The sequence below is a fragment of the Helianthus annuus genome, chromosome 9, assembly GCF_002127325.2.
Source record: "Helianthus annuus cultivar XRQ/B chromosome 9, HanXRQr2.0-SUNRISE, whole genome shotgun sequence".
NCBI classification, from domain to species: domain Eukaryota; kingdom Viridiplantae; phylum Streptophyta; class Magnoliopsida; order Asterales; family Asteraceae; genus Helianthus; species Helianthus annuus.
This window is the reverse complement of record NC_035441.2, coordinates 182,224,189-182,296,277: the sequence shown is the minus strand read 5'-3', so window position 1 is coordinate 182,296,277 and position 72,089 is coordinate 182,224,189. Positions and strand designations below refer to the sequence as shown.

At 37.9% G+C, this 72,089-nt stretch overlaps 5 protein-coding genes across 6 annotated transcripts in view; 4 read left to right on the top strand and 1 right to left on the bottom strand.

The window, feature by feature from the left end:
- The first annotated feature begins 19,192 nt into the window (after positions 1-19,192).
- Positions 19,193-20,009, top strand: LOC110880028. 2 transcript variants are annotated; one of them, XM_022128578.2, is made up of 2 exons: positions 19,193-19,555; positions 19,685-20,009. In XM_022128578.2, exons 1-2 carry the CDS (start codon positions 19,374-19,376, stop codon positions 19,884-19,886), a joined length of 384 nt encoding a protein of 127 aa, XP_021984270.1. In that variant the 5' UTR covers positions 19,193-19,373; the 3' UTR covers positions 19,887-20,009. The 2 variants fall into 2 exon arrangements, with proteins under 2 accessions (XP_021984270.1, XP_021984271.1); XM_022128579.2 differs by having other exon boundaries at positions 19,195-19,520.
- A 23,765-nt stretch (positions 20,010-43,774) lies between these two features.
- LOC110876926 lies at positions 43,775-45,538 on the top strand. Its single transcript, XM_022125084.1, has one exon. The coding sequence runs from the start codon at positions 43,775-43,777 to the stop codon at positions 45,536-45,538; it is 1,764 nt and encodes a 587-aa protein (XP_021980776.1).
- Positions 45,539-47,611: 2,073 nt separating this feature from the next.
- Positions 47,612-49,712, top strand: LOC110876927. The gene is made up of 3 exons (XM_022125085.1): positions 47,612-48,227; positions 49,104-49,157; positions 49,696-49,712. The coding sequence occupies exons 1-3, from the start codon at positions 47,612-47,614 to the stop codon at positions 49,710-49,712; spliced, it is 687 nt and encodes a 228-aa protein (XP_021980777.1).
- A 4,925-nt stretch (positions 49,713-54,637) lies between these two features.
- LOC110876928 lies at positions 54,638-55,409 on the top strand. Its single transcript, XM_022125086.1, has 2 exons — positions 54,638-55,253; positions 55,402-55,409. The coding sequence occupies exons 1-2, from the start codon at positions 54,638-54,640 to the stop codon at positions 55,407-55,409; spliced, it is 624 nt and encodes a 207-aa protein (XP_021980778.1).
- Positions 55,410-69,152: 13,743 nt separating this feature from the next.
- The window catches only part of LOC118481853, an 18,720-nt gene continuing 15,783 nt past the window's right edge, over positions 69,153-72,089 (bottom strand). Inside the window, exon 12 of the mRNA XM_035977158.1 lies at positions 69,153-69,608. Within this exon, the coding sequence (XP_035833051.1) occupies positions 69,471-69,608 (138 nt within the window). The 3' untranslated portion in view covers positions 69,153-69,470. The remainder of the gene's footprint in view (positions 69,609-72,089) is intronic.

The following is a 72,089-nucleotide window of genomic DNA, read 5'->3' as shown; positions in this document are numbered from 1 at the left end:
TCTACAATCACCCAGATTGTATCATTACCTTTCCTTCTTTTGGGTAATCGCTAACAAAATCCATTGTTATCAATTCCCATTTCCAAATTGGCATTTCTAACTGTTGCAATAAACCTGAAGGTTTCTGATGTTCAGCTTTGACTTGGGAACAGGTTATACATTTGGAAACATAAGCTGTTATATCTTTCTTCATTCCTATCCACCAGAAATTCTTTCTTAAATCCTGTTACATCTTATCACTTCCGGGATGCATCGTATACTTAGACTTATGGGCTTCTTCTAGTATACGGTGACGTAGGTTTCCTAATTTAGGTATCCACATTCTTTTCTTATGGAATCTCCAAATTCCATTTATTCCTTGTTCTAATTCCTTAATCATTCCTTTTAACTTTTCAGTATCATCCTTGATTACTAATTCTTGTGCTTTTCTAATCTGATCATTTAAATCTACTTGCAGATTTAATTTAAGAGAACGTACCCTTTTTGGTTTTTCATGATACTTTCGACTTAAAGTATCAGCCACTACATTTTCCTTTCCTGCATGATACTGGATATTACAATCATAATCACTAAGAATCTCCATCCAGCGTCTTTATCTCATATTCAACTCCTTTTGCCCGAAGACATACCTTAAACTCTTACGACCGGTGAAAATGGTAAACTTATTACCGTAAAGGTAATGTCTCTAAATCTTAAGGGCAAAAATTATAGCTCCTAATTCTAAATCATGGGTTGAATAGTTTTCTTCATGATTCTTAAGTTGTCTAGATGCATAAGCTATAACCTTTTGGCGTTGCATCAACACACATCCATAACCTAATTTAGAAGCATCACAATAGACTACAAATTCTTCAGTTCCTTCTGGTAACGCTAGTATGGGTGCGTTGGTTAATCTTTGCTTAAGAATCTTAAAGGCTTCTTCCTGTTTTGGTCCCCATTTAAACTTAACAGATTTACAGGTTAGCTTAGTTAAGGAAATGGCTATTCTAGAGAAATCTCGAATAAATCTCCTATAATAACCGGCCAATCCTAAGAAACTTCTTACCTCGGTTGGTGACTTAGGGGTTTTCCATTTAGTAATCACCTCGATCTTGGTGGGATCCACATGAATTCCTTCATGATTGACTAAGTGTCCAAGAAATTGTACATGTTCTAACCAAAATTCGCACTTTGAAAACTTAGCATAAAGCTTTTTCTTTCTTAATAAACTTAAAAGTGCGTGCAAATGCTTTGCATGTTCCTCTTTACTCTTAGAGTAAATGAGAATATCATCTATAAAGACAATTATGAATTTATCCAAATATGGCTTACATATTCGGTTCATCATGTCCATAAATGCAGCTGGGGCATTGGTTAAACTAAATGGCATGACAGTAAATTCATAATGACCATACCTTGTTCTAAATGCGGTCTTAGGAATGTCCTCTTCATGTACCTTTAATTGATGATATCCTGACCATAAATCGATTTTAGAGAAAAATCGAGCTCCTTGAAATTGATCGAACAGATCATTGATTCTCGGTAATGGATACCGATTCTTAATCGTGACTTTGTTCAATTCCCGGTAGTCAATGCACATACGCATTGATCCGTCTTTCTTCTTAACAAACAAAATTGGTGCTCCCTACGGTGATGAACTCGGCTGTATGAATCCTTTCTCCAACAATTCGTCTAACTGTTTCTTTAGTTCCTGCATTTCTGCGGGTGCCAGATGGTAAGGTGCTTTGGCAATTGATGTTGTCCCTGGTAGTAGATGAATTCTGAATTCGACTTCCCTGTCCGGCGGTAGTCCTGGTAGTTCTTCTGGGAATACATCTGAAAACTGAGATACTACTGGAATATCTTTTAGTTCGTTTCCTTTAGTGTTAGTGATTATGGAAATCAAATACACTAATGATCCTTTTCTTATATAACTTCCTGTTTTCATCACAGAGATGAATTTCGTGGATCTAGATAGCTTATCTCCTTTAATCGTGATCTTTTCACCCCTTGGTGAATTCACTTGAATTGACTTTTGATCACATAAAATACTGGCTTTATTGGCTATTAACCAATCCATTCCTAATACAACATCAAATCCTGCCAAATTCATTGGGTAAAGGTTTGCAATAAACTTTTGATTTAAAAATTCTATTCTTGCTCCTTGCAATATTTCAGAAATCCTAATGGTTTCTCTGTTTGCTGTCTCTACTAGATATTCTTGTGGGAGTTTAGTTAATGGTTGATTAAGAATTTTGCAAAATGAAGTATTAATAAAACTTTGGTTCGCACCAGAGTCAAATAATACTTTAGCAAAAACATCATTAACTAAAAACGTACCGGCTATCACATCCGGAATCATCTTGGCTTCATCTGCCATCAGAACAAATGCTCTAGTATTTTTAGTGTTCTTGTTGCCCATGGCTGGAACTAGTTTCGGACAGTTTGGCTTGATGTGACCTTTTTCTCCACAGTTGAAGCACATTCCATTTTTTGGTTTTCTCCTGGAATCTTCTTCCTTGTGCCCTGGTATTTTGCAGAAATTGCAGTAAGTGGAGCATTTTCCCGAATGCTTTTTCTTGCAGGCTTTGCAGTAGGGTGCCGAGGTAGAACCTATATTTCTCCCACGGTTGGAATTACTATAGCGAAATTCCTGGGTAAGCCTTTGAGCTAGGTTTCTCCTCTGGTCTTCCTCTCGTGTACGCACTAATTCATCTGTCAAGGTATTTGCTAGTTCTACAGCTTCTTCTATAGTTTGAAGTCTAGCTGCCTTGACTACATGCCTAATTTCACTGATTAATCCTCAGATGTAATGGGAGATTAACACTGGTTCAGGTGATGCAAGGGTTGGCACTATTCTAGCATATTCAAAGAATAATGTAGTGTACCCTTTACTATCCACTCCAGTCATCCTAAGGTTTAAGAACTTATTTGCTATCTGTTCTTTTTCATTGGGAGGGTAGAATTTCCTTTCTACCATATTCTTAAATTCCTCTCATTCCATATTGTAAACCCTGTCACTTCCCCTAGACTGGAGGATAGTGTTCCACCATTTCTAAGGCTGAGTTCTTAAACAGATTAGAAGCAAACATTATCTTATCCTCTTTCGCACATTTGCTTATTTTCAAGACTGCCTCAGTCTTTTCTATCCAGCGTAAGGCTGCAATGGCCCCTTCATTGCCCGAGAATTCTATTGGTTTACAAGACCAGAATTCTTTATAAGAACAACCATAAGGTATGGTTCTTCTTCTTTTGGGAATGGGCGCTTGAAGTAAAGGTCCATTGTTTACGCTGTGTTCAGGTTCAGTTGGTTGTTTACTGCTATGGTTACTTTTATTATCCGCTTCCCTAACTGTTTTGATAATAAATGGCATTGCGTCTATTATCCCTTGTGCCACTATGTGTTGAATGACACTGTTATCCACTTGATTTCCATTGTTATTGTTGTTCGGATTCTCATTATTCGGGTTATCATTATTCGGGTTATTGTCATTCTGGTTTTCCTGGTTCACTTTGTTGTCCATCTGAATTTTAAACATTTACCATACATGAATATCACAAAATAATGTTTAATACAACTAATCACACAACAAGTATGTTGATAAAAAATGTCGAACATTGCGACTTACTCTTTCTTATACATATTATGCGTCTAATACAAACCAGAACTGGAATTTAAAACTACAATACAACTGAAATTAAAATTACACTACTAGTAGGCATCCGTAGCTATATATATTTATTTTTTTTCAAGCATACACATATATTATATATTATTATTATATTGTTATTATTACTACCACCACCATCACGGATATGGGTTCATCCAGAACTCCATATTGCGCTCGTCGTACTTCCAGACGAGTCGCTCTCCGACCTGCCTCATTCTCTCGCTACTTTCTAAAATTTCTTCTCCGACAGTTCGGAACTCTTGCACATTTTCTGCACTCATTGGGGGTGCAGTTGCTGGGACTGAGTTTGGGAACTGGGGCATGGGTTCCTGGTACGGGTAAAGATTCTCTAAAAATTCCCTAATGTATTCATCATTATCATAGTAGGGATCTAGAGGGTCCAAACCTAGGTAGGCTGCTAGATTTGGCATAGGTTCATCTTCTGGTATTGGGTAGCGTTGCTGGTAATCCCTAAGTTCATCAAACCACGGGTCGTAGTCTGGATCTAAGGGATTGGGTGCTGGTATCCTAGGTATCTCTTCTGGATTAAAATCATGCATTTGGACTTGATTTTCTGGGTTGTTTTCTATTTCCATTGGCTAAACGAGGAATAGTGGTAATGGTTGGGGTGCTATCAGTTGTTCCACGTTAGGGTCGGCAGCTGTGGTTGCTAGGATATGGAAGTTTGCTAGGCTCCTATTGAGCATATCATGTGTGTGGGCATCTGTCTCTCTTTTGGCGGCAGCTAACACTCGCTGTTGTTATAACTTTTTCATTCTTTTCCTACGTTCATGTGTTCCCCTACTGAACCATCCTCTCTTTTTAGGAGGGAATGTGTAACACCCTAGTTACTAATTAACAATTTTATATGTAAACACCAACAATTAGATGTGTAGTTAAGCCTACACATACTATAAAAATACGAATTTATTAAAACTTTTACAATTCATAAGTTATTCTACATAACGTGGTTGAATTCGTTGTTTAAAATTTGCAATGTGTCAAAGTGCGGAAGCATGTATCTATATCGTGTTCGGTCCTTCGTTGAGCTTGATCGTCTTCCGGCATCCAAAGTGTACCTACATTTCATAAACACGAAATGCTTTAGTCTTACGGGCTTTAAAACGTGTCCAAACGAGTCCGGGAAACTATTGATTCCAAAAACAAGAATTTGAAAATGACCTCCACCGTAACTTACGGTGGCACCGTAAGTTACGGTGGCCTCTGTAATAAAATTTTCCTACCGTACAACAGTAGGCAACCACCGTAAATAATTCAGCTCCACCGTAACTTACGGTGGCACCGTAAGTTACGGTGGCCCCTGCATTCAGCCTTTCCATTTTGCCGTAATTGACACGAAATCTTTCGTATCTTTAAATTCGCTTGTCCGTTTGACCTACCGTTTCTTCCTACATGTTTGTAATTTGATTCTCCATCATACGGAGTTAAAGTCCGACATCCGGCTTAATAAATTTTGAGACTTTTATGCATTCGGCTTATTACCTTTTTACAAGATTTTGACCCGTTTACGCTTAAATGCATATTTTGACCCGTTAAGGGTATTTAAGCCTTTTAGTCTAGAACTTGTGCCTTTCTTTTGTCGCTACAAAAGTTCCATATCTAATTAATTACAAATATTCCACCACAACTATTTTGTGGCGGATTTATCATAATGAACCCCTTTTTCCCAATTTTACCCATCGGTTGGTCATTTAACGAAAATGACCATTTTTGAGCATTTGACCCGCGAATGTGCATTCCTATGACCTTTGTCCATGTCTAATGATTCCATAACCTTTATGCAAGTTCTTAAACGACCTCTATGAGTTGTTTGCCCAATATACCCTTCAAGGGTGTTTTTGTCAACTTTAGTCCCTCACTTAACGACGAAGGACTTTCACTAAATATTTTGACCAAAATTGTATGTTTAACCAAAAAGCTTAGTTATACGTACCTGGCTCGGGTCAAAGTATTGACCCGTTTACTTAACTTTTGCTTTAAATCTTTATAGTTAAAGCGATGCAAACTTATGTTATTTCCTGTGATTACAAAACTCAACAAGCAATTATCAAATGTTATTGTCAAATGGTGTTACCCACACCAATTGACCTATTTAGTCAAATTGACCATTTGTCTGTATGAGATGGTATTTAAGTACCATATCATCCCCTTTAAACCTATCCCGGTTTTTCCTTGTACTCGTTTTACTTAAAACCGTTTTTATTTGTTCGTCATTACATGACTAATTTACCATTTTACCCCTTTTCCCATAACTCATGATTTCTTAAAAATTTCCCTTGTTCCGACTCTTATTGAATCGTGTCGGAACATTCTATACCAACCATTTAGTAGCATTCATAAACAATCTTTGCAATTATGTAATTTGTACATAATGTAAAGGGGCGTAAGCTTTACTTACCTCGCATCCGAATACGCTTTCTTCTTTCCTTCTTGATTCGTTTGACCCGCTCCCTCCTCCAAGCTTTCACCTAGCTTGTTACGCGTCAAACTATTGTCAAACATTTACAAGGCGGTTAAATTAGTCATTAACAATCGCGACTATTCCACCTCACTTATTTTCTATGCCGAAGCTACTATTCGGCTTCATGATTAGTTAACTTAACTTATCTAAAGTTAACTACTTTCAATCACGTGTTTACTACATTAAGTCTAAATCAACATAGTATTTAGAACTCTTATCACTTCATATCACGCGTAATTGCCATATCATTCAAATACGCGTTTTCACTCTAAATTTCAACACTTTAGTTCTCATTTAGGCGTTTTAGCAAACACCTAATGTGCATAATTTTACATATTTACTAACTAGTTCATAACTAATTATTTTCACCAAGATTTACATTAAAATTAAACCTCTATGTCTAGTGTTCATGAATTACATCAAGAACTTATATCATAGCGACCAATATTCATCATACTAGTTCAACCAACCTAGATTATTACTCACATAGCTCATACAATATGTTGGGGTTTCTCATTCTAGATAGAAACCCACTTCATGATATAGCACATAGCTACATTAACACACAATTTATTAATCTTTTCACATGATTTCAGTTAGGTTTATGATCCTACACTCGAATCACACTTTCTTGAATCATAACATTACTCAATCATTCAAGAATTTCTACTAATTAAACTTTACCCAAAAATCAAACATCACCAAATCTGAAATTGCAACTTACCTAGTGTTAGACAAGTGTAGGTGATCAAGATTTTTGATTCATGCAGTGATTACATGCCCAATTCACCCTTCAATTGATCAGATTAGCTGAAATAAGGGTTTGGGGGTTCTTCCCCTCTCCTGGTCGCTCCCACGCATGCACGCACACACTGATGTGTGTGTGTATGTGTGTTTTATTTATTTATTTTATTTTTATAAAATCAAGTTTGGCCATTTATACAAAATCAGCCCCTTTAGTTTATCTTTTTAGACTAATGCACATCAAACTGACTTATTTCATTTAATTACAACACTTACACTAGGTTATTTATTTCCTAGTTACTTTATCTTGTTCACAACTTCTTTTTGTTTTAAGTCCCGTTAACTCGGGCTCTTATAAACTCAATTCCTTAAAACTTTGATTCGCTCGTATTTAATATTAGGATTTCTTATTTAAATTCCTAATACTTTCCGGGTTATTTTTACTACCAACGGTACTTTACCCGTCTTTTAGTATTAACGGAGCTTGATTACCAATCCCGTTTTCGGGGTGTTACAAGTCTACCCCCCTTAGAGAGGTTTCGTCCTCGAAACCCTTTCTTACATAATTCATTGAGTTTACACTCAATGCATTTGATCCGAGAAATCTTTTAAACATTACTTATTCTTTTATCCAATTGTTAATATTACCAGATAAGTATGGTAACATCTTTTTGGTCACTAATTGTCTACGTATCTCATACGACATAGTGCAACTTGAAATAACGAAATCTCGTTATTTACACTATTTTAGTTAACTTAGCGATATCCATCGCTTTCATATACTATCGAATTCCTTATGAATCCGTTACTTTATCCCGTTTAAAGGTCTTTAGTGAAATCTTTCACTTTTAGCAACAATTTCTTTTGTTTTCAAATTCATTTATTCGGTTCAGTTATACCGAATCCACCGCTTACAAGCAACCAAATTACTTAAATGACCTTAACCGGTCTCACTAACTAGACTTATTAGTCCAGTTACTTTTTACCGCTCGCTTGGTTATAATGTGATTCCACTTCACATTGCATTTATTGACCGTGATCGTGTCACGTCACGTTTAATTTATATCAACCTTTCATTTTCGAAAAGATCATTTTTCGAATATTTCGTCTTGCGCCTATCAGCGTCAGGACTTGAATCTTGCATGCTTACCATTCAATTTCCTATCAGAATTTATATTTGTAAAAATGTTATTTCTTACTAAAACTGAATTTTAGTCTAACGTTTTTCCCTTTAACTATGTCAATTACTCATATCAAGGAAATTGACAACCCCTAATTTATTGTTTTCCTTTCTCGTTTTACGCGAGGAATCGTAACAAGTTCCCTCACCTTACACTATTGACCCGTAGGTTTCTTCACTTAACCTGGTAGGCTATTTCCTTAAGCTTTCGTCTCTTTAAGACGAGGCCCTTATGATCCCTTTGCTTCAGTTCATGACCCGTGGGTCATTTTGGCCCCGTAGACCTTTACGTTAATTAATATCCCGTAGGTAGGTTATGATGATCCCGTAGATCATCTTTTATTCTAGTCTTTATTCCATCGTCTATTTATACATATATAGCTTTAAAGCATCCTTTGTTATGTTTGGAATCATTTAATTTTGCTTTTGAGCTTTAGTTAACCTTGACTGTAGTCTAAGGTTTCATTTGTTTACTTTCAGACTATCCTTTCCGACTTTACGACTTCTAGCGTCATTTACACGTCGGTTTGTCTTACGCTTACCATTACCCGGTTCATACTTATACTCCTTTACAACCCATTACCCGGGTCCTTCTATCTTATTGTCTTTAGCTTTCTGGTTTCACCGGTTTGCGTTTTCCTATTTATTTAAGCGTTATTCCTTAATTGACTCGTTTGACTCATTTTGGGTGAATTTTCATCACTTATGAATGTCAAACTTCATTCTTTATTTGACCCGTCCAACTTTGAAATGGTTGAACGTGATTACCAAAATTTATGTTTGCGAAAATTCTTGTCATCTTTTAGTCATGACTCATATTCCGAGTCTTTTGACTTTCTATTTCGCGTTCCCGTTTCTCAGTCTACGCATGCGTTTAAATCCTTACCCACCAACCGGGTGTTTTACCGAAGTCGTTATTATTGCAACCCTTACGATATGCATTATGACTTCGTTTCGCTTTTATATTCCTACCTTGTTCTCAAACTTGGTGTTTTACAAAATCGGTCCGTTAAGATTCATATTTGCATTCTTCGGGTTCGAGTGTAAGCACACCCCTCCTGATTGCATACCTTAATCGTTTTACATTAATCTTTGTCCCTTCACTCGGGCTCATCATCCTAATGTAATACACTTCCGTCACCCGGCTGTGCGTTTACATTATTATCAATTATTTTTGCTCATTTGATTCATTTGGGTACTTTTTAAGTTAGTCCCATTCACCCCACCCTTACTACATCGAGCATAAATGTGTCCATCATAAGAAGTTCATGGTACCACGTGTTCACTACTTACTTGGCCAGAGTAAGCGATCAACACCTGGTATACATGACCTTTTATAATTTTCACATTACACCCCATGTAAGTAATGCTTCTATTTGTTTTTCTTGGAAACAATATCCCGGATAGGTTTTCTATTCAGGTTTTTTCCAAGTTTTCAATCTACATATGCAACTTTCAATCTCTACGTATTTGTTGCATATTACTATTTATGCAATAATTTAAAACGTGCACCTGATAATGCTTGCTCTAACAGGCTCCCCTTGCCATTAACTTATTCGCAATCGTTGCGCGATTTAGGTCCTTGGTGAGTATGCTTTGCTTGTCATACATCGGACCGTTTCATCATCATATCCGTAATTTGTCCAACTCTCGTCATCTTCAGATGCGAGTGTCCTTCAATTAAAACATTTACAAAAGTTAGTAACATCAACTTCAATAATCGCCTGTATTATAATACAAGGCTTTTTCTACTATACGCGTCAACGCGCGTATTTTCGTCAACTATATCAATCATTTCAATTGGGGTAACGTGTATCACACGATAGCCCTATGTGTTGTTTAAAACACTTTGGCATGCTAAACTATTAACATACTTGTACTTAGCGGATTTGCGATCAAGCCTCGAACCGAACACTATCCTTTATTGAGAGCGTAAGGTTTAAGTCCAAGCATAGTTTTTGTAACACCCCAACCTGGACAGGCTAACGTGTCACTCATACAGATATCAAAACTAAAACCAATCTATAACGTTGAAAACAAAAGATCCTAATTACATTATTACATTACCGAAATAAAAATAAATCTTTATCTTCACGATACTCTTCACTTATTCCCCACGCTTCCCAAATTACCTGTCAAACAAATAAGACAAACACAAGAAAGAAACTACGGCTGAGCCAAAAAGTTGCTCAGTAACGGAGAAATCAACAGTACATGTAAAGACGAACAAATGGGAACGAAACACCACATAACGGAGGCTGAAACGAGACTGACATTGAACCACATTTGAAGCTAAAACAATTTTCCTTCTTTCAAATAGTTTTACTTATAATATAATATTGTTTAAAAATCTCAATTCCTTTGAAACAAGAAAATTATCGAAATTACTATATTATGAATATTCATTTAGGTTTAGATCAAAATCTAATCATAACTCGTATTTCTTAGCAAAACATTATCTAACCAAAACAAGTATATTTCTAATTTGAAAATATATATATACTTAATCAACAAAATAGTTTAGATAACCCGAGTTTTGAAAACATAGTAATTTAATACTTGTAAAGATTATGCAAACCGATATTGGAAACAAAACAGTTCTAAAACAAATATTGAGGCGGACACCGGACAAATGCTGAAAACATATACTGACGGATACAAACTAGCGTGTAAAACGACATGTGAATTTAAGTCAAAACTGAAACTCATATTAAGACGAATACCGAGACAAAACCAATACGGATACTGAGTCGAAACAACTATAACTAACACAAAACAGAATCAGATACTGAACATAAGGGCAGACATACAGAAAGAAACATCAAATGATACTGACGCGTAATAAATCCAAATTCTGGCACTGAAACAAATACTTATGTATCTTGAATTCCAATACTTATACAAAACAGATACTGAACATAATCAGAGGCACATAAACTTATCACACATATCATAACAGATACAAGACATACGTGACTACACATAACAATAACACAAGTCACGTAATATAGAAGCACCCACGCGCCTAAACAGAGGGGTACATAGCTAGCTAGTCCATGCACCGAGACGGTGCGTGTAGGCGTACACACATTATTCCATCTCAACAGGAGTCAGGAGTCAGAGCTAAGATCGATCTATTCGCCTCTAGGGGCCAGGTGCTACACAAGCACAAGCTAGAGACGCCGTGAAATTTAGTTACGCACCGTCACGATGAGTGCCATGTCGTTGACGCCCCAACGACAAGTCTAAACATATAATTGCTCGGGTGACAGAGTACAAAACCGTATCAGAAATAAATGTATCACAGGGGAACATGCAATAACGAGCACAAGATTTAAAGTCTATTGCATGCTACTATATATATACTAGTCATATAACAAATACCAAACACAGACGACTAACGAAAACATCCGTACCACAAAGTAACGGACTTGAATAAAAATACTATGATGACAAGAACAGGAACCCGTACCAACGAGTGACGAAAATAAAATTATCCTATGATGTAAAAGAAACAGAATCCGTACCTTATAAGCAAGCCAAAATAAAATCGAGTCGTCCACAAAAAGTACGAGAGCCTACATTTTTTTATAGTCGGGTCACTTTACGAACTTTATACAATATCCGACTTGCAGACTTATTGGTTTCCGGCGACCAAACTTGTAGTAACTATGCAATATGTTACTATTAATATTACTTAGTTTGGGTTAATTTATAACCCAATTATGAAAGTTAACATTCCAGAAATTTAAATCAACGAGTAATTATTGATTAAAAGAAAAACATTAATGTAGTTACTAGTTTGATACCAACTTAGAATGTGAATGCTACTCTTACAATTTAAATAGCCATAACTATATTAATTTTTGAAACTTTTTGGAATACAATTTAACTCTTTCGACCCATACCCCCTACTGTCTAAAGTTTTTATAATTCACACCACCTATAACAATTTAGACAATAATGGTAAATATGACTTTGACTTCAGAATTCAAAACTATTACAAAATCCTTCATCTGAAAGAATAAACTAATATTACAAAATTTAAATCTTTTATGGTTATACTAGTTTTCAACTTACGTATCCATTTAATTAAAATCTTGATTGACATATGACCATTTCTTTTGCATGTGCATGAGCCATAATAGCTAACTTTTAAACTCCAACTTGAAACATATGCAATAAAAAAAAAGACAGAAAGGTTATTCATCATGCATGGGTCATCAACTAATTCAACAATTTATATACCTCAATTAATATAAGGTTCACAAAATTTAGTATCTCAACTAAGTGAAACTCAAATCAGCCAATATGAAGGGAACAGAAACGAACATAACATAAGTTTATGATTATATTAAAGTTTCTTGATCGTTCTCATCATAAATAACTTTTAGAACCAAAACTATTTTGATCGTCGGAACCAGACAAGTACGACAACCAGAATTTAAGTATCTAAATTTTGAATCGGACGAGGGATCGGTTGGGTACCTTAAATGTCGAACCGGAACAAATCCGAGAGTGAGACAAGATCTGCGAAACACGAGTAACTCCCAGTGGCTGTGTAGAACGCTCGATCCGGTTAACACGATACGAAACGAAAACAATAGCGGTGCTGCGTGACAGGAAGCTTTGGCGAACAGCGATGGTTACGGCGGAGTGCAACGGTGGTGCGACATAACAACTATAGCAGGGAGTTTGGAGTCTGAAACAAATGCAAGGTCGCGGGGGTGCGAAGCTTTATTGAGATGAAAAATAGATGTTACACCCGAAAGTTTCGGTCAGTTTGTTTGAAGAGATTACGATAAGAGCTTTGAATATGCTAAAGTTCCTTTATAGATTTGGAAGGGTATAATATTTACTAACAATTTAGGAGATAATTACACCCCTATGAAATAATGCTATCCTTAATTAAACAATAATCCATAATATTAAAAATATATCCGCAAGCTTCGACCATTCTTTCGAAATCAACATTTTGAAACACTAGAAAGGAACCAATGTGGATAAACGAAGTGTATGTGGCAATTGAATTTAATTGTAAGTAAGATTCATTTTAATTATATTAATTAATTATTCTTCTTTTAATGCCATCCATTAAACTAATATGATTAATAATGTTATATTTTACTCTTGAACGAAAGTGATGTTATAAAATAACTACATCAAAATAATTCAAAGCAAGAAATATACATTTGTTTATCAATTTATTTAGACTAGCAATTTTAAAAAAAAAATGTTGAACAGGTATTTATATTGTATTATCTTCTTGGAATTTTAGAATATTACAGTTTTTCCCACCATACTTGAATCTCTTAAACCAACGCTCTGATACCAACTTGTAACACCCTAGTTACCAATTAACAATTTTATATGTAAACACCAACAATTAGATATGTAGTTAAGCCTACACATACTATAAAAATACGAATTTATTAAAACTTTTACAATTCATAAGTTATTCTACATAACGTGGTTGAATTCGTTGTTTAAAATTTGCAATGTGTTAAAGTGCGGAAGCATGTATCTATATCGTGTTCGGTCCTTCGTTGAGCTTGATCGTCTTCCGGCATCCAAAGTGTACCTACATTTCATAAACACGAAATGCTTTAGTCTTACGGGCTTTAAAACGTGTCCAAACGAGTCCGGGAAACCATTGATTCCAAAAACAAGAATTTGAAAATGACCTCCACCGTAACTTACTGTGGCACCGTAAGTTACGGTGGCCTCTGTAATAAAATTTTCCTACCGTACAACAGTAGGCAACCACCGTAAATAATTCAGCTCCACCGTAACTTACGGTGGCACCGTAAGTTACGGTGGCCCCTGCATTCAGCCTTTCCATTTTGCCGTAATTGACACGAAATCTTTCGTATCTTTAAATTCGCTTGTCCGTTTGACCTACCGTTTCTTCCTACATGTTTGTAATTTGATTCTCCATCATACGGAGTTAAAGTCCGACATTCGGCTTAATAAATTTTGAGACTTTTATGCATTCGGCTTATTACCTTTCTACAAGATTTTGACCCGTTTACGCTTAAATGTATATTTTAACCCGTTAAGGGTATTTAAGCCTTTTAGTCTAGAACTTGTGCCTTTCTTTTGTCGCTACAAAAGTTCCATATCTAATTAATTACAAATATTCCACCACAACTATTTTGTGGCGGATTTATCATAATGAACCCCTTTTTCCCAATTTTACCCATCGGTTGGTCATTTAACAAAAATGACCATTTTTGAGCATTTGACCAGCGAATGTGCATTCCTATGACCTTTGTCCATGTCTAATGATTCCATAACCTTTATGCAAGTTCTTAAACGACCTCTATGAGTTGTTTGTCCAATATACCCTTCAAGGGTGTTTTTGTCAACTTTAGTCCCTCACTTAACGACGAAGGACTTTCACTAAATATTTTGACCAAAATTGTATGTTTAACCAAAAAGCTTAGTTATACGTACCTGGCTCGGGTCAAAGTATTGACCCGTTTACTTAAGTTTTGCTTTAAATCTTTATAGTTAAAGCGATGCAAACTTATGTTATTTCCTGTGATTACAAAACTCAACAAGCAATTATCAAATGTTATTGTCAAATGGTGTTACCCACACCAATTGACCTATTTAGTCAAATTGACCATTTGTCCGTATGAGATGGTATTTAAGTACCATTTCATCCCCTTTAAACCTATCCCGGTTTTTCCTTGTACTCGTTTTACTTAAAACCGTTTTTATTTGTTCGTCATTACATGACTAATTTACCATTTTACCCCTTTTCCCATAACTCATGATTTCTTACCAATTTCCCTTGTTCCGACTCTTATTGAATCGTGTCGGAACATTCTATACCAACCATTTAGTAGCATTCATAAACAATATTTGCAATTATGTAATTTGTACATAATGTAAAGGGGCGTAAGCTTTACTTACCTCGCATCCGAATACGCTTTCTTCTTTCCTTCTTGATTCGTTTGACCCGCTCCCTCCTCCAAGCTTTCACCTAGCTTGTTACGCGTCAAACTATTGTCAAACATTTACAAGGCGGTTAAATTAGTCATTAACAATCGCGACTATTCCACCTCACTTATTTTCTATGCCGAATCTACTATTCGGCTTCATGATTAGTTAACTTAACTTATCTAAAGTTAACTACTTTCAATCACGTGTTTACTACATTAAGTCTAAATCAACATAGTATTTAGAACTCTTATCACTTCATATCACGCGTAATTGCCATATCATTCAAATACGCGTTTTCACTCTAAATTTCAACACTTTAGTTCTCATTTAGGCATTTTAACAAACACCTAATGTGCATAATTTTACATATTTACTAACTAGTTCATAACTAATTATTTTCACCAAGATTTACATTAAAATTAAACCTCTATGTCTAGTGTTCATGAATTACATCAAGAACTTATATCATAGCGACCAATATTCATCATACTAGTTCAACCAACCTAGATTATTACTCACATAGCTCATACAATATGTTATACAATATGTTGGGGTTTCTCATTCTAGATAGAAACCCACTTCATGATATAGCACATAGCTACATTAACACACAATTTATTAATCTTTTCACATGATTTCAGTTAGGTTTATGATCCTACACTCGAATCACACTTTCTTGAATCATAACATTACTCAATCATTCAAGAATTTCTACTAATTAAACTTTACCCAAAAATCAAACATCACCAAATCTGAAATTGCAACTTACCTAGTGTTAGACAAGTGTAGGTGATCGAGATTTTTGATTCATGCAGTGATTACATGCCCAATTCACCCTTCAATTGATCAGATTAGCTGAAATAAGGGTTTGGGGGTTCTTCCCCTCTCCTGGTCGCTCCCACGCACGCACACACTGATGTGTGTGTGTGTGTGTTTTATTTATTTTATTTTTATAAAATCAAGTTTGGCCATTTATACAAAATCAGCCCCTTTAGTTTATCTTTTTAGACTAATGCACATCAAACTGACTTATTTCATTTAATTACAAGACTTACACTAGGTTATTTATTTCCTAGTTACTTTATCTTGTTCACAACTTATTTTTGTTTTAAGTCCCGTTAACTCGGGCTCTTATAAACTCAATTCCTTAAAACTTTGATTCGCTCGTATTTAATATTAGGATTTCTTATTTAAATTCCTAATATTTACCGGGTTATTTTTACTACCAACGGTACTTTACCCATCTTTTAGTATTAACGGAGCTTGATTACCAATCCCGTTTTCGGGGTGTTACAGAATGGCTCTTCGGACTGAGCCTTAAACACGAATATCCCGTCTTCATTATCAGCTGAATACCCTGAGAAGGCAGGCTGTGAAGAGGTGCCTTCGCTTCAAGGCGAGCTGGACAACTAACGATACGCGTCGGAAGGTCCTTGGTCGCTCATACTATAAACTAACAAATAGTTAAATAACATACAACAATAAAATATAAATATGCACCTAGTTCCGTAATTTATTTCCTAACACTTTAGATAAATTTGGGTGTCAGTAGAACACTTCTGTGGCTGAATCAGTGGCTTAGCTCTGATACCACCTTCTGTCGCAACCCCCGTCCCCTAACAACCCGGGAACGGGCGGCTGCGGCCAGTTTTGGTGGTATCTGGATTTGTCATTTTGGCAGCGGAAATTACATCTGGACCGTAGTTAGGAAATATTTTATCAGAGTAAAATACCACACTTTCATAATATTAAACACGTGGGAAAAATCCCAAGTTTTAAGTACACATAATTTCATAGGGATAAACCCTATTTTATTTAAATGAAACATCTCTTTATTTTAGGTAACTTTATAGCCACTTTTCCAAGTCTTCAGTACTGTCCAGCTGGCTTCTATTTGGCTTTCACATTTTTGTAACACCTGTCTCATTGTTTTAAGATTTTAAACTAAAAACACGCATTTTTTTCCTTTTAATTTCAAAATGCATCATTTCAAAACTTAGTTATAAAAACTAAGTTTACATGATTATGGTATTCTAGTTTACAAACTAACTAGTTAAAACATACAACATTGAGTTTAGTGTTTACAAATAAACATTGTCTAAAACAAGATTAGATTAGCGCAGAAGCTTCAAAACTTTGTGTTCGGTTCTTGAATTCTTGCTTGATCGGCATCCGAAATGAGACGAACATCACCTAAGGTCAAAACCACATCAATTGTTAGTTTTGACAACTTTATAACATGTAAAAACAAGTTCCGGTATCATACAAATAACAAAAAAATAAAATTTCAGATTTTTGATCTGTCGGGCCACGCGACAGATTCCTTTCAATCCTTCGCGGGCCGTGAGCGCGCCCACGTGTCGCGCCAGAACAAGTGACTCCCTTCGCGTGCCGCGGGGGAGACCGTTTTCCAGTGGGTGCAGGTTAAAATCCTGCACTTTTGCCCAGCACCATTTTCTTTCAATTTTTCAACTTCTAAGGTGCATAACTTTCATTCTACAAGTCCCACTACAACAAAAATGGCTTTTTAGGACATTATCTGTGGGGCGCTTCTAAAAGAGAGTCCTAAAAAACTAGTTAATAGGACTAATGAATTTTTGGTGTCCTTTTATAATATACCCTACTAAACCGGTGTCCTAAAAAACTATTTAATAGAATGGATGATTTTTTGGGGTTCTATTATCATATAATTTAATAGGACACTTAAAATGTAGATCCTAATAAAGTACTTTATACGACATTTAATTGTTAGTGTCCCATTATGTGGTATTATATTCGGACACTTGATCATCTGGGGTCCTATTATAACATAACTTAATAGGACACGTTGTAGTTAAGTCATAAATGTTCAGTGTTATAGAACCTTTTCTAGTTGAAGTCATATTAGAACTTAACTTAATAGGACACTTGACAATTGCGTCTTATAACTTTAAACTTTATAGGACGCTTAATCATTGTGGTGTTATTATAGTACACCGTAATAGGACACTTGATATTTGAGTCATAAAACATTAGTTTTGTAGGACGCTTATTTGCTAGAGTTTTATTATAATATAACTTAAAAAGACACTTGACACTTGGGCATTATAAATTTAATCTTTATAGGACGCTTAATCGTTGTGTTGTTATTATAATACGCTGTAATAGGACACCTTATATTTGAGTCATAAAACATCAGTTTTATAGGACAAATGAGCGTGTGCCAGGCAGCCGATTGACACGAATAAAAATTACGCTGTAATAGGACACCTTATATTTCAGCGGGTGTGACTCGGGTGCTCGGATAAAGCATACATGTTAAATGTGGACTAAATGATTTAATACATTTATTGGTATATGTTTTCGTGGTGCTATTTGAAGCTGTTCAATTGAACTTAATGTGGATTAATACTTTTTTAATTGAACTGTTATTTGATTTTTACCATACATATTTTTGCTTGGAATTTAAATGGCAATAAATTATTTGCTTTTTAGACATTATATCAACTTAACTGTTATTTTTATTAATTTGTGTAGTGATTAGTTGAGGAACAAGGTTTAATCCCACACCTGGTACCCAGTTTACTTAGTGCAGATCTAAATACTACATTAATCTTAAATGAGCTAAATGCTCGGAGCTCGCTTAAACGAGCCAAAGCTCGTCTCGTGATCGCCTTACCATTGATATTATTATTATTATTATTATTATTATTATTATTATTATTATTATATTATATATAAAAATAAAATTTTGTTTGTGCTCATTTAGGCTCGCGAGGCTAAATGAGCTTAGTATTTCAGGCTCGGGCTCATGCTTGAGAACTAAACGAGCTCTATTTCAGGCTTGAGCTCGGGCTTGTTAAGGCTCGGCTCGTTCGAGCTTTTAACCGAGCTGATCACGAGTAGCTCTCGAGCCTCTGGGCTTGTTTACACCCCTAATGTCGAACCATTTGACATCGTTGTGCAATTGTTTTAATTTTACTAGTTGTTTAGTAAAGCATAGATTGGGACAGCTACAAAATATTAGTGATAGGTTAACCAAAGGAAATAGGTTAAACGTCAAAACATGTATTCCAATGTTAATGGCATCCTAGTCGTTTTATATAGAAGGAACTATAATATTATTTTAATCATATAGTTTTGTAATCACTTTCTGTATATTAGTTATTTAGAAATTAAAAAAATGCCAAAAAGCGCTTTTCGGTGAGGCCAACCCACTGACTTTTCTTGACCCATTTTCCCAACTTACTTGTTTGCCACCTTTAGTCTACTTGATTTCTTTTTTCTTTTTTTGGCTTACTAGTTAGTTTGAGATGTTGGCATGTGATTTTAATTGTTTTATTACTTAGTTTTCAGCTATGTTATTTGGTAATAATATAGTAACAATATGTACTTTTTTCTACAGCTACTGAGTAGGCCACAACATCTTAATCAGCAAGTTCGTGCGCTGGAGATAACAATAGAAGTAGCAACACTTGCCATTATTAATCTTAAAGATACTTCAAATGAGTGGGACAACAAAGTCGGATCAACAGTAAGTCCTACGAAAAAAGTAGCCGTGGATCAACAGTAAGTCGTACGAAAAAAGTAGTAATCCTTAGAACATGAACTTGTATTTAAGTTTTTATATCCGGTCACAAATGCCTCTTTGGGTTGAACTTTAATGGTCAATGTTTTGACATTTTGTATAACATTCAGGTTGCGCCTTGTTGCTGCCGCTGCTCAAGTAACAGTTGCAAACCCACCCAGTATGGATTTGGACCTGCTTGTTGATCCGAACTTACCATTGAGGTCGTGCCTTGTTGCTGCTGTTGATTATGCTTTGATGTGGATAGCACTGTGTGTGGATGACGGCATTGCTAGAAAAGTTGTTGAGTGGACCACAAGGTGTCAGTATTAAGATGGTTTTCTGCTTTTAGTTTATTTTTCTATTAAATTAATTATTCAAGTAGTGCATAGCAATGGGTGGTGTTTTTGTTATGAACATGCTTATTTGAAATATAATGGAGTTTTATTTCTTTTATTAGTTGATGTTATACAATAAATATTAGGATGTTATATGTTGATGGTCTGTTTATAAAATTGGTTTTATAATCTTATTTGGGATATTAGGACCATTTTCTTGATATTAAAGTAGCTATAACGTTACATCATAAGGGTGCTATAAATTAATTTTTAAGGACGCTTGTATGTGTATCAAAAGATTAAAAGTAGGTAATCACATATTAGAACATTGTAAAAGTGTCCTAATATGTTATTTTTAGTATGCTATTTAAGTTGTCTATAGACATATTATACGACCATAAAATTGGTTTCATAATCTTATTTGGTATATTAGGACCCTTTTCTTGGTACTAAATTAGCTATAATATTATATCATAAGGGTCCTATCAATTAATTTCTAAGGACGCTTGTAAGTGTATCAAAAGATTAAAAGTATGTAAGCACATGTTAGAACATCGTAAAAGTGTCCTAATATGTTTTTATTAGGACACTATTTTGGTTGTTCAAAGACATATTACGCGACCATAAAATTGGTTTCATAATCTTATTTGAGATGTTAGGACGCTTTTTTAGTTCCGGGACTTATTACGACCCCTTTACATGAAACGCTTTTACCGTTGGTCCTATTAAATGAAAGGTCCTATAAAATAGTATTTTAGGACGCTTTTGCGCGTACTAAAAACCCAGTTTTCTTGTAGTGTCCGTTTTTCGCGATTCTTTTTCCTACGCGTTCGTAATTTAATTCTCCATTTTACGGAGTGAAAACCCGACATCTAAGTTCACAAAATTTTAACTTTCAAGCACTCGGCTTGAAATTCAATTATGACACTTTTTGACCCGTTCGTGATTTATCACACAAACTTGTTTATTACCTTTTCAAAATATCATGCATATCACGTTATATCAATTTACTAATGTGCAAGGTTCAAATTACGGGTTTCTTATGAATTCTTAACCCGTTTTACCTATCTACTCCTTTTGTCCCGTTAAGGGAAGTTAAACACTTTTAACTATAAATCTATATATGTCACACCCCCATTTCCACGTGTCACCGGTGGGCCCGGTGTGGGGTACAGTGACGTAGTTGGCATCGTCATAGACAATCAACACAATATAATAATGCACAGCGGAAGCAGAATAGAAACATTTCAACTTTTAAATAAAGTGTAATGATAAATATCACAGTAGTTGAAATGGATCCACAGGCGGATCACATAAAAAATAGAAATAAATAGTTCAACAGATAAATGTCGTCCGAGTTTGCGAGACTATTGTGGACGCTCTCTAGGAAACAGCCAGCCTATTTCCGTATAGTACCTGCACTTAATCTTTTGGGAAAATACGTCAGTTTACACTGGTAAATACAAATCGACTAACTCATTTTGAAAATGATTGAAAATTTATTTAAATGCACAAGGCATAAATATTTTTATTAACTTGGGATATTTATTCAATATAAACTTGTGAACGAATTACATGCACTTATATCTCTGGTGGCCCGGGATCTACTGTCCGGGCTAGAGATTTAATTGACACACCACATCAAAGAGTTATACACGACGGGTGTACGCCTACACCCCGTGCTCTGGTCGTGGCCATCTCGTAAGAAAATGCCAAGGATATCCGGGACACGGTCAACAACCCCCCAAAGCCTTTTAAGTAAGACAAAACTGTTTAAACGAAGTCGCACAAGCTATTCAAGACTGAACACCTATAAGGAGCAGGACTTGTGCGCCCGATCAAGCGGTATTTTAAATACCGTACCCCAAGCCCGTATAGGGAAAATAAGTCAAAATGTATTTACCTGAGCAAGTATAAGTCACAAACGATAAGTGGTGGTAGCTTTTACCGGGCTTCCTAATCTGGAACAAAGGTTTATAATTAACCTATTAGATTCCTAACGGCCTTTTATTTAAGCTTAAGCTTTGACCGGTTAGTTTTAGGAATGATACGGTTTACGCACGATTAAGCGACAGACCGGATAGAATGTGATTTAGACCCGACAAGTTCAAATACTTGTATAATATGGGTATACTAAATACATTCTGGATTTTGAAGTAAAAACGATATCGTTTGACCCGTTTCGGTCAATTTACGCAAACTAGTTACGTAAACCGAACCGAACGCGAAAAGGGCGATACGGGTAGCCAAAAGATTCAAATGCAAGTTCCCTGAATTAATATGCTTAGAATATGATATTATATCAGTAAGTTATGTCCTATATTGCCCGGGATAATTTTAAACTCAATTTATGCCTTAGAAGGGCATTTTGGTCATTTAAAAGATAATAAAAGGATAAAATTAGAAATCTGAATTTCGGGTCTGGTTCATACAGTAAATATACTTAATATAACATATTATATCAGTAGGGTATAAGTTTTATAGGTTTAAAACAAGTACAACGCTTACTATGCGCTTAAGACGCTAAAAATACGATTTAAGGGCGTTTTCGGGTTTTCACAGTAAATCTGAGATTTTTATATTTCCAGAAGTCTTATAATAATTTATTCATCATACAAAATCAGTAGAAAAAGGTTTCGGGTCAAACGGAGGTGTAAAACTCTTTTTATGGCTAAAACGGTCAAAACCGACATAAGCCGAAATGGCTAGGTGATCGAGGATCCGTCCAGCCAAAAATTAATTAAAAATCATCAAAATTCCCAGAATATTATATATAATCAGTTGGTAAAAAGTTTCGTGTCAAAATGTGGCCAGAAACGGGTTCTACGCGAAAAGGACCGTTTATGTAAATTTATAATATAGTTTACGCTAATGGCCATAACTCACAATCTGGAACACCAACTGATCCGAAACTTTCGGTGCAAGTTTATATAAATAAAATAAAGATTTCTATCCTTTCACTTTTCCAAAAATCCCGTTTTAAATCAAAAAGGGCAAAATAGTCAACTTTATGCATAAACCGGAAACAAGCATTCGAATAGGCTAAACATAGACTCAATCAACGAAAATTCCAGAAAGTTTAACTCAAATAAAAGTGGTCAAAAATACTTTCCAATACAGATCTTGTACATGCATGTATGAATCCGAATCGATAGTCTACGAAATAATCGTTTTACAAGACTTTCGGTTCCGATTCGTGGCTATACTATAGAGTGTCGAGTTGATGATGATTAAAACACATTTATATATATGTTACAAGTTATTTTCAATGATCAATCAGGTTGCATGTCATCTATATCATTAATCATGTCATTTTTCGCAAAAATCACTTCTGTTGACTTTTTAGAATTAGGTTTGACTCGACATTAAGCATGCATGTAGTGGGAATCAGTTAGTACCCTTTAGAGGGTTTGTTTCCCACATAAATACTAATCTATAACAAGTTTCAATTCGAGAAATTACTGAAAGAAATCCGTTTAATCAGAAAGTCAAAGGTTATGAACACCCAGTTTGACTTTTAGCAATTAACACAACAAGAATGGATCAAAGAACGAATTGAAGGCTTACAAGAGTCCTATAGATGTTAAATGATCACTAGAAGTCGGCCTTGTTGATCAGAATTCCTCCAGAGAAGCTTTGAGAGCTCTTGCAAGTCTTGGTGTTCTTGGTTACTAGTGTAGATGATCACAAATGGATGCAAATTCGGATTTAAAGCAGGGAATTGAGGTTTACTGTTGTAATAGGCTTGCATGTAATGTTATTGGTGCAAGAGGAGGTGCAAACAACTGTATCCCACTCGAATTCGGACCCAAATCAGCCCCAACTACGTTTTCTGTTCGCTGGGCAACCCACGCGGCCCGCTTGGGCATTCCCAGGCGGGTCGCCTGACCCCTCTGATCAGCCAACAACTTTCCTCAATTGACAGAAATGGTCCCTGTGCTTGTACGTGATGTTTCGGCTACTTTTCTCGACCCGTAAACCCCCAAACTTGGTTTTTATGAACCTTAGGACTTTTACCAACATGGTAATGCCCTCGGATAACTTTGCGCTCAACCGAAAAGCCCTGAAATTCGACGTTGACGCTTCTAGTCCCTTAAGTACGGTTTTGGCCATAACTTTCTCATACGTTGACGAAACTTCATGAAATTTTTACCACATATTCTAGTGAGTATATTTTAGCTATACAAAGCTTCGGGTCTGCCAAAAGTTCACTCAGAGGTATAAATTAAACATGTTGACACTTTTGGCCCCTATAGTTTACAATACTTCACTTTTGGGCAATTTCCGCGTCGTATGATCCATGAACCATCCGTTAAAGGTTATAAACATTATGTGGGGTTATCATAGAGCCTATTTATCCATTGTTGACACTTTGGACCCTTACGTTCCATAGTTTTCACTGTTTGTCACTTTTAGTCCCTCTAAAGTATGTTTTCCCATAACGGAACTTTATGACACGTGTCAAGACATTATTGGACGAAATTTTTCGAGGTGTTACATCCTCACCCCCTTAAAAGAAATCTCGACCCCGAGATTTATTCAAACAATTGGGGATATTTTTCTTTCATCGTGGATTCCACTTCCCACGTGTATTCGGGACCTCTACGGGCATCCCATTTGACCTTAACAATAGGCACTTGCTTCCTTCGAAGCTTCTTTACCTGTCGATCCTGGGTAAGGGATATCTATTCTTGATAGTGACCTTGTTAAGCTCACGATAATCGATGCACAGACGCATCGAACCATCCTTCTTTTTAACGAACAAGATTGGCGCTCCCCAAGGAGACGAGCTAGGTCTAATAAAACCTTTGGCTAAAAGCTCATCCAACTGCGTCCTCAACTCCTTCATCTCCGTTGGTGCCAATCTGTATGGTGCTCTTGCTACAAGTGCAGCGCCTGGAATGATATCTATCCGAAACTCTACTTGTCTATCCGGTGGCAACCCGGGTAGTTCTTCTGGGAATACTTCAGGATATTCCGAGATAACAGGAATATCTTCAATCTTCGGCTTCGGCTCATCTATGGTAACTTGTGCCATATAAATGACACATCCCTTCTGCATGCATCTGGATGCTTTGAGCATGGACACTTGCTCAGGCAATCCATGCTGGGTATCTCCTTGAATAGTAAGTGACTCGCCAGACGGAGTCTTTACTATCACCTGCTTTCTATTGCACAGAATCTGGGCTTGGTTACTCGACAACCAATCCATGCCTATTACTATGTCGAATCCAGCTAACTTAAAGGGAAGCAAGGATAACGGGAAGGAATGATTCCTAATGGAGATAACACATCCATCTAGAACAGTCGAGGCGGTTTCTAAGGTTCCATCGGCTAATTCCACCTCATATTTCACACTTAAGGTTTTAACAGGAAGGTTCAACAGTTTACAAAACTTATTATCTACAAACGACTTATCAGCCCCCGAATCAAACAATACTCTAGCAAAAATATCGTTTACAAGAAACGTACCGGTAATGACGTTATCATCAAGGACTGCTTCCTTTGCATCCATTTTGAAGACTCTCGCATTAGTCTTCTTCCCTTCCTCGGCCTTCTTCGCAAACTTTGGACAGTTGGGCCGAATGTGACCTTTTTCGTTGCAACCAAAACACGTTGCATCCTTCATCTTCTTGCAATCCACAGCCTTATGATCGGTGGACTTGCAGATTCCACATCGCTTCTCCGAAGACTGGGATTTTGTTTCAAGCCGACACCTCCCAAAGTGGTGTCTCCTACAAAACTTGCATCTGGGTTTCTCACCCGACTGATGATCACTTTTCCTAGACCCCGACCCTTTCCTGTGGTCGTTGTTCCCTCTATGTCGCTTTTCAGATCTTCGTGAGGTGTCATCCTCACGTTTCCGTTTGTTCTCCTCAGAGCTCTTCATGGCTCTCAATCTAACCGCATCCTGAGTGAGGGAGAGGGATAGATCTGCTACAGATCTAAATGTAGTGGGTCTTGATGCTTTGACGCTGGCTTTAATCTCCGGTGCCAGACCCCCAATGAATCGAGCAATCCTACGTGGCTCCGGGGTCACCAAGTAAGGCACTAAACGAGACAGCGTGTTGAACGTAGTAAGATACGTTTGACAATCGAGGTTCTTCATGACTAAGGATACAAAATCCGATTCAATTCGCTCGACCTCGTGCTGCGGACAGAAGTTCTCTTTAATCAGGGCCACAAACTGTTCCCATGACAAACCGTACAGTGTGGCCTTACCGGCAGCTTGTAGGAGTGACCTCCACCATGCTAACGCATCTCCTTTGAATGACTGGGACACGTACTTAACGACGTCCCTATCAGCACACCCGCTGATATCAACTACAGTGTCCATCTCGTCAATCCACGTCATGCAGTCGACGGCTCCTTTTTCCCCAGTGAAATCTCTGGGCTTGCAGGATACAAAATACTTGTACGTACAGGACCTGCTGTACGTGTCATGCTTCAGCTCAATCTCCTGCTTTGGGACGCTGCTGTGGTTGGAGGAATGATTATCACCCTCAACTTTCTTTGGCTCACTCTTTTTAGACGGCGGCTTACTATGAGCCCCAGAATGAGTCTTAGCCTTGACATGCGTCACTGAGCGGGTTCTACTCTGAGTACCACTAGATTCTCTGAACTGCCTATCCATAGCCTTGGCGACAGCATTATCAATCAGTGCTTGCAATTCTGCACCGGTAACGTGAATCTTTGCATTATCTGAGCGTTCCCCAGAATGACTGTTGGTTTCTTCCGATTTGGCCATCGTAGTTTTAAACTACAATAAAGGACAAGGTCTTATTTAGAACCTAACAGTATTATCGTCCTAGACGATTTATTAACCATGGTATCAAAAACCTTAGCAGTTAATTTAATAGATTTCATTCAGGCTCTTATTAGCAATCAAGGAATGAAAATATATATTGGCACCATAGGCCTAGTCACAAGGACAATCACTAAATTATAAATTTAGATTTTTATAGGACTATAAATTGTATAATTAAACAAATAATCCTTTACTAGACAGAGAGTCATAAACCACAACTGTCATTATATAACATAGTTATAACCCGTAGGTATCAAGCCATTAATAGACTTGTGTACAGATATAATCTGTAGATATTTCTTTACTAGGCAGGGAGTCATAGACCACAACTGCCACTATATGACATAGTCATAACCCGTAGGTATCAAGTCATTAATAGACTTGTATACAGATAAAATCTGTAGATAATTTAAAAAATGGGTCGTGTGATTCTACAGATCACGCTTAGCCCAGAATGTTAACATGTTCTCAGATGTTAACAGGGAGTTGAATCCCTTCAACCAGGTTTTACCATCAGGGCCAGGCCTGTTAATAAGGCATTCAGGCTAGGTTATACCCTACTAAGATTCTTATAAAATGGCAAATCAAATAAAAATTGATATTTTCCATTATTTTAATATTATATTCATGCATATAAATAAAATGATAAATTCAAATTAACCATTTAAATTTCCAATAAAATACCCGTACATAATTGCCCTAAACGGGACTTTGAAATAACATAACTAGCATGAATAACATGCCCGCGCAGGGGCTAAAACAAGTACAACAATAACAGAATAAAACAAAACAAACCCACGCAGGGGTTAACAGAATAACATACCCACACAGGGGTAGAGAAAGATAGATATACCCACGCAGGGGTAGAGTACTGGAATAAATGTCCACGCAGGGACATGAGTACACGAAATAATAATCGAAGGATTCAACGATCCTTCTTGCTCTTACCCTTGAGCAAATCGAATACCTTCTTAAACAGGCCACTGGTGCGTCGGCGATCCTCTCGCATATTGTGCTGGAACTCGCGTCGCATGCTATCAATCCCCTGCAGGATCTCCTGAACCTGCGGCGGCGACATCATAGGCGCCGGTGGTGGTGGCTGGTAGTGCTGCGGCTGCGGCGGCTGGTAAGGCTGCGGCTGCGGTGGCTGTTGGTAACCCGGAGGGTAACCAAAAGTAGATGGGCCAGCAGCCCAAGGGTCTCCAAGTGGACCACTATGTGGGAGTGAGCTGTAGTTCACAGCTTGCCAATAAGGGTCTCCCGTGTAATCATAACCCTGAGGGAACACCTGCTCGAACGGGTTGAACTGAGCGGCACTAGCATAAGCCGGAATCGGCTCTCCAAAATTCTGCGGCGGCAGAGGCGGGATCGGAACAGAAGTAACCTCCGATACGGGATGCTGAGACTCCCCTGTCTCAGACTCCCCGGGTAGAGACGTGTAGCGGCTGCTACTAACACGTGGAGGGGTGCCTATGCGAATCCCTCCGCGCGTAGACATGCGCGCATTCCTCCTAGGCCTCTGAGGCGGAGGAGGTAAAACTGGCGGCGGCGGTGGTGACGGAGTGATCACGTCACGCCACAGGGCCTCAGATAGGTCCTGCGGTAGAGGCGGCTGCTGCTGGAGCTGCTGCTGCTGCGAGTGGTGCTGTGAGTGCACCGGCGAACCATGGAGCGATTGAAGCATCGGAGTACCATGGAGTGATTGAAGCATAGGAGAGTTGTGGCTAGGGGTGAAGTACCAATCATGCTGCTTGAACCTCTCCTGGAAGCTGTCCACACCATTAAATGGTGATCCTGTGTATGGCGACCCATCCGATATCTCAATCGGGTGGTTTGGTGTACCTGATGGTGGGAGCGACGGGTCCGTCTCCTCGTCTACGTCCATCTCGTGACCACCAGGAAAGTGGTCCTCCTGTCCAAGTGGGTTATGGCCCACTGGCTCCTCCACATAAGCATTAGGGTTATACAAACCCTGGTAGACGGGCGCTGGGTGCTGGTGTGGTGACTGGTGCAACGGTATGTATGATCCAAGCGAATCATGGGGCCCGTTCTCCGAATGGGGCCCAAACGAGTGGGGTAATGACGGAGAAGTGCTCGCGGAAACCGAATGCCTAGCAGGCTCGGCAATAGACCTCCAAAGGTCGTTGGCGGCTGTGTGGTGTGTAGCAGATGGGGCCCGCCTATGCGAGGGACCAGCCTCATGATCGTGCGATGTAGGAAATCCTCCACGACCTCTCATCCTTGGCGGCATCCTGATCCTGTCAAAAAGTCAACAAGTTGCACAACAAAATATATAAGACAATGCATTAATAAATAAAAATAATTTAAACGAAATGTCGAACATTTCCTAAGTTCTTTGTCTAGACTCGAAAATCGAGGAATGTGCAATTGTGTAACTGAGATTAAACACATCAGGATAGTGTTTAATTCACTCAGCGTTGGCTCTGATACCAACCTGTCACACCCCCATTTCCACGTGTCACCGGTGGGCCCGGTGTGGGGTACAGTGACGTAGTTGGCATCGTCATAGACAATCAACACAATATAATAATGCACAGCGGAAGCAGAATAGAAACATTTCAACTTTTAAATAAAGTGTAATGATAAATATCACAGTAGTTGAAATGGATCCACAGGCGGATCACATAAAAAATAGAAATAAATAGTTCAACAGATAAATGTCGTCCGAGTTTGCGAGACTATTGTGGACGCTCTCTAGGAAACAGCCAGCCTATTTCCGTATAGTACCTGCACTTAATCTTTTGGGAAAATACGTCAGTTTACACTGGTAAATACAAATCGACTGACTCATTTTGAAAATGATTGAAAATTTATTTAAATGCACAAGGCATAAATATTTTTATTAACTTGGGATATTTATTCAATATAAACTTGTGAACGAATTACATGCACTTATATCTCTGGTGGCCCGGGATCTACTGTCCGGGCTAGAGATTTAATTGACACACCACATCAAAGAGTTATACACGACGGGTGTACGCCTACACCCCGTGCTCTGGTCGTGGCCATCTCGTAAGAAAATGCCAAGGATATCCGGGACACGGTCAACAACCCCCCAAAGCCTTTTAAGTAAGACAAAACTGTTTAAACGAAGTCGCACAAGCTATTCAAGACTGAACACCTATAAGGAGCAGGACTTGTGCGCCCGATCAAGCGGTATTTTAAATACCGTACCCCAAGCCCGTATAGGGAAAATAAGTCAAAATGTATTTACCTGAGCAAGTATAAGTCACAAACGATAAGTGGTGGTAGCTTTTACCGGGCTTCCTAATCTGGAACAAAGGTTTATAATTAACCTATTAGATTCCTAACGGCCTTTTATTTAAGCTTAAGCTTTGACCGGTTAGTTTTAGGAATGATACGGTTTACGCACGATTAAGCGACAGACCGGATAGAATGTGATTTAGACCCGACAAGTTCAAATACTTGTATAATATGGGTATACTAAATACATTCTGGATTTTGAAGTAAAAACGATATCGTTTGACCCGTTTCGGTCAATTTACGCAAACTAGTTACGTAAACCGAACCGAACGCGAAAAGGGCGATACGGGTAGCCAAAAGATTCAAATGCAAGTTCCCTGAATTAATATGCTTAGAATATGATATTATATCAGTAAGTTATGTCCTATATTGCCCGGGATAATTTTAAACTCAATTTATGCCTTAGAAGGGCATTTTGGTCATTTAAAAGATAATAAAAGGATAAAATTAGAAATCTGAATTTCGGGTCTGGTTCATACAGTAAATATACTTAATATAACATATTATATCAGTAGGGTATAAGTTTTATAGGTTTAAAACAAGTACAACGCTTACTATGCGCTTAAGACGCTAAAAATACGATTTAAGGGCGTTTTCGGGTTTTCACAGTAAATCTGAGATTTTTATATTTCCAGAAGTCTTATAATAATTTATTCATCATACAAAATCAGTAGAAAAAGGTTTCGGGTCAAACGGAGGTGTAAAACTCTTTTTATGGCTAAAACGGTCAAAACCGACATAAGCCGAAATGGCTAGGTGATCGAGGATCCGTCCAGCCAAAAATTAATTAAAAATCATCAAAATTCCCAGAATATTATATATAATCAGTTGGTAAAAAGTTTCGTGTCAAAATGTGGCCAGAAACGGGTTCTACGCGAAAAGGACCGTTTATGTAAATTTATAATATAGTTTACGCTAATGGCCATAACTCACAATCTGGACCACCAACTGATCCGAAACTTTCGGTGCAAGTTTATATAAATAAAATAAAGATTTCTATCCTTTCACTTTTCCAAAAATCCCGTTTTAAATCAAAAAGGGCAAAATAGTCAACTTTATGCATAAACCGGAAACAAGCATTCGAATAGGCTAAACATAGACTCAATCAACGAAAATTCCAGAAAGTTTAACTCAAATAAAAGTGGTCAAAAATACTTTCCAATACAGATCTTGTACATGCATGTATGAATCCGAATCGATAGTCTACGAAATAATCGTTTTACAAGACTTTCGGTTCCGATTCGTGGCTATACTATAGAGTGTCGAGTTGATGATGATTAAAACACATTTATATATATGTTACAAGTTATTTTCAATGATCAATCAGGTTGCATGTCATCTATATCATTAATCATGTCATTTTTCGCAAAAATCACTTCTGTTGACTTTTTAGAATTAGGTTTGACTCGACATTAAGCATGCATGTAGTGGGAATCAGTTAGTACCCTTTAGAGGGTTTGTTTCCCACATAAATACTAATCTATAACAAGTTTCAATTCGAGAAATTACTGAAAGAAATCCGTTTAATCAGAAAGTCAAAGGTTATGAACACCCAGTTTGACTTTTAGCAATTAACACAACAAGAATGGATCAAAGAACGAATTGAAGGCTTACAAGAGTCCTATAGATGTTAAATGATCACTAGAAGTCGGCCTTGTTGATCAGAATTCCTCCAGAGAAGCTTTGAGAGCTCTTGCAAGTCTTGGTGTTCTTGGTTACTAGTGTAGATGATCACAAATGGATGCAAATTCGGATTTAAAGCAGGGAATTGAGGTTTACTGTTGTAATAGGCTTGCATGTAATGTTATTGGTGCAAGAGGAGGTGCAAACAACTGTATCCCACTCGAATTCGGACCCAAATCAGCCCCAACTACGTTTTCTGTTCGCTGGGCAACCCACGCGGCCCGCTTGGGCATTCCCAGGCGGGTCGCCTGACCCCTCTGATCAGCCAACAACTTTCCTCAATTGACAGAAATGGTCCCTGTGCTTGTACGTGATGTTTCGGCTACTTTTCTCGACCCGTAAACCCCCAAACTTGGTTTTTATGAACCTTAGGACTTTTACCAACATGGTAATGCCCTCGGATAACTTTGCGCTCAACCGAAAAGCCCTGAAATTCGACGTTGACGCTTCTAGTCCCTTAAGTACGGTTTTGGCCATAACTTTCTCATACGTTGACGAAACTTCATGAAATTTTTACCACATATTCTAGTGAGTATATTTTAGCTATACAAAGCTTCGGGTCTGCCAAAAGTTCACTCAGAGGTATAAATTAAACATGTTGACACTTTTGGCCCCTATAGTTTACAATACTTCACTTTTGGGCAATTTCCGCGTCGTATGATCCATGAACCATCCGTTAAAGGTTATAAACATTATGTGGGGTTATCATAGAGCCTATTTATCCATTGTTGACACTTTGGACCCTTACGTTCCATAGTTTTCACTGTTTGTCACTTTTAGTCCCTCTAAAGTATGTTTTCCCATAACGGAACTTTATGACACGTGTCAAGACATTATTGGACGAAATTTTTCGAGGTGTTACAATATATAAGCGTACCTGGCTCGAGTCAACGTATAGACCCGTTTATACCTTGCTATTATTAATTCAATATTCTATGACGACGCAATTATCCAAATTGCTATTCGTTCCTGTAAACATATGACTTAACAACCAACATTAGTCGATATGGTCATATGAGGTTATCACCATCATTTGACCCGTTTGGTCTATACGACCAAACAATTATATTTATTACAAATCATGGTTTCTAATTACTCAATCACGCATCTGACCCATTACGGATTTTACCACAAAAATTTCCCCCTTTTTTTCTTACATATTTGACCCAGTTCGGCTTACGCCGTGGGTATCCTTTTAATCTTGATTACAATTAGTTATCACGTGACTAAATTACCATTTTGCCCCTTTTTCCATTATTAGTTAAGCTATGAGGTAACTTTAAGAAAACTCATAAATTCTTAGTCGATTTGTGAGTAAATTACCATTTTACCTCTTTCACCATTAATCATGATTTTAAACATTTTTATTCGTTCCGACCCATTTCGTTTCGTGTCGGAACCCATAATTCGAACATGATCTATTGTTGTATTTATCACCTATAGAATAAATACGTATGCTAAAAAAATAGGTGTAAGCTTTACTTACCTTTCATCCAAGCAAGTCTTACTCGTGCCTTTATCCCGTTTGATCATCTCCTCCAAGCTTCACCTAGCTCGTCAATAGTCAAACTATCATATTACCCATAAAATGGTTAGTTTAGTCATTTCATATTATGACTACCATTTCCTATGGTGTTTCTTGCATATAATTTACTTAACTAAATCATAGGTCAGTTTCACTTTCTTAATAGTCAAACTACCCATATGTATTATATGCTTTAATCATTCTTTATCTCATTTTCACAACTTCGTTGACAAGCTTATTTGTAGGTATTTTAAATAATTGCAATAAGCAAAATAATATGCTTAATATTCATGAAACCATTGTTTTATAAACAAGGCAAAGTACCTTGTGTGCAACACGAAACATCAAATTTCTCCAGCCCATTTAAGTGTTCTTAATCCTTAAATTCTAGCATAATTAACAAGTACTAACATCAAACTTCAAATCTAACTTCAGGGAGTTCTATTAACACAATTTTAACCATTATGATTCTAGGGTTCATCATGTTTCTACAAAACCCATTTAGCACATAATCGGGTGATCATGAATTCACAATTATGAACATCAATTCAACAAGTAAATGACTAGGGTTTACTCCTAGATATAAAATCATTCCTAATTTCATCCAAACTTCGATTATGCAAGCTAAAATTTCGATTTCATGCTTTCACCTAGAACTCAAGGTGAAACCAAATAGCAAAATTAGGCATACCTTATGATCCTTTCACGAAGGTGATCACTAATCTTTGCTTGGATTTCGTTTTGGAACTGATTTAGGCCTTCAATTTGATCAAATTGCATGAACTAGGGTTTGAGAGCAAGCTTGGTCGCCCCCCCCCCCCCCCGTGTTTTGTACGATCCACACACACATAAGTGTGTGTTTGGAAATTAAATTTTGTTTTAATTAAAAACTAGTTTGATTTTTTAACACCTTTGGCCCCTCATCTATTATTAGGTCCTTATTTTAGGTGTTTTTAACCCACTAACATGTTACTACAAGACTTCCTTCCAACTCGGTTATTTTTATTCCTAGTTAGCTCGTTTTATTTATTACCGATATCGAATTTATAATATAAGGTTTATATTATAGGGTACGACTCAGTTTATTTTAAGTCCCGTTATCTCGGGCTGTTTATAAACTTTTATTTCCTCAAAAGTTTTCGTTCAACTTTTATTTAATATTAGGTTTATTTGTTTAAATCCTAATATTTACCGGGTTAATTTCACCACTAATGGTATTCTTACCCGTTCATAAATATTAGCGTAGTTTGATTACCAAACCCATTTTTGGGGTGTTACAAGTCTACCCCCTTAAAGAGGTTTCGTCCCCGAAACCTTTCTCACTTAGTTCTTTAATTTAGACTGAACGAACTTAGTTTCGTTTGTATGATATTCATTCTTTCGGACAATATTATCATTCATATTGACAAGAGCGTCCTTTATGTGTAAGTCCTTATGAACCGAAATTTTCATTTTATATTTCATATCCTTTTCGCCTACTTGACCGAGTTGTTATCTGACCACTCAGTTGCGTTAGTCCGTCAACACATTTACTTCACGCTAATCTTATGTTGACGCACTTTACCTAGTCAATAATCTTCTTTTGACTTCAATGGTTTTACCGGCTTGACTGATTAGTCACCGCCATTTCATGCCCCGGCACCCGGGCATATTATACTGCCATCTCTGGCTTTATGTGTGTTTACTATTTCTTGAACCACCTCATACTACTTATGTTTGTTAAAACATTGCTTTTAACTAAAAACTAAATTTTTAGTTTACGTTTTCTCTTTATCTTACGTCTTTTTCTCATGTCTAGGAATTTTCGTTCTAAGTTTATTCCTGACCGTTATTATTCTTACGCAAAGAATTGTAACCAATTTTCCACGCCTTACCCAAGTGACCTGTAGCTTCTTTTACTTAGCCTCGTAGGCTATCTCTTTAGATTTCCACCTTTTTAAGGTGAGATTCCAACGGTTTGTTTCTTTCTATTTGTGACCCAAGGGTCTTTTTGGTCCCGTAGACCTCAACACCACTTACTATCCTGAGGGTCATGACGATCCCGTAGATCCTCTTTTACACATGTCGTTCTAAAGTTATACTTTCGGTGTCAGCACACCCTTTTTGATGTTTAGAAGTCGTTTATTTTCATGCCTGAATTCTATGGACCTTGACCGTAGTCTAAGGCTGCACCCGCTTCCATTTTAAACTAATATTCCGACTCTATAACTTCCTATGTCATTTACAGGTCGGTTTATTTTTTTGTTTATTTTTTTTGTTTTTTTTTTGTTTGTTATTTGTTATCCGGTTTATTCCTATATTTCTTTACAACCCATTACCCGGGTTCTTTTATTATTATTTTTTGAGTGAATTTCAAGTTTTGTCCTTTATCTTTAGGCCACTTTGCAAGTTTTGTCCTTTATGTTTAAATTTGACGAGTTTTGTCCTTTATGTTTAAAGATCAAGCACGTTTTACCCTTTATGTTTAAAAATCGAACACGTTTTGTCCTTTATGTTTAAAAAATCAAGCACGTTTTGTCCTTAAAAATCAAGCATAAAGGACAAAACGTGCTTGATTTTTAAACATAAAGGACAAAACTCGTTAAATTTAAACATAAAGGACAAAACTTGCAAAGTGGCCTAAAGATAAAGGACAAAACTTGAAATTCACTCATATTTTTTTTATGTTTTTTTTAGCTTTTCGGTTTCACCGGTTTGCGTTTACTTGCCCTATCAAGCTTTTATACTTTATTCGTCTCGTTTGACTTATTCGTGTGAGATTTCATTACTCCTGAACGTCAAACTTCAATCTTTATTCGACCCGTTCAACTTTAAAATAGTTGAACGTAGTTAGCAAAATTCCTGTTTGCAAATTCTCATCGTCTTTTAGTCATGACTCTTAATCCGAGTCCTTTGACTTTCTATTTCGCGTTCCCGTCTCTTGATTTACGCATACTTTCAAAATCCTACCCATCTATCGGGTATCTTTACCGAAGTCATCATCAAGTAACCATTCTTATAGGGTTTTAGACGTCACTTTAATTTATTTGGTCGTCTTAGCGAAATTCATCGTTTTAATTCATTCAAGCCCTTTATTCTTTATTCTACCCCTTTGACTTGTCTGTGTGAATTTCGTCACTTATGACAGTCAAACTTTATCCCCTATGCCTTAGCATTCACATTAATTGGTTCGTATTTTTATTTACTTTAATCTTTGTCCCTTCTCTCGGGCTAGTTATTCTAACGTAATACGCTTCTGTCATCCGACTTGTGTTTACGTTTACCATCAAACATTTTGCTTATTTGACTCATTTGGGTACCTTTTTAATTTGTCCCATTCACCCCGTCCTTACTACATCGGATGTCAGTATGTCCATCATAAAAGTTCATGGTACCACGTATTCACTACTTACTTGGCCAGAGTAAGCGATCAACACCTGATATACATGTCCTTTTATAATTTTCACATTACACCCCATGTAAGTAACGCCTCTATTTAGTTTTCTAGGAAATAACATCCTGGATAGGTATTCTATTCAGGTTTTTCTAAGTTTTTAACTTACATATGCAACAGTCAGTTTCTACGTATTTGTTGCATATTACTATTCACTCAATAAATTTAAAATGTGCACCTGTAAATGCTTGCCCTAACGGGCTCTTCTTGCCGTTAACTTTGTTCGCGATCGTCGCACGATTTAGGTCCTTGATGCGTATGCTCTGCTTGTCATACCTCGGACCGTTCCACCGTCATATCCACAATTCGTTCCAACTCTTGTCTTCTTCAGATGCGAGTATCCTTCAACGAAACATTTACAAAAGTTAGTAATTTCAACATTAATAAATGCCCGTATTGTAATACAAAGCTTTTTACTGCACGTGTCAACGCACGTGATTTCGTTAGCTATACTAATCATTTTCGTTGGGGTAACGTGTATTACATGATAACCCTATGTGTTGTTCACAACACTTTAATCATACTAAACCGTTAACATACTTGTACTTGCCGGATTTGCGATCAAGCCTCGAACCGAACACACTTTACTCTTTAACCATGAGCTCTGATTACCAACTTGTAACACCCGTCTCATTGTTTTAAGATTTTAAACTAAAAACACGCATTTTTCTTTCTTTTAATTTCAAAATGCATCATTTCAAAACTTAGTTATAAAAACTAAGTTTACATGGTTATGGTATTCTAGTTTACAAACTAACTAGTTAAAACATACAACATTGAGTTTAGTGTTTACAAATAAACATTGTCTAAAACAATATTAGATTAGCGCGGAAGCTTCAAAACTTTGTGTTCGGTTCTTGAATTCTTGCTTGATCGGCGTCCGAAATGAGACGAACATCACCTAAGGTCAAAACCACTTCAATTGTTAGTTTTGACAACTTTATAACATGTAAAAACAAGTTCCGGTATCATACAAATAACAAAAAAAAAATCAGATTTTTGATCTGTCGCGACACGCGACAGATTCCTTTCAATCCTTCGCGGGTCGCGAGCGCGCCCGCGTGTCACGCCAGAACAAGTGACTCCCTTCGCGTGCCGCGGGGGAGACCGTTTTCCAGCGGGTGCAGGTTAAAATCCTGCACTTTTGCCCAGCACCATTTTCTTTCAATTTTTCAACTTCTAAGGTGCATAACTTTCATTCTACAAGTCCGTTTTTCGCGATTCTTTTTCCTACGCGTTCGTAATTTAATTCTCCATCTTACGGAGTGGAAACCCGACATCTAAATTCACAAAATTTTAACTTTCAAGCTCTCGGCTTGAAATTCAATTATGACACTTTTTGACCCTTTCGTGATTTATCAAACAAACTTGTCTATTACCTTTTCAAAATATCATGCATATCACGTTATATCAATTTACTACTGTGCAAGGTTCAAATTACGGGTTTCTTATGAATTCTTAACCCGTTTTACCTATCTACTCCTTTTGACCCGTTAAGGGAAGTTAAACACTTTTAACTATAAATCTATATATAAGCGTACCTGGCTCGAGTCAACGTATAGACCCGTTTATACCTTCCTATTATTAATTCAATATTCTATGATGACGCAATTATCCAAATTGCTATTCGTTCCTGTAAACATATGACTTAACAACCAACATTAGTCGATATGGTCATATGAGGTTATCACCATCATTTGACCCGTTTGGTCTATACGGCCAAACAATTATATTTATTACAAATCATGGTTTCTAATTACTCAATCACGCATCGACCCATTACGGATTTTACCACAAAAATTTCCCCCTTTTTTTCTTACATATTTGACCCAGTTCGGCTTACGCCGTGGGTATCCTTTTAATCTCGATTACAATTAGTCATCACGTGACTAAATTACCATTTTGCCCCTTTTTCCATTATTAATTAAGCTATGAGGTAACTTTAAGAAAACTCATAAATTCTTAGTCGATTTATGAGTAAATTACCATTTTACCTCTTTCACCATTAATCATGATTTTAAACGTTTTTATTCGTTCCGACCCATTTCGTTTCGTGTCGGAACCCATAATTCGAACATGATCTATTGTTGTATTTATCACCTATAGAATAAATACGTATGCTAAAAAAATAGGTGTAAGCTTTACTTACCTTTCATCCAAGCAAGTCTTACTCGTGCCTTTATCCCGTTTGATCATCTCCTCCAAGCTTCACCTAGCTCGTCAAGAGTCAAACTATCATATTACCCATAAAATGGTTAGTTTAGTCAAATCATATTATGACTACCATTTCCATCCCAAAAATAATCAACTCAATCCGAGCATCCTAGAATTAATTATGATTTTTGCAAAATCAGCTCCGAAGTCAAAATGCTTCCAATCAGCTTGCTGTCAAAAAAGTTCAGCCGACTTCGGACACTGTTTTGACCCGTTTAACATCAGAATTTAACAAACATGTTCAAACATAAAACGTAGTATATTTCAATAGCTTTCTGAGCATATAAGGCTCAACCTCACAGGTCGTTCCAGTGAGTTTATATGATTTTATAAAAACTACAGCCCAATAATTTTTAATCCCAATCAGCTTTGTTATATTTTCTTGTTCAAGCATTTCATCAAGCACCTTGTGTGCAACACGAAACATCAAATTTCTCCAGCCCATTTAAGTGTTCTTAATCCTTAAATTCTAGCATAATTAACAAGTACTAACATCAAACTTCAAATCTAACTTCAGGGAGTTCTATTAACACAATTTTAACCATTATGATTCTAGGGTTCATCATGTTTCTACAAAACCCATTCAGCACATAATCGGGTGATCATGAATTCACAATTATGAACATCAATTCAACAAGTAAATGACTAGGGTTTACTCCTAGACATAAAATCATTCCTAATTTCATCCAAACTTCGATCATGCAAGCTAAAATTTTGATTTCATGCTTTCACCTAGAACTCAAGGTGAAACCAAATAGCAAAATTAGGCATACCTTATGATCCTTTCACGAAGGTGATCACTAATCTTTGCTTGGATTTCGTTTTGGAACTGATTTAGGCCTTCAATTTGATCAAATTGCATGAACTAGGGTTTGAGAGCAAGCTTGGTCGCCCCCCCCCCCCTGTGTTATGTACGATCCACACACACATAAGTGTGTGTTTGGAAATTAAATTTTGTTTTAATTAAAAACTAGTTTGATTTTTTAACACCTTTGGCCCCTCATCTATTCTTAGGTCCTTATTTTAGGTGTTTTTAACCCACTAACATGTTACTACAAGACTTCCTTCCAACTAGGTTATTTTTATTCCTAGTTAGCTCGTTTTATTTATTACCGATATCGAATGTATAATCTAAGGTTTATATTATAGGGTACGACTCAGTTTATTTTAAATCCCATTATCTCGGGCTGTTTATAAACTTTTACTTCCTCAAAAGTTTTCGTTCAACTTTTATTTAATATTAGGTTTATTTGTTTAAATCCTAATATTTACCGGGTTAATTTCACCACTAACGGTATTTTTACCCGTTCATAAATATTAGCGTGGTTTGATTACCAAACCCGTTTTTGGGGTGTTACAATTTTGTTACCTGAAACGCGTTTAAAAAAACATTTTGTCAGCGGGAAATACTGGTGAGTGAATCCCAGTTTAATCAAATTTAGTAAAAACTATTGTACAGTATTGAGGGAGGTCTCGCAATTACATTCGTTTCCATCTATTCGATTATCACCCATGGTACTGTCAACTCGACTTGTGGTCATGTTACTCCTCGCAAGGTAGTAACAAATTTTGTATACAAAACCCCAACATACCGACGATAATTGTAGAATACAAATACTCAATAACTGTTTAATATAATTTAATTTAGGTGAGGTTTTGTAAGAACAATTTGCAAAAAGGATATTACTCACATTGTTGTCTTAGGTTTTCTTTAAGGGTTTCCTGGTGATTATCTATAATTTATACAAATGCACACGCGTTAGTATAATAACCCAATATTTATATTAACGATACCTTCCCCGAGACGGCATTCCAACAACTACGTCGGGCAGAACCACGACAGCCGTTACAGAACCCTGGATCAATTGGGCAGCGTATCTACTACGTAACCGGGGTTATGATACCTACAACAAGGCAGAACTTGATACGTGGTCGAAAACTGGTTATCGTTTGTGCTTAAGTTGATGTTTTTACATAGCTTTTAATCTTGAATAGCCTACTTTTAATGGGATTCGTGTTTTACAGGTCTAAAAGAGTTTAAGGAGCTAATCGGGAGCTAAACGGAGCACCGGGACGTGAATCGGATCAACCGGGGATGTGAAATGAACAAAACCGGGTTAATCACGAAGATTGGATGTGTTTTGGGAATGTTAATGGATTTAAAATGAATATATTGGAAGATCGCATGATAGAGGGCTGAATTACGAGTACGTGGGCGAAAACGGTGAGTAAAACGGAGCTATAACGAAGAAGTTATGAAGAAAACAGTTTCGGACAAAACAGGAAAAACTAGAGGTCGTCGGGGACGGACTCTAGGCCGTCGCCGACGGGCTCTAGAAAGTCCCGTCGTCAAAAGGTGCCCGTAAACAGCCAAACAAGCCGTCGGATGGATTTCAGAGATCTGGAGGCCGTCGGGGACGGGCTCCAGGCCGTCGGCGACGGGTTGTGGTTTGCTGAAACGCGAAGTTTGGTGTTTGGGTTGTTGGGAACGATTCTAATTGGTTGGGGAGCCATTAAACTCGTAAGTTACAACTTATGAGGGTTGGAATCTTCATGTTGGAGCCATCAAGCACCCATCTATCACCTACCAATTCACCATCCATCATCACTATCACCCGAATCATAACCCGAATCATCAAGATCATCATCATCATTCACAATCACCATCCAAAACCCTAGTTCATCCAATCCATCATTCCTTTCACCATCATCATCCACCAAAACCCTAATCTTCATCCTTCTACCATTTCACAAGATTCAAGATGATTCAATTCGCATTCCAATCATCCGGTGATCAAGCTTCTTCAACCATGAGCGGCTAATCATCTCGGTTTCACCCCGGCGTAGGTAGTTGTTTAATTTAGGGTTTCGAATTGTTTATTGCTTCAACTTTGTGACAAATTGTGTTTGATTTTTGAAACCATTGATAATAGTGTTACATTTGTTGCGAATTCGTAAATTGTCGAACGATGTTAAAAGTTATGACTTTACGAAATTGTAACACCCCAAAAATGGTAAATGATAAATAAAGAAATTAACTTGGTTAATGAAAGTCATGGTATAATGATAACTAGTTAAATAAAAATGCTTAAGTTAAATACTCTCTCTAAGTGGGAGGGCTAGTTGTGTAATTAGTGAATAAAATGGGTTAATTAAGAAATAATCAAAACAAAAACACAAACACTGGTGTGTGTTCGTGCGATCCAGGGGAGGAAGAAAGGGGAGCCAAAACCCTAGCTACTAGAAATCAAGCAAATTGAGTCACAATTTGTGGGAAATTCCTATGCATGAGCCCTAAAAATCAAGCATCTAACCTTGGCTAGTAAAGAGGTGAGTTTTAATCATGAAAATTATGAATTGTAGAAAGATGGGTTCAATCCAATCTCGAATTCTTGTATCAAAAAGGAGAAATCCTAGTTAGAATTGCTCTCTAGAACAAGAATCATGTTGATTTCTGACTTGTAGGAAATATATTGGTTAAACCCCATTTGTTGAAATTGAGTTAAGATTAGTAGGATCATAGTGTTAAGAATCCTTGTTATCTTGATGTATGATCTTGATTGTAGTACTAGAATGATAATTAGATTGATGTAGAATAAAATAACTATGTGAAATTGAATGAATGAGATTGTTGTGTGATCATAAACTCATGGAACATGCTTTATAGACTTGTACCTTGTACCATAACCATAATGCCTACCATGTGTTCGATAAAATGCCTAAATGAGGAATGTATGTGTATTTTGGAAAAATGGTAGAACGAAGCGATAAACTAAACAAAGGAATGAATGTCGTGATGTAGGCATAAAGGAAGAAGGTACAAGCACCAAGAAACCGGAAGGCGTGCAAGATCGAGGTATGTTTCGTTTTATATGAATCTTTATTATATTTCCTATTTATATAAAATTCAATGTAAAAGCTATCCTTGTATAACGAATGCGACAATGTAGTAAGTAAGCGACAAATCCCTTGTGGATTTGGGTATGTTAACGAAAGTAGTGTTAAGTTATGCAACTTGATCGGTTGAAATCCAATGGAGTCAAGTAAAGATGAACGCCATCCGTCCTAACGGATAGCATGAATGCTATAATAAAGATGAAAGCTATAATCCGTTTTACGGATAGAAGAAAGAGTAATGTTGTAAGCCAATAAACCCAATTAAACGGGTTGAATGTGTATGCTTAACTCTCCACGAGAGTGTTTATGCTAAACCCAATCACACGGGTCGAATGTGTATGTCAAACTCTCTACGAGAGTGGTTATGCCTAACCCAATTATTGGGTTGTTGTATGCGTAAGAGTAAGAATGTTTTATATGGATAAAGTTAAAAACGAAGGGTTATGATTTTCTATGGTGATAACTAACTTTTTTTTAAATTGTGTATGTTAATGTAGGTAAAGCACCTCTATAGGCGATTTGGAGATATGGGACGAGCACAAAAAACACAAAAAAATGAAGTTGCAGCGAAATGATCAGGGGAAGGCCGTCGCTGACGCCCTGTATGTCCGTCGCCGACGCCTTATTTTGGCCGACGGCCTAAGTTCCTGCCTACGGACCTTTTTACCCGACGCCCACTTTTAAGAGCCGTCGCCGACGGGCTACCCTGCCGTCGCCGACGGCTAGCGTAGGTCTGGTTCGCTGATTTGCCTTGTTTTTACACATTCTAAGTTTCCGTATCAATTGAAAGCCTATTAAATTGTGATGAAAAGTCCATGTGGGACTTCATAAGTATGGGGAACCATAAATAGAAATTATGAAGTGATGGACTCGAAAGAATCAGAGGTGACGAGTCGAATAATATGAACGAATAGTAAAAATTTAAAAAGGCAAGTAAAATCTAACTAAGGGAAGGTGGATGAAGTAAACTTGGATTAATGAACTATGACGTAATGAAAGCTTGTTAATTGTGTTAAATGTAAATGTGATGTTGTGTAGATGGCCGATGCAAGAAATATCAATGATGATAATGATGATAACAATGGTGCGGCTAAACAAGAAGCATTCGAGAACAAAGTCACGGAAGTAGCGGAAGGGGTTATACAAGCCAATCTTCCACGATTGGCTCAAGAAGTAGAAAGCCGAGTTCTGGGTGTGGTGGATGCTATGATGACCAGTAGGTTTGAAGAATTGAAAGAATTAATCGAAGGATCCAAGGGTAGAGGTAAGGAACGAAGGTGCACTTATAAGGATTTTATGGCATGCCATCCGACGACGTATGACGGTAAAATAGATCCCGTTGAATGTCAACGATGGGTCTCGAACATAGAGGCGGTGTTTATACGAAGTCGGTGTGATAAGGAGGATCAAGTGATGTTCGCTACCGGTGTACTAACCCATCAGGCGAAGGATTGGTGGGATGCTCACAGCAAGGAGGTAGGCGAAGACAGACTGCAAGTTATGACTTGGCAAGAGTTTAAGGGGCCCTTCATGAAATATCATTGCCCTCAGTCGGCTATTGACAAGATTCAGGAGGATTTCTTACGCCTCCGACAGAAAAACGAATCAGTAAATGAAATAGCAAACACTTTTATGGACAAGATGAAATTCTGTGGGGATTTGGTGACAACCGAAAGAATGAAGATAAATCGTTTCTATGGCGTGCTAAAGGCAGAAATTAGAGAGTTCATCACCCCCTCGAAATGTGAAACCCTCGAGGAGCTCATTAACTTAGCGCGGGATAGAGAGATCGAAATTAAAAGGCAAGAGGAGCGAGGTGAAAAGAGACCGAGTGAAAAAGATGCAAGTTTTAGTCCATCCAAAAAGGGGAAGTTTCAGGTTCAAGGGAGAAAGGGTAAGTCGAAAGGTGGGATTACACCATGCAAGATGTGTGGAAAGCTCCATACCGGAGAGTGTTTGTTAGGTAAGAAGGGGTGCTTTAAATGCGGTAAGGAGGGGCATTCGTCCTATCAATGCCCGAACAACCCAAAGACTTGTTTCAACTGTTTCGAAAAAGGGCATATCAAGTCGGAATGTCCAAAGCTTCAACAAGAGTCAAAGAAAGAAGATAAGAAGCAAGAGGGTTCTAGGGCAAAGGGGAGAATGTTTCAGATCACATCTGAAGAAGCCAAGTCCCAGCCAAATGTGGTCTCAGGTATTTTTCTAATAAATTCTATACCGGTTTACGTTTTGTTTGACACCGGAGCCACTATGTCGTTTATTTCTAGTGAAATTGTTCAACATCCATCCTTTAAGATTGAACGAATGTCGATGCCCTTAGAAGTAGAGATAGCAGATAGTAAAAGTTATTTGTTGCACGAAATATGTAAAAATTGTAAATTGACCATTGAGGATGAGGAGTTTGCTATTGATCTTATACCCATGATCTTGGGGGAATTCAAAGTAATAGTGGGTATGGATTGGATGTCTCAAAACCACGCGGAGATAAAATGTGAAACCAAATCTATACTTCTCCAAACTCCAAGTGGAAGGCGATTAAATGTACAAGGCGAAAGAAAGATGGAAGCGAAGCTATGTACTCTCGTTCAAGCTACTAAGTACGTGCTCAATGGGAGTAGAGCATACTTAGCTTACGTAGTAAATACTCAACAAAGCTCCCCAAAGCTTGAAGATGTTGAAGTTGTGAACGAATTTCCGGATATATTCCCGGAGGAATTGCCGGGACTCCCTCCCGAGCGAGAAGTGGAATTTAATATCGAATTGAATCCGGGTGCGAAACCGGTCGCGAAGGATCCCTATTGATTAGCTCCCACGGAAATGCGGGAATTAATGACACAAATACAAGACCTCCTAGACAAGGGCTTTATACGCCCAAGTGTGTCGCCTTGGGGAGCGCCCGTCTTATTTGTTAAGAAGAAAGACGGGTCGATGCGCATGTGCATCGACTATAGGGAGTTAAATAAGCTAACCATAAAGAACCGCTACCCTTTACCTAGAATTGACGACCTTTTTGACCAGTTACAAGGGGCGAGTTGGTTCTCCAAGATAGATTTGCGATCGGGGTACCATCAAGTTAGGGTACGAGAAGAAGACATTCCAAAGACCGCATTTAGAACCCGTTATGGACATTATGAGTTTTTAGTTATGTCCTTCGGGTTAACAAATGCGCCGGCGGCATTTATGGACCTTATGAACCGTGTATGCCGACCCATGTTGGATAGGTCTGTGATTGTATTCATAGATGATATTCTGATTTATTCACGAAGCAAAGACGAACATGCAGTACACTTGCGTGAAGTACTTGAAGTTCTCCGTAAGGAGAGGCTCTACGCAAAATTTTCAAAATGCGCCTTTTGGCTTAGGGAAGTGCAGTTTCTGGGGCACGTAATAAATTCGGAGGGTGTTTTGGTTGATCCTTCAAAGATTGATGCTGTAATGAAGTGGGTTTCTCCGAAAAACCCAACAGAGATAAGAAGTTTTCTGGGTCTTGCGGGATATTACAGAAGGTTCATACAAGATTTTTCCAAGATAGCCTTACCCTTAACAAAATTGACAAGAAAGAAAGAGAAGTTTGTATGGGAAAAAGAACAGGAGGAGGCTTTTCGAATGTTAAAAGAGAAACTATCAAGTCCCCCGATCTTAACATTACCAGACGGAACCGAAGACCTGGTGGTCTATTCAGACGCTTCACACCAGGGATTGGGTTGTGTTCTAATGCAAAGAGGGAGAGTTATCGCTTATGCTTCGCGACAATTGAAGCCACATGAGGTGAACTACCCCACACACGACTTGGAATTAGCGGCGGTAGTGTTTGCATTAAAGATTTGGAGGCATTATCTATATGGGGCAAAATGCACCATTTACTCGGACCACAAAAGCCTTAAATATTTCTTTGAACAGAGAGACCTAAATATGAGGCAGCGGAGGTGGTTGGAACTTATCAAGGATTATGATTGTGATATCTTCTACCACCCGGGAAAGGCAAATGTAGTAGCCGATGCGTTAAGCTGTAAAGAGTATCCATCTCCCATAAGAGTGAGATCCATGAAGATGATAGTTACGCCAAGATTACTCGAGGCGATACGCGAATCCCAAATAAAGTCGCTCGGAGCGGAAGACCTGAAGAGGGAAAGATTAAAAGGTGTGATCGATAATCTAGAAGAGAATTCGACCGGGCTTAAGACACGGTTCGGCCGAATTTGGATCCCATGATTCTGTGAAGTCAAGGCTGCCTTGCTCGACGAGGCACATAAGTCTCGATATTCGGTCCATCCCGGGGCTACAAAAATGTATCGGGACTTGAAAGCCAATTATTGGTGGCCGGGTATGAAGCGTGACATAGTTAAATACGTCGCGAAATGCTTAACATGCTCCCAAGTGAAAGCAGAACATCAAAAGCCGTACGGGAAGTTACAACCTTTGGAGATACCAGTATGGAAGTGGGAGGAACTAACGATGGATTTGATAACCAAGCTTCCTAAAACAAAGAAAGGGCACGATACAATATGGGTAATCGTAGACCGACTTACAAAAAGCGCTCACTTTTTACCCATCAAAGAAGCTTACTCTTCCGAGAAGATGGCAGAAATTTATATGAACGAGATCATATCCCGTCATGGAGTGCCCGTGTCGATTGTCTCGGATCGGGACACTAGATTTACTTCTCGTTACTGGCGAAAGTTTCACGAGAGTGTGGGTACGAAGTTGCACATAAGTACCGCCTACCACCCTCAAACTGACGGCCAGTCAGAAAGAACCATTCAAACACTCATTGATATGTTGAGGGCGTGTGCCTTAGATTTTGGGGGAAGCTGGGACGACCAATTGCCACTGGTCGAATTTTCTTATAATAACAGTTACCATAGTGGTATTCAAATGGCACCTTACGAACTATTATACGGGAGAAAATGTAGGACTCCCGTATGTTGGGGTGAAGTAGGACAAAGAGAACTTGCACCAAGTGATTTAATAACAGTAACGAATGAAAAGATCGAAATGGTTAGAACAAGGTTGAAAGCAGCTCAAGATCGGCAAAAAGCTTATGCAGACAAGAGAAAGCGTCCTATCGAATTCCAAGTCGGAGATTTTGTTTTGCTAAAAGTGTCCCCATGGAAGGGTATAATCCGTTTTCGCAAACGGGGAAAGTTAGGTCCTCGTTACATCGGGCCGTTTAAAATCTTAGCTCGGGTTGGAAAGGTTGCATATCGATTAGAATTACCGCCTGCTCTAGACGGAATTCACAATACCTTCCACGTGTCGCAATTGAGAAAGTGCCTTGCGGACGAGACAGCACTAGTACCTCTTGATGATATCGAGTTGGACGAAGGGTTAAATTATGTCGAAAGACCTATAGCCGTTAAGGACTTCAAGGTGAAGAATCTCCGCAACAAAGCTGTTAGACAAGTGTTGGTACAATGGCAGCACCGAAAGGGTTCAGATCTCACATGGGAAGCAGAAGATGAAATGAGGAAACACTATCCTTTTCTTTTCGGTATGTCAAATTTTAAACTAGTTATGTGCTCCGGTTTCGAGGACGAAACCTCTTTTAAGGGGGGTAGACTTGTAACACCCCAAAAATGGTAAATGATAAATAAAGAAATTAACTTGGTTAATGAAAGTCATGGTATAATGATAACTAGTTAAATAAAAATGCTTAAGTTAAATACTCTCTCTAAGTGGGAGGGCTAGTTGTGTAATTAGTGAATAAAATGGGTTAATTAAGAAATAATCAAAACAAAAACACAAACACTGGTGTGTGTTCGTGCGATCCAGGGGAGGAAGAAAGGGGAGCCAAAACCCTAGCTACTAGAAATCAAGCAAATTGAGTCACAATTTCTGGGAAATTCCTATGCATGAGCCCTAAAAATCAAGCATCTAACCTTGGCTAGTAAAGAGGTGAGTTTTAATCATGAAAATTATGAATTGTAGAAAGATGGGTTCAATCCAATCTCGAATTCTTGTATCAAAAAGGAGAAATCCTAGTTAGAATTGCTCTCTAGAACAAGAATCATGTTGATTTCTGACTTGTAGGAAATATATTGGTTAAACCCCATTTGTTGAAATTGAGTTAAGATTAGTAGGATCATAGTGTTAAGAATCCTTGTTATCTTGATGTATGATCTTGATTGTAGTACTAGAATGATAATTAGATTGATGTAGAATAAAATAACTATGTGAAATTGAATGAATGATATTGTTGTGTGATCATAAACTCATGGAACATGCTTTATAGACTTGTACCTTGTACCATAACCATAATGCCTACCATGTGTTCGATAAAATGCCTAAATGAGGAATGTATGTGTATTTTGGAAAAATGGTAGAACGAAGCGATAAACTAAACAAAGGAATGAATGTCGTGATGTAGGCATAAAGGAAGAAGGTACAAGCACCAAGAAACCGGAAGGCGTGCAAGATCGAGGTATGTTTCGTTTTATACGAACCTTTATTATATTTCCTATTTATATAAAATTCAATGTAAAAGCTATCCTTGTATAACGAATGCGACAATGTAGTAAGTAAGCGACAAATCCCTTGTGGATTTGGGTATGTTAACGAAAGTAGTGTTAAGTTATGCAACTTGATCGGTTGAAATCCAATCGAGTCAAGTAAAGATGAACGCCATCCGTCCTAACGGATAGCATGAATGCTATAATAAAGATGAAAGCTATAATCCGTTTTACGGATAGAAGAAAGAGTAATGTTGTAAGCCAATAAACCCAATTAAACGGGTTGAATGTGTATGCTTAACTCTCCACGAGAGTGTTTATGCTAAACCCAATCACACGGGTCGAATGTGTATGTCAAACTCTCTACGAGAGTGGTTATGCCTAACCCAATTATTGGGTTGTTGTATGCGTAAGAGTAAGAATGTTTTATATGGATAAAGTTAAAAACGAAGGGTTATGATTTTCTATGGTGATAACTAACTTTTTTTTAAATTGTGTATGTTAATGTAGGTAAAGCACCTCTATAGGCGATTTGGAGATATGGGACGAGCACATGTTCAAGCCTTATAATACTAAGCGCTTCCGCAACTTATATGCATGCTTTTGGGTCCATGTTTTGTTACTTTGTTAAACTTTGTTGAAATATTTTAGATTTGAAAACTCGTCGTTTTTGTTGGGATGGTTTTATGTAAAATGGGTCGTATGTAAACGTTGTATGATATGTCAAAACAGGGGGTATGTCCGTTTTACAAACGGGTCATGCCCAAATTTTGTAAAAATTTCTATTAAGTGTCAAGGTTGTATTTCAATGTCCGAAAAATCTTGTTTTTGTAAGTAATCTATTATTTTGGAAAAGCGGTCGTTTCAAGTTGGTATCAGAGCCAGGGTTTGAGGGATTCGAGCTTTTAACGCGATGCTTGAACTCAAACCGATGGCTCGTTCGAAAGTGTGCTCGCTCCAGAATCGCCAATGAGGTAATAATGTATGCTTTCTATAAATGCTAGTATATGTCATGAGTTTAAGATGTAAGGTTAAGTTAAATATGTGAAGTAACAATTATGGGTAGCAAAGCAAGTAATTCCGGAACCCGGGCAGCTGGTACGGACCTGGAAATGGGTTAAAACACAAAAAAAATGAAGTTGCAGCGAAATGATCAGGGGAAGGCCGTCGCCGACGCCCTGTATGTCCGTCGCCGACGCCTTATGTTGGCCGACGGCCTAAGTTCCTGCCTACGGACCTTTTTACCCGACGCCCACTTTTAAGAGCCGTCGCCGACGGGCTACCCTGCCGTCGCCGACGGCTAGCGTAGGTCTGGTTCGCTGATTTGCCTTGTTTTTACACATTCTAAGTTTCCGTATCAATTGAAAGCCTATTAAATTGTGATGAAAAGTCCATGTGGGACTTCATAAGTATGGGGAACCATAAATAGAAATTATGAAGTGATGGACTCGAAAGAATCAGAGGTGACGAGTCGAATAATATGAACGAATAGTAAAAATTTAAAAAGGCAAGTAAAATCTAACTAAGGGAAGGTGGATGAAGTAAACTTGGATTAATGAACTATGACGTAATGAAAGCTTGTTAATTGTGTTAAATGTAAATGTGCTGTTGTGTAGATGGCCGATGCAAGAAATATCAATGATGATAATGATGATAACAATGATGCGGCTAGACAAGAAGCATTCGAGAACAAAGTCACGGAAGTAGCGGAAGGGGTTATACAAGCCAATCTTCCACGATTGGCTCAAGAAGTAGAAAGCCGAGTTCTGGGTGTGGTGGATGCTATGATGACCAGTAGGTTTGAAGAATTGAAAGAATTAATCGAAGGATCCAAGGGTAGAGGTAAGGAACGAAGGTGCACTTATAAGGATTTTATGGCATGCCATCCGACGACGTATGACGGTAAAATAGATCCCGTTGAATGTCAACGATGGGTCTCGAACATAGAGGCGGTGTTTATACGAAGTCGGTGTGATAAGGAGGATCAAGTGATGTTCGCTACCGGTTTACTAACCCATCAGGCGAAGGATTGGTGGGATGCTCACAGCAAGGAGGTAGGCGAAGACAGACTGCAAGTTATGACTTGGCACGAGTTTAAGGGGCCCTTCATGAAATATCATTGCCCTCAGTCGGCTATTGACAAGATTCAGGAGGATTTCTTACGCCTCCGACAGAAAAACGAATCAGTAAATGAAATAGCAAACACTTTTATGGACAAGATGAAATTCTGTGGGGATTTGGTGACAACCGAAAGAATGAAGATAAATCGTTTCTATGGCGTGCTAAAGGCAGAAATTAGAGAGTTCATCACCCCCTCGAAATGTGAAACCCTCGAGGAGCTCATTAACTTAGCGCGGGATAGAGAGATCGAAATTAAAAGGCAAGAGGAGCGAGGTGAAAAGAGACCGAGTGAAAAAGATGCAAGTTTTAGTCCATCCAAAAAGGGGAAGTTTCAGGTTCAAGGGAGAAAGGGTAAGTCGAAAGGTGGGATTACACCATGCAAGATGTGTGGAAAGCTCCATACCGGAGAGTGTTTGTTAGGTAAGAAGGGGTGCTTTAAATGCGGTAAGGAGGGGCATTCGTCCTATCAATGCCCGAACAACCCAAAGACTTGTTTCAACTGTTTCGAAAAAGGGCATATCAAGTCGGAATGTCCAAAGCTTCAACAAGAGTCAAAGAAAGAAGATAAGAAGCAAGAGGGTTCTAGGGCAAAGGGGAGAATGTTTCAGATCACATCTGAAGAAGCCAAGTCCCAGCCAAATGTGGTCTCAGGTATTTTTCTAATAAATTCTATACCGGTTTACGTTTTGTTTGACACCGGAGCCACTATGTCGTTTATCTCTAGTGAAATTGTTCAACATCCATCCTTTAAGATTGAACGAATGTCGATGCCCTTAGAAGTAGAGATAGCAGATAGTAAAAGTTATTTGTTGCACGAAATATGTAAAAATTGTAAATTGACCATTGAGGATGAGGAGTTTGCTATTGATCTTATACCCATGATCTTGGGGGAATTCAAAGTAATAGTGGGTATGGTTTGGATGTCTCAAAACCACGCGGAGATAAAATGTGAAACCAAATCTATACTTCTCCAAACTCCAAGTGGAAGGCGATTAAATGTACAAGGCGAAAGAAAGATGGAAGCGAAGCTATGTACTCTCGTTCAAGCTACTAAGTACGTGCTCAATGGGAGTAGAGCATACTTAGCTTACGTAGTAAATACTCAACAAAGCTCCCCAAAGCTTGAAGATGTTGAAGTTGTGAACGAATTTCCGGATATATTCCCGGAGGAATTGCCGGTACTCCCTCCCGAGCGAGAAGTGGAATTTAATATCGAATTGAATCCGGGTGCGAAACCGGTCGCGAAGGCTCCCTATAGATTAGCTCCCACGGAAATGCGGGAATTAATGACACAAATACAAGACCTCCTAGACAAGGGCTTTACACGCCCAAGTGTGTCGCCTTGGGGAGCGCCCGTCTTATTTGTTAAGAAGAAAGACGGGTCGATGCGCATGTGCATCGACTATAGGGAGTTAAATAAGCTAACCATAAAGAACCGCTACCCTTTACCTAGAATTGACGACCTTTTTGACCAGTTACAAGGGGCGAGTTGGTTCTCCAAGATAGATTTGCGATCGGGGTACCATCAAGTTAGGGTACGAGAAGAAGACATTCCAAAGACCGCATTTAGAACCCGTTATGGACATTATGAGTTTTTAGTTATGTCCTTCGGGTTAACAAATGCGCCGGCGGCATTTATGGACCTTATGAACCGTGTATGCCGACCCATGTTGGATAGGTCTGTGATTGTATTCATAGATGATATTCTGATTTATTCACAAAGCAAAGACGAACATGCAGTACACTTGCGTGAAGTACTTGAAGTTCTCCGTAAGGAGAGGCTCTACGCAAAATTTTCAAAATGCGCCTTTTGGCTTAGGGAAGTGCAGTTTCTGGGGCACCTAATAAATTCGGAGGGTGTTTTGGTTGATCCTTCAAAGATTGATGCTGTAATGAAGTGGGTTTCTCCGAAAAACCCAACAGAGATAAGAAGTTTTCTGGGTCTTGCGGGATATTACAGAAGGTTCATACAAGATTTTTCCAAGATAGCCTTACCCTTAACAAAATTGACAAGAAAGAAAGAGAAGTTTGTATGGGAAAAAGAACAGGAGGAGGCTTTTCGAATGTTAAAAGAGAAACTATCAAGTCCCCGATCTTAACATTACCAGACGGAACCGAAGACCTGGTGGTCTATTCAGACGCTTCACACCAGGGATTGGGTTGTGTTCTAATGCAAAGAGGGAGAGTTATCGCTTATGCTTCGCGACAATTGAAGCCACATGAGGTGAACTACCCCACACAAGACTTGGAATTAGCGGCGGTAGTGTTTGCATTAAAGATTTGGAGGCATTATCTATATGGGGCAAAATGCACCATTTACTCGGACCACAAAAGCCTTAAATATTTCTTTGAACAGAGAGACCTAAATATGAGGCAGCGGAGGTGGTTGGAACTTATCAAGGATTATGATTGTGATATCCTCTACCACCCGGGAAAGGCAAATGTAGTAGCCGATGCGTTAAGCCGTAAAGAGTATCCATCTCCCATAAGAGTGAGATCCATGAAGATGATAGTTACGTCACGATTACTCGAGGCGATACGCGAATCCCAAATAAAGTCGCTCAGAGCGTAAGACCTGAAGAGGGAAAGATTAAAAGGTGTGATCGATAATCTAGAAGAGAATTCGACCGGGCTTAAGACACGGTTCGGCCGAATTTGGATCCCACGATTCTGTGAAGTCAAGGCTGCCTTGCTCGACGAGGCACATAAGTCTCGATATTCGGTCCATCCCGGGGCTACAAAAATGTATCGGGACTTGAAAGCCAATTATTGGTGGCCGGGTATGAAGCGTGACATAGTTAAATACGTCGCGAAATGCTTAACATGCTCCCAAGTGAAAGCAGAACATCAAAAGCCGTACGGGAAGTTACAACCTTTGGAGATACCAGTATGGAAGTGGGAGGAACTAACGATGGATTTGATAACCAAGCTTCCTAAAACAAAGAAAGGGCACGATACAATATGGGTAATCGTAGACCGACTTACAAAAAGCGCTCACTTTTTACCCATCAAAGAAGCTTACTCTTTCGAGAAGATGGCAGAAATTTATATGAACGAGATCATATCCCGTCATGGAGTGCCCGTGTCGATTGTCTCGGATCGGGACACTAGATTTACTTCTCGTTACTGGCGAAAGTTTCACGAGAGTGTGGGTACGGAGTTGCACATAAGTACCGCCTACCACCCTCAAACTGACGGCCAGTCAGAAAGAACCATTCAAACACTCATTGATATGTTGAGGGCGTGTGCCTTAGATTTTGGGGGAAGCTGGGACGACCAATTGCCACTGGTCGAATTTTCTTATAATAACAGTTACCATAGTGGTATTCAAATGGCACCTTACGAACTATTATACGGGAGAAAATGTAGGACTCCCGTATGTTGGGGTGAAGTAGGACAAAGAGAACTTGCACCAAGTGATTTAATAACAGTAACGAATGAAAAGATCGAAATGGTTAGAACAAGGTTGAAAGCAGCTCAAGATCGGCAAAAAGCTTATGCAGACAAGAGAAAGCATCCTATCGAATTCCAAGTCGGAGATTTTGTTTTGCTAAAAGTGTCCCCATGGAAGGGTATAATCCGTTTTCGCAAACGAGGAAAGTTAGGTCCTCGTTACATCGGGCCGTTTAAAATCTTAGCTCGGGTTGGAAAGGTTGCATATCGATTAGAATTACCGCCTGCTCTAGACGGAATTCACAATACCTTCCACGTGTCGCAATTGAGAAAGTGCCTTGCGGACGAGACAGCACTAGTACCTCTTGATGATATCGAGTTGGACGAAGGGTTAAATTATGTCGAAAGACCTATAGCCGTTAAGGACTTCAAGGTGAAGAATCTCCGCAACAAAGCTGTTAGACAAGTGTTGGTACAATGGCAGCACCGAAAGGGTTCAGATCTCACATGGGAAGCAGAAGATGAAATGAGGAAACACTATCCTTTTCTTTTCAGTATGTCAAATTTTAAACTAGTTATGTGCTCCGGTTTCGAGGACGAAACCTCTTTTAAGGGGGGTAGACTTGTAACACCCCAAAAATGGTAAATGATAAATAAAGAAATTAACTTGGTTAATGAAAGTCATGGTATAATGATAACTAGTTAAATAAAAATGCTTAAGTTAAATACTCTCTCTAAGTGGGAGGGCTAGTTGTGTAATTAGTGAATAAAATGGGTTAATTAAGAAATAATCAAAACAAAAACACAAACACTGGTGTGTGTTCGTGAGATCCAGGGGAGGAAGAAAGGGGAGCCAAAACCCTAGCTACTAGAAATCAAGCAAATTGAGTCACAATTTGTGGGAAATTCCTATGCATGAGCCCTAAAAATCAAGCATCTAACCTTGGCTAGTAAAGAGGTGAGTTTTAATCATGAAAATTATGAATTGTAGAAAGATGGGTTCAATCCAATCTGGAATTCTTGTATCAAAAAGGAGAAATCCTAGTTAGAATTGCTCTCTAGAACAAGAATCATGTTGATTTCTGACTTGTAGGAAATATATTGGTTGAACCCCATTTGTTGAAATTGAGTTAAGATTAATAGGATCATAGTGTTAAGAATCCTTGTTATCTTGATGTATGATCTTGATTGTAGTACTAGAATGATAATTAGATTGATGTAGAATAAAATAACTATGTGAAATTGAATGAATGAGATTGTTGTGTGATCATAAACTCATGGAACATGCTTTATAGACTTGTACCTTGTTCCATAACCATAATGCCTACCATGTGTTCGATAAAATGCCTAAATGAGGAATGTATGTGTATTTTGGAAAAATGGTAGAATGAAGCGATAAACTAAACAAAGGAATGAATGTCGTGATGTAGGCATAAAGGAAGAAGGTACAAGCACCAAGAAACCGGAAGGCGTGCAAGATCGAGGTATGTTTCGTTTTATACGAATCTTTATTATATTTCCTATTTATATAAAATTCAATGTAAAAGCTATCCTTGTATAACGAATGCGACAATGTAGTAAGTAAGCGACAAATCCCTTGTGGATTTGGGTATGTTAACGAAAGTAGTGTTAAGTTATGCAACTTAATCGGTTGAAATCCAATCGAGTCAAGTAAAGATGAACGCCATCCGTCCTAACGGATAGCATGAATGCTATTGTAAAGATGAAAGCTATGATCCGTTTTACGGATAGAAGAAAGAGTAATGTTGTAAGCCAATAAACCCAATTAAACGGGTTGAATGTGTATGCTTAACTCTCCACGAGGGTGTTTATGCTAAACCCAATCACACGGGTTGAATGTGTATGTCAAACTCTCTACGAGAGTGGTTATGCCTAACCCAATTATTGGGTTGTTGTATGCGTAAGAGTAAGAATGTTTTATATGGATAAAGTTAAAAACGAAGGGTTATGATTTTCTATGGTGATAACTAACTTTTTTTTAAATTGTGTATGTTAATGTAGGTAAAGCACCTTTATAGGCGATTTGGAGATATGGGACGAGCACATGTTCAAGCCTTATAATACTAAGCGCTTCCGCAACTTATATGCATGCTTTTGGGTCCATGTTTTGTTACTTTGTTAAACTTTGTTGAAATATTTTAGATTTGAAAACTCGTCGTTTTTGTTGGGATGGTTTTATGTAAAATGGGTCGTATGTAAACGTTGTATGATATGTCAAAACAGGGGGTATGTCCGTTTTACAAACGGGTCATGCCAAAATTTTGTAAAAATTTCTATTAAGTGTCAAGGTTGTATTTCAATGTCCGAAAAATCTTGTTTTTGTAAGTAATCTATTATTTTGGAAAAGCGGTCGTTTCAGAAATGGTTATATGTAATTGTGCATTATCGTGGTTAGGTTTTACTTGTGTTGATTACAAAGTGTATTCTTGTCCGTTTTTCAAAACGTTGATAGTTATTAGCACCTAAGTCACGGTACACTAAATCCGCTAATCACATCCTTCTACCATTTCACAAGATTCAAGATGATTCAATTCGCATTCCAATCATCCGGTGATCAAGCTTCTTCAACCATGAGCGGCTAATCATCTCGGTTTCACCCCGGCGTAGGTAGTTGTTTAATTTAGGGTTTCGAATTGTTTATTGCTTCAACTTTGTGACAAAATGTGTTTGATTTTTGAAACCATTGATAATAGTGTTACATTTGTTGCGAATTCGTAAATTGTCGAACGATGTTAAAAGTTATGACTTTACGAAATGGTTATATGTAATTGTGCATTATCGTGGTTAGGTTTTACTTGTGTTGATTACAAAGTGTATTCTTGTCCGTTTTTCAAAACGTTGATAGTTATTAGCACCTAAGTCACGGTACACTAAATCCGCTAATCACACGCGATTGAGTTGAATCTAAGAACTTGAAGAAACCCTAGGTTGGCAATTACCGAAACCGGGTGTGAACCCTCTTTCGTATTATCGTTTAGTAATCAATCTTTCGTGCATTCATTAATTAGTAGTTATTAATCAATCAAATCAATTTTTATTAGTTAAATTCACATCTTCCAACAAAACAAAAAGAAAACAAATATCATAGCAAGCTTCATAAACTGTGACACCTTTTTATAATTCAATCGAATCCATACACAAACCACACACTCTTCGTGGTTCAACCCCTTGCTACCACTAGCTATTTGTTAAGGGTAAATAGGGCTTATAAATATTATCTTTGACCGGAGCGCGACACTCCGATCAAATTTTGGCGCCGTTGCCGGGGAGTGCGTGCCCTTTGTGTTTGGATATTGTTTGAATTTGTGTGATTAACTGTTTAAATTGCATAATTTCTTTTCTTGTACTTGTCTTTTTCCTTGTTACGCGGGGTGTGTTACTTGTGCAGGTTACAGGTAGTGTATGCATACGCGGAACTCCAGGAGGACTTCACCTTTAGTCTACGAACCGGAAATCGAAAGGGTAGCAAGAAGAAATTTAGCAAGCCGATTGGAAGCCACACTTGCTTCTAAACAAACCCATCAAACACCACAAACCACACCAACCATTGAAACCGATTCAATGGCAAACCAAAACTCCAATCACCCAAACCTCAACCAAAACCAATTCCAATCCCGAGGAACCTTTCATCCCGCTCAAAATGTTCAACCTATACCTCAAGAGCGACCGGGTGGTAACAACAACACCGGACCACCTACACCACCTTTCCACAACCAAAATCCCAACAATACCTAAAGAACACCAGGTGGAACAAAACCTTCATCGACAACAATCCTTACCCCTAAACCTTGATGATCGAAATGTCAATTCCCACCGCCGAGGCAACCGAGATCGTGGCAATCCCACGAATGAAGACCCATTTTTTAACATAGACGATTTAAGGAACGCCATCCCCGATGATGTGCCGTTTAGTGTTCCCGGTTACCACTCGCCGGAACATGTAAGCATTCATACGGAAAATTCAGACGATGGGGGGTACTATGATGATCGGACTAACGATGACGAAGATTGGGGATACGTGAATCAGGGTAATGGCTACAATGCAAGAGGGTATGAAGATGAGGAATTTGGCTACCAAAACGCCAATTATGTTGGGGAGGATGATTACGGGTATGGGGTTGGAAGAAATGATGGTTACGAGAACAACCGTCAACCACGAAACAATCATCAACGGAACCAGAATGAGGGGTTTTACGATAACAACAACAATGCTAACCCTAACCGAATTCCTCGCTTCGTGGGAGGGGGTAACCAAAGGGGTAACCAAGGTGGAAACCGAAGAGACGATAGAAGAGGTGATAGGGGCGGTGATCGAAGGGACAATCGAAGACCGGGTGATCAAGAAGTAAATGGTCCACAACGTCGTCAACAACCTCTACGGGGAGTGAATGACCATTTTCGACTGATAGTTACCGAAAATGACTCTCCGATAGTATGCGAACGGAGAATGTTTGATTGTAAACCGCATTACATCAATATACTTCCCCACTTCAATGGGAGGTCTAATGATGAGCCGTATACGCATTTGGCGGAATTCTCGTCCATTTGTAACACTATCGGGGGGCACAACTTCGCATTAGAGGAGGTCAAGCTTCGTTTGTTCCAATTTTCGTTGAAAGACAAGGCAAAACAATGGTTTCTCACACTTCCAGCGAATAGCATCTGGACATGGGGTGAAATGCAGCAAGCCTTTTTAGACAAGTATTATTCGGTGGCGAAGACCGACGATGCTAGGGATGAAATAAGGTCGTTTCGGCAACTATCGAATGAACCGTTACATGAAGCATTCACTCGATTTAAAGAATTGATGCGGAGATGCCCACATCACCAAATAGAAAAGTGGGAATTGGTGAAGTGTTTTGTACGTGAGTTGGATGACATGACATGGAATCGCCTCGAGTCGACGAGCAACGGGACTCTTTTGAGCAATCATGAAGATGCCGATTGGGAATTTTTGGAGCGGATGAGTAAACGGTCAAAAGAGAAGGAATCGGCCGATCGAGCTAAGAAACATCCCATTTTCCGGTCACTTCCCGATCTTGATTCTAAGGATCGAATTTCTACCTTAGAACGGGAAATGGCTCGCATGAAGAAGAAGGAAGTGAACGCGGTACAGTTTGCGGTGTGTGAAGAGTGTGGAGATATTGGGCATAGCACCGAGCAATGCCCAACGGGATCGAGTGACTACACCGAGGAGGTAAACTAAGTGTATGGGGATCGAAAGCAATATGACATGAACTCCAACACTTACCATCCGGACTTGAGAAATCACCCTAATTTCCGGTATGGTAATGCCTCGAATCAAATGAACCCGAATTTTCAATCGGGTAATCAAGGAGGTCAAGGTGGGTCATCGTACAATAATCATCAAGGTGGTAACCAAGGGGGTTACCAAAGGAATTACAACCAAGGTGGTAACCAAGGATATCAAAACCGTGAAGGCAACTATCAACGGGGTTACAACCAAGGTGGGAATGGGGGTGGTGCATCTAACTCCCAAGGTGATGATTCGATTAATTCGAAACTAGATGCTATCATGAATACTATGAGCACTCTTACCAACTCACATCAAGCTCTCATGAATTCAAATCAAGAAATTAAAACTGAAATGCGGAAAGAGTTTGAAGTGAGGGATAAATCCCAAAAGGCATTAGAGAAGCAAGTAGGCCAACTTGCGGAGGAAATGGCTCAAGTGAGAGGAAGCTCGGGAAAGCTTCCAAGTGACACAACAGTGAACCCGAAGCATCAAGGTTTTAGCACAAGCAACGTGAGGAATGCACGCGTTAGCGCGGTAAGTATTCTTTTAAATGATGAAATTTGTAATGTTGAAAGCATTCCACCACCACAATTCGTTGATGATGTAGTGGAAAATATAGGTGACGAGCCGGAAAGTGAAAATGAACACGAAACGATTTCACAAAGTAAAAGTGAAAACGTAACTAAAAAATCTTTTTGTGAAAATTGTTTAACTCAACTTAACCCACTTAATGCATCGAAAAGTGAAGAACGGTGCCCACCAAAGGACGAGGGGTGGGAAAATTTTAAGCAAGCTAAAATTAATTTACCGTTACTAGATGACATTAAAAAGGTTCCGGCTCATGTGGAATGCTTAAAGGAGTTAAGCATCGAAAAACGGCACAACAAATTACCCAACCCGGTTGATTTGATATCTCATGTGAGTGCCGTTTTATCGAGTGCCCTTCCCCCAAAAGCTCAAGATCCGGGAGATCCTCTTATTCCAATTCAAATTGGAACATTTAAAATTGAGAGGGCGCTCCTAGATCTTGGAGCTTGTGTGAGCATCTTGCCCGGGAGTTTGTATGACCAATATGATTTTGGTCCATTAAAAAAATTCGATACTCCCGTGGTATTGGCCGATCAGACTCCCACGCATCCAAGGGGGATGGTGGAGGATGTGATTGTTAAGGTGGATGATTGCTACTACCCAGTTGACTTTTTGGTAGTAGACTATGTTGGGTGTGTTGGGGACACCCAACCGATAGTCATACTGGGTAGACCGTTCCTAGCAACTGCTAATGCCATAATAAATTGTGCAACGGGAACGGTAAGCATGAAGTTTGGGGACCGAGAATTAAATTTAAATGTTTTTCCAAAATTTACTAACCCACTCGGTGAGGATAAGTGTCCTAAAAAGGACATGAATCCAAACAAAAAGGTTTGTGCTATGGTTGGTAGGTTTGGAGAAACAAAGAAGAAGACGGTCAAGAAGAAGAAAGCAAAGAAGTCACCTCTTGAAAAGAAAAAGGAAGAGGAGGTGAGGAAGTTTGGACCGTTTGGCAACAAATGGCATGAATCACCGGTGGGTGATTTCGAGGAGTTCGTAGGCGGCAAGCACGCCATTCGACTACCATGAGGTGGTAAGTCAATTGTTGTTGTATATTTCTTTCGCAATTAGTTTTAGTTTTTCTTTGTAGTTTTGTTGTTGTTGTTGATGTATAATGTTGTTATTTCATATTAGTAGTTAAATGAACGTTGTGGGTGTGTTCCCTATATAACCCTCACGAGACCTACTCGTCCTCCCAAGCTATTGGGGGGTTTAAAAGGGCTTGTTGCATACGCTAAATGCAACCGTGATTCCTACGAAAGTGAGTTAGGATTTCTTATTGTTGTACATTTTTTTTCCACAAAAATCAAGGTAATTTAACGCATGATTTGGTAACACTTTCATAAAAATGGTAGAACTAAGTAGCTAACAAATTTCAATGGTTGTGAGAAGCATGCTTCTACACAAGGGTTATAATTTGTAGGTACATCATGTTCATGGGACAACCGTTTTTGTGAAGGGAAGAAGAAGACAAGGGCATCAAGCGACAAAAATCAGGTGCATACGTTTCTTTTTACTTTTGATTTTTAGTTAGCAAATAAGTGGATTGTAAATTGTATTTTATTTTCCGGGGTGAATTTTTGGGGAGGTTAGCCGTGTCACATCCCTCGTACGTTTTAAAAACTCTAGTTCTTACACATTGAGGACAATGTTTACCTCAAGTGTGGGGATGGGGGAGTAAAAGTTTTCGATTTTTGACCCGTTCATTTAAACACTACACATTGAGGATAATGTTTACCTCAAGTGTGGGGATGTGGGGATGTGGGGAAAATTTCAAAAGTTTTTCAAAAAAATGTCTTTGTTTGAAGCGATCTAAAAAGCACAAGTAACTAAGTTAACAAGGGATGACACAACCCATTTGGTCTTTTGTCATGGTCAAGTTCAAGTTAATAGCATAACGGGTATTTAGCGGGTGGTTATTTGGGAGTAATTCCCCTAAGAAACTAGCACATCATGCATGTCACATACCATACCTTTTATATATGTGAGGTTTTGAGCCACTTTTACATCATAGAATTACATATTTATGTTTCTTTGTTTGAGTGGACCATTAGTCATGTATTGTAGAACTTTCATCTTTTGATACGTTTGAGACCATAGACCGAATACAAGCACGAGAATGATTAAGGCATTAGGTGAACCTTTTCCTTTAAAACCATTTATCCATCCTTACCCAAATAAATCCCCTAGTCGCCCACTTTGAGCCTAAACCTTTCGTTTGACCAACCCATTTAGCCCACATCCGTTAAACCTTTTATTTTTAAACCCGTGTGATGAAAATTCGATTATAGGTCTATTTGATTGTATAGTTGTGTTTGCAAAAAAAAAAATCAATTAGAAAATGTTGCGAAAGAAAAAGAGAATAGAAAATCGTTGAGAAAATACAAAAATATGAGTTATTAGTTGTTGAATAAAAGGGCGAAAAAAAATCGTTGCCTCGTAGTTGATGTCTATAGTTAGTTTTGTTTAGAGTAGTTTTTTTGTAATAAAAATCGAATTTTCATCACCTTAGCCACTTTAAAATATCCCATTTCCTACCCTTAGCCTAGCCCCGTTACAACCCTTACAAAGACCGTATGACTTGTGCTTAGTATTCGTGATCGATGGTGGAGAATGATTGAGTTGCAAGCCTATGCGGGTACGTGTTCTAATCGGTTTTGAGTGATTAATTGATTGAAGTGCTAATACATTATACACATTAGCCAAATGTAAGCCGAGTGGAGTGAACATTGTGAGGGATGTGCATAACTTGCTAGTTTTACGGGCGGGTTAATCTTGGATAACCATTGTATATGTGAATGCTCACTTTATCGTTAAATATGTTGTAAATTGTAAAAGGTTTGAACTTTTGTATGACAATAGACCTTAACCTTCGTCTCGGGAATGGGAAGTGTATTCGCTGTTCGACCCATGTGAAAGTGAAAAACAGATTTGCTTGAGGGCAAGAAAAGAGAGGTGTGGGGATGTGATACGTGGTCGAAAACTGGTTATCGTTTGTGCTTAAGTTGATGTTTTTACATAGCTTTTAATCTTGAATAGCCTACTTTTAATCAGATTCGTGTTTTACAGGTCTAAAAGAGTTTAAGGAGCTAATCGGGAGCTAAACGGAGCACCGGGACGTGAATCGGATCAACCGGGGATGTGAAATGAACAAAACCGAGTTAATCACGAAGATTGGATGTGTTTTGGGAATGTTAATGGATTTAAAATGAATATATTGGAAGATGGCATGATAGAGGGCTGAATTACGAGTACGTGGGCGAAAACAGTGAGTAAAACGGAGCTATGACGAAGAAGTTATGAAGAAAACAGTTTCGGACAAAACAGGAAAAACTAGAGGTTGTCGGGGACGGGCTCTAGGCCATCGCCGACGGGCTCTAGAAAGTCCCGTCGTCAAAAGGTGCCCGTAAACAGCCAAACAAGCCGTCGGATGGATTTCAGAGATCTGGAGGCCGTCGGGGACGGGCTTCAAGCCGTCGGCGACGGGTTGTGGTTTGCTGAAACGCGAAGTTTGGTGTTTGGGTTGTTGGGAACGATTCTAATTGGTTGGGGAGCCATTAAACTCGTAAGTTACAACTTATGAGGGTTGGAATCTTCATCTTGGAGCCATCAAGCACCCATCTATCACCTACCAATTCACCATCCATCATCACTATCACCCGAATCATAACCCGAATCATCAAGATCATCATCATCATCATTCACAATCACCATCCAAAACCCTAGTTCATCCAATCCATCATTCCTTTCACCATCATCATCCACCAAAACCCTAATCTTCATCCTTCTACCATTTCACAAGATTCAAGATGATTCAATTCGCATTCCAATCATCCGGTGATCAAGCTTCTTCAACCATGAGCGGCTAATCATCTCGGTTTCACCCCGGCGTAGGTAGTTGTTTAATTTAGGGTTTCGAATTGTTTATTGCTTCAACTTTGTGACAAGTTGTGTTTGATTTTTGAAACCATTGATAATAGTGTTACATTTGTTGCGAATTCGTAAATTGTCGAACGATGTTAAAAGTTATGACTTTACGAAATGGTTATATGTAATTGTGCATTATCGTGGTTAGGTTTTACTTGTGTTGATTACAAAGTGTATTCTTATCCGTTTTTAAAAACGTTGATAGTTATTAGCACCTAAGTCACGGTACACTAAATCCGCTAATCACACGCGATTGAGTTGAATCTAAGAACTTGAAGAAACCCTAGGTTGGCAATTACCGAAATCGGGTGTGAACCCTCTTTCGTATTATCGTTTAGTAATCAATCTTTCGTGCATTCATTAATTAGTAGTTATTAATCAATCAAATCAATTTTATTAGTTAAATTCACATCTTCCAACAAAACAAAAAGAAAACAAATATCATAGCAAGCTTCATAAACTGTGACACCTTTTTATAATTCAATGGAATCCATACACAAACCACACACTCTTCGTGGTTCGACCCCTTGCTACCACTAGCTATTTGTTATAGGTAAATAGGGCTTATAAATATTATCTTTGACCGGAGCGCGACACTCCGATCAGAACTTCATTAATTAGGGGGGTATTATGCCCGAGAATCACTTGAACTATTCAGAAATTTGAGAGAAAGAAAGAGAAATGAGCGAGTTGGGACTGAAGCTGGAAGCCTCTATATATAGCGTCCCTTCGACTTCCCTCGCGGCCCGCGAAGGCTGTAGCCAAGGGCTACGCGGCCCGCGTAGTAGGCTGGTTAGGCCCTAGCCTGGCCCAGTCATCGAACTAGCTTCGACACATAACACGACACGTGTCAGCACCGGGCTGCGCCTAATCTCCCATCTGTTGCGGCCCCCGTAAGAATCCTTAAGGGTCTTCGCGGCCCGCCAGAAACTAATAAAAATTGGTTTTATTTTTATTTTATTAAATTAAAGGTATTTAGGGCTATTATATTTATAGGGGGTGTATTTTAGGACATATTGGGATATTTTAAATATTTTAGGGTGTCAGAATTATTTTTGAGGGTTGTTATAGAAAATCCCTACACATTTTATACCGATTAATCGTCGGGCCAATGGTGAACGGGTTATTAGTTGAATAGCGCTATTAGGTCTAACAAACCTCACACCGTGCCGCAGAGGACAGGCGTGGACTAATATACTTGGGCACTAGTCAATGACGATAGACATTAACACGGGGCACTAAACATAACCACAGTTAGTAGCCGGTATGGTAACGGATTTAGTAGCTTAAAAAGGTGGGGTAGCTCCCCACGACATGTTTTATAAGAACAAAGTAATTTAACAAACTTATGTTTTTGGAACAACGCGAAACAACTGTGAACTCGCCAACACTTTTGTTGATACGTTACTACATGCTTTGCAGGTCGTTAGGTTATTTGCTGGAGCTTGCATGGGAAGGAGTCGTTGTGGGAAATGAACCGTTATGGGGTATATGACAAACATTATGAATTCTAAACTTTTACTTTGGTTTTGAACTTAATGCTTCCGCTGTTAACTTAGACTTTGTTTTGATCTGTTAGACACTAATCATATTAATTGTGTTTAGTTTTTATTTACTTTATTAAAATTGTTCAATATGATTGGTGGCATGATCCTGGTCAGTCACATGCCTCGCGGTAATACTTCGCACATGGATTTTGGGGATGTGACACGTGCCCATCGGGCATTGGCCGTATGAAACTTCTGTTTCCAACTATAAATATGGGTGTTTGGTTCAATTGCAATCCATCCCTTGGAAAACCACTTCTCTCACACCTGCCACCACTCCACCACCACAAAACTACCATGATCCACCACATTCATCCATCATCCATCTTTAGAGTGTGTAGTTGTCTCGGTATCCAAGATTGATCGTAAGAGTTTTTATCAAACATAGGCCATGATTGGCTAATCTCTTACATCACATGGTGAAGCCAAGTCATTTATGTGTTACTTTTGATTTCCAAGCTTTGGTTAACATTTTAATTGGGTTTGTATTAATGACTTTAATATCTAGTTTTTTATATTGAAAGTGAACTTTATCCTATCATCTCTTCATGTTTTGTTGATTTACTCATTCGTGTCTTTACCTGGAAGGGGGTTAGAAGGGTGGTTTGGGTAAAATTCTTACCTTGTTTAAAGTATAGATCCCGCGAGGACTTGATTCAAGCTTATTAGGACTTCCTTTGAGGCAGATGGCATCAAATCGGGGGAATCAAGAACGGCTTGAATCCCTTTTAAATAAACTACTATTAAAACTTTAAATCGGCCTTGTGGAACTGTATCCCTGCTGAGTTAGACGAATATGGCCAAGGGTAACGTTGCCTCCAAAAGAGGGACATGTCACATTTTGCAATAATAACTTAATTATTTTTCAATATTCCGGCCTTGCGAGACTGTATCCCAGCTGACTCAGACCAATATGGTCGAGGGTAGCGTTGCCTCTAAAAGAAGGACATGCCACTATAACTAAGATAATCTCTTAAAAAACCTAAAGTGCAGAAATCATCAAAGGATACATAAAAGATGAGTTGGAGCAACTGATTCTATATTGTCTATTTATTTCTTTCACTTCCTTAGTTTCCTTTTTTATTTTACTTATTAAAATTTTTTTCTCAAATTTGGTTAGATTAGACGTTAATAATATTCTGGTACTAAAAGCTCTAGTGTCCTTGGACGACCTCGATATCTTACCATAACTATACTACGCCAATGATGGGTGCACTTGCCCTATCGTGTTGTAGAGAGTAATAGTGTTATATCCTGTTTTATAAATTTAAAGCTTGATAAAAGAGTAAAAAGTACTTAAAAATATATTAAAAATATACACACCCTCGCTCACGTCAATATATATATTGTATATACTAGGTTATACTCCCGTGTATACACGTGTTGAATAATAAAAATAGTTTATTTGTAGATAAGACAAGTAGACATACATGATAGTCATTCCACAGGTTTGTAATCTTTTACTCGTAGTAATTAATACCCAACCCACTTGTAAAGTACTTGTCGCAGTCATCAATTCTTTAAGAAACTTTTTAATTATTTTTACACCGTTAGCCAATGAGGTAACGAAGTAATGAAATAATTTTCATTAAATACATCGGAGAATCTACGCCATATTTGACTATATTTTATTATGTTTAATTGTATCTATATTTTGTTTGTTTAATCGTTATCTATATTGTTGAATATTTTTAATTGTAGTAAAATATATTTATTTGTTAATGATAACAAAATTGAACGAAAAATTGTCATGCGGTAATTGTAGTTATACATAATAATGACTAAACAAAATAGAATATTTTTAATTGTAGTAAAATATATTTATTTGTTAATGATAACGAAATTAAACAAAAATTATCATGTGGTAATTGTAGTTAAACATAATAAAGCTTAAACAAAACATAAGCTACCTGTAGTATAGTTATCCATATAATATTTTTAATTAGTTATCTGTAAAGTATTTTAAATATAGAAATGGAATATAAATTAATATTATATTGAGGTAGCATATGGAATTGCCATGTGGTATTTATTGGAATGGTTTATTAGTGTTTAGATAGAAGATTAGATAATATTAAAATTAAAATTGTGAGAATTTATAATAAATAATAATAATAAGGATTACAAAATTATTTTTAAATAAAATAAAAGTAAAATTATAATATTAAAGAAGAGATTGACATGTGGTATTAATTGGAGTCTTTTATTAATATTTAGATTATATATAATGTTGTTGAAGAACGATGAATAGTAAATTCAAATTTAAAATATTATATAGTTTTTTAATATTTTATTATTCTAATATTATAATACTTTATTATTATATTTACTTTTTACATATTTTCTTTTTTTTCTTTTTTAATATTTTATTATTCTAATATTGTAATACTTTATTATTATATTTACTCTTTTTAAAACAATAATCCCTTTTGTCATTTACTTTTTTTGTTTTTTTAATTTTTTTCCCTTTTTTAAATGATATTGCCTTTATCAATTAATTTAATATTTTTTTAATAACTTTCGTTCGTTCATTTTTTATTTCTTATACTTAAGTACGCAGTTGTGCTTATTTTTTTCTCTTGGATATTCCGATATAAGTAATGTTAAAAATGAAGTTGTATTCAAAATAGAGTATTTATTTGGTATCGTTTTGCAATACGATGATAAACTAAACTGATTATGTTGGTTTGGCTTTTGAAACAACATGTTTCATTTTCAAATAATGTTTATTTAACATTATCATTTGATCCGTTTCGTCGCAACGCGCGAAGTCAGTAAAACCTAGTATTCCTTAAGTTGCATTCTTACCCACCCCAAGAGTATAATCGGAATCTTTTAAAACCATAGGTGGGGTTTGGCTACAAAGTGTATTTTGTCTAAAAAGTGTACAAAGTGATGTGGGCCTTTAAATTAGAGTAATTTATGGACTGTTAGGGTTCGAATATGATGTTTTAGTAATCCTCACTTTGTTATCTGTGGATTTTGGATGTGTTTTATGATTGTTTACACTTTTTAGGAGTTTTGGACGTTGTTGTTAATTTCTAACGATATATATACTTTTTTTCCCACATGTTTTTACGGCATGCATACTTAACTCAAGAATTACACGTGAGTGGTGATAAACATGCAGTAAACTATGTAATACTTATCTTACATTGACTAACTACATATACAATCAACAAGCGTAACTAAAAATTTATATGGTTCATGAAACTATCATAGCTAGCTTCTTGTTTGTCTCACAAGACAAGAGATGACTCCATGATTTGTTGCTCAATCAACCAAGTGATAAACATGGCTGTGACATTATTTTGTAGTAATATATAATTATATATTTTTTTCACATATATATAATCGCAAAACTTATAGTTTTACCAACAAGGTTCGTGTCACATATCACCCCATCATCACATATCACCCAAAGAAGAAGCTCAAGTTGCAATGGATTGGTAACCATCTTCACTTTGCTTTCTCCTATGATAAGCAACTAAAACAGCAGCACAGATTGCCAATCCAAAAACAGCTAAACCCCAAGAGAAAATTGGTACTTTTAATTCTTCTTCATACACCTACAACCAACACATACAAAAGTTATAAACATTTTTTACCACAAAACCACATTGTACACACACATACATGTTAAGACTTCCATGAAAAAAGATGCAATTTGACTACCATATATGATCAATATTATTTTATTTGTTATGAAATTTTTATAACTTTATATTGATTATTACTATACGGAGAACGTTGGTGTTACATGAAATATCTAATCCCTACACATCCATACTACAAGGGTTGATTATGTATTAATGTAAAGATAGTTAGATGGCAGTTACAAAGTATGGGACTAAAGTTGACAAAACAGAACTTGATATTCACTATCCTAAGGGTTGCGAAATCCCTTGGGAGGCACCCATTCGATTTCGGCAATGAGGAAAAGAGAAGGGACGCGACTTCTTATGGTTGTAAAGACACACCTCTTCACAATCATTCTCATCCACACAATCTAAGAGAAGAAACTGTTCGTGAAAAGACACGTCTATTGGATCACACCTTTTAGATTAGTATAAATAGGGTTTCAAGTTTCATTTGTAAACATTCATATTCACATTTATTCAATTGTATTCAAACTTATGTATTTCGAATTCAAGTTATATACAAGTTCAGTTTATTTATTTATGTTATAGAGATCAAAGATCAAGTCCCAACAATTGGTATTAGAGCACCAGGCTCTAGGCATCGCAGGGAATTCGCGATTAGTTTCTATTACTTTTTCAATTCGCAAGTTTGAGTTATTTTCGGTTCAAGGTTATCGAACCAGGAGTTAGGAATCTAGGGTTTTGATTCCGGGGTTTAGTGCGAATTAGATTGATTGATTATTACGCGTTGGGTCATACGCGGGTTAAGGATTAGAGGTTTAGCGAAACCAAGAAAATAAAGTTTGTCAAAAGGTGAAGATTGTTCGGTCAGAAATTATGTCTGGAACAACCAGACCAACTCTATAAATTGTAATTCAAATGGAAGGAAGTTCTCTTTCCCAATTCCAGTGTCCAATTTTGAAACCAACAAACTATACGGTTTAGGCAATTCGCATAAAAACTGTCTTAGAAGCGAATGAACTTTGGGAAACGATTGAACCGGCAAAAAATACACAATCGGATGTTAAGAAAGATAAGGCGGCAATTGTTTATCTATTCCAAGCAATACCGGAAGACGTTGTATTTCAAGTTGCAAATTGCAAGATTGCAAAAGAAATTTGGGAAAATTTAAAAACAAGACACATTGGCGTTGATCGGGTACAAAAGGCTCGCTGGCATACCCTAATGTTAGAATTCGAGTTACTGCAAATGAAAGAAGATGACACTATGGACTCTTTCTCCACAAAGATAAACAGTGTTGTTACACGGGCAAGTGAATTAAGGACAACGCGGAGTCAACCAACTCTGGTACACAAACTCCTAAATGTCATGCCAGATAAGTTTACTCAGATTGTCGCCTCCATGGAACAATACTCCGATCTAGAAACAATGACGCTAGAAGAGGCAGTCGGAAGGTTAAAGACTTATGAAGAAAGGATAAGGTTAAAGAAAGGAAGCCCAGGAGATAGCCAAGATAGATTGATGTTTACACATCATGACAACAACTCAAGCAGAGGAAGACAGTTTAGAAACCACGGGCATGGCAGGTTCAACCAACCGCGTGGAAATTGGCGAGATAATAAACATAAGCAAAGCACTAAGAGTGGAGGATCTTCATCCAGACTTAGAAGTGGAAATTCTAGAAATTGGAGGAAATCTGCAAGAGGTCAAACAGGCACAAGTAAGATCCAATGTTTCGAGTGTCAAAAGTTCGGACACTTTAAGAAGGACTATCCCGAGAAAGAAATCGTGCAAGGACACTCAAATCTCGTCGAGGAAGACGAAGCTCCCATATTGCTAATGGCAATACAAGAAGAAAACATGAAGGAAAAGGGTTCTATTAAATGAAGAACGCATAGAACCGGCAAGGTACGCCACAGAAGATGAAAGTCTGTGGCACTTAGACAATGGGGCAAACAACCACATGACAGGTGTGCGTAGTCACTTCAGAGAATTAGATGAAAAGGTGACAGGGCAAGTACATTTCGGTGACGGGTCGCACGTAGAGATTAAAAGGATAGGTTCAATACTGATGGAATGTCTAAACCAAGAATAGAAGATTGTTTCTCAAGTATATTACATTCCAAGTCTGAAAAGCAACATATTGAGCCTCAGACAACTCACAGAAATTGGTTGCAAAGTAGTTATGGACGGAGACTTACTAACACTCCACGACAGAAATAGAAAATTACTAATGCGAGTCAAAAAAATGAAGAACATGTTGTACAAAGTAAAGTTGAAGATTGGAAGGCCAATCTGTCTGCTCTCAAACACAGAAGATTTAGCATGGTTATGGCACTCATAGTTAGGCCATTTACATTTCAATGATATTAAAGAAATTACTCGGAAGAACTTGGTACATGGAGTTCCTCAAATAAGTCATGACAGTCAAGTTTGTGACACATGCTT

Bases quoted from the DNA above. Each gene is read 5' to 3' on its own strand.
- LOC110880028 (XM_022128578.2), top strand. From the start codon at position 19,374: ATGTACTTTTTTCTACAGCTACTGAGTAGGCCACAACATCTTAATCAG. The intron at 19,556-19,684 runs GTAAGTCGTACG...TATAACATTCAG, and splicing joins AAAGTAGCCGTGGATCAACA to GTTGCGCCTTGTTGCTGCCG.
- LOC110876926 (XM_022125084.1), top strand. From the start codon at position 43,775: ATGGCCGATGCAAGAAATATCAATGATGATAATGATGATAACAATGGT.
- LOC110876927 (XM_022125085.1), top strand. From the start codon at position 47,612: ATGGCACCTTACGAACTATTATACGGGAGAAAATGTAGGACTCCCGTA. The intron at 48,228-49,103 runs GTATGTCAAATT...GTCGTGATGTAG, and splicing joins ACACTATCCTTTTCTTTTCG to GCATAAAGGAAGAAGGTACA.
- LOC110876928 (XM_022125086.1), top strand. From the start codon at position 54,638: ATGGCACCTTACGAACTATTATACGGGAGAAAATGTAGGACTCCCGTA.